The following is a 72,089-nucleotide window of genomic DNA, read 5'->3' as shown; positions in this document are numbered from 1 at the left end:
TTATGCCACGTATTATGTTATGCTATATTTTAGGTTATGCCATATATTATGTTATGCTATATATTATGTTATGCCATGTATTATGATATATGTTAGGTTATGCCATGTATTATGTTATGCTATATATTATGTTATGCCATGTGCTGACACCTTGTGAAGTTGCGTATGCATGTACGTCATGATGTCTCTCCCATAGTTCCGAGGAGCGGGCGGCCAGGCGGAGGGCAGTGGTCCGGAAGCAGGAGCTGGGCTGGTAAGTATTGTGTGTGTTTTTTACGTGTGTGTGTGTGTGTGTGTGTAAGCGGCGCTACTAGGGGGCAGGGCCGGATTAACAATGGGGCTAATGGAGCTGCAGCTCCAGGCCCACATAGAAAAATAGGCCCACAGCTTCTGCAGCAAGTGTGTATGCTGTAGATATAAAAAAAAAAAAAAAGCCTGTTGCTGCAGCATCCTAGGTCGTGTTAGTCCGTCTGCAACTCTCTGCAACAGCAGCCTCTCACTCCCCAGCCGTGGCGCCAGTGCCAAACTACCAACGGCTGCTGCCAGCATAGCACAGACGTTCATGAGGGCGGCGCAGCGGAAGGATTTCATAGCCTTCCCTGCGCCTCCTCCGCACTCGTGAAGCAACATACGTCCTCCCCACAATCACCGCGCCCAGATGCCCAGACTCTCTTCAACACAGCAAGCAGGCTGACGACCCGGAAGCCATGAGGTGGGGACTGGCATGCAAAGTGTGTCTCCTTGCTGAACCGATTTCACAGGTGAGCGTGCTGCATCCAGTGCGAGCTGGGGGCCAGGAGAGAGCGCAGCTTTCGGCACACATAGTAACACCCCCTACCCATTGCTGTGTGTGGGGATCAGGGTGTCACTTCCACCTCTAGTCACAACCACCAGGCCCCCCATAGTTTAACAGGATCTGGAGCCGGCCCAGCGCACTGCCATATTTAGGCAGGGCAGTACCCGTTCCTCTTCTCTGTTCACTAGGTCTCTGCCCCAGAGTCCACCCTCTCCACTACTTTTCCTCCTCTTCTCCCTCAGCTTCCTCACTGGGGACTTTTGTCAGACACACTGCCCATGAAAAATACTGCCTCTCTAAATCTCTATCCCCTCCTTACCACCCTGCGTCTATTCCCTCCCTACCATCCTGCGTCTCTCTATTCCCACCCTACCGCCCTGCATCTCTCTATGCCCTCCCTACCACCCTGCGTCTCCCTATCCCCTCCCTACCGCCCTGCGTCTCCCTATCCCCTCCCTACCGCCCTGCGTCTCCCTATCCCCTCCTTATCGCCCTGCGTCTCCCTATCCCCTACCTAGCGCCCTGCATCTCCCTCTCCCCTCCCTACCGCCCTGCGTCTCTGTATCCCCTCCCTACCCCCCTGCGTCTCTCTATCCCCTCCCTACCCCCCTGCATCTCTATATTCCCTCCCTACCACCCTGCGTCTCCCTATCCCCTCCCTATCGCCCTGCGTCTCCCTATCCTCTCCCTATCGCCCTGCGTCTCTCTATTCCCTCCCTACCACCCTGCGTCTCTCTATTCCCTCCCTACCGCCCTGCATCTCTCTATGCCCTCCCTACTGCCCTGCGTCTCCCTATCCCCTCCCTACCAACCTGCGTCTCTCTCTGCCCTCCCTACCGCCCTGCATCTCTCTATGCCCTCCCTACTGCCCTGCATCTCCCTATCCCCTCCCTATCGCCCTGCGTCTCCCTATCCCCTCCCTATCGCCCTGTGTCTCCCTATCCCCTCCCTATCGCCCTGCGTCTCCCTATCCCCTACCTAGCGCCCTGCCTCTCTCTATCCCCTCCCTACCACCCTGCGTCTCTCTATCCCTCCCTACCAACCTGCGTCTCTCTATGCCCTCCCTAGCGCCCTGCGTCTCTCTCTGCCCTCCCTAGCGCCCTGTGTCTCTCTGTGCCCTCCCTAGTTCTCTGCGTCTCCCTATACCATCCCTAGCGCCCTGTGTCTTTCTATGCGCTCCCTAGCACCCTGCATCTCTCTATGCCCTCCCTAGCGCCCTGCGTCTCTCTATGCCCTCCCTAGTGCCCTGCGTCTCTCTATGCCCTCCCTAACGCCCTGCATCTCTCTATGCCCTCCCTAGCGCCCTGCGTCTCTCTATGCCCTCCCTAGCGCCCTGTGTCTCTCTATGCCCTCCCTAGCGCCGTGCGTCTCTCTATGCCCTCCCTAGCGCCCTGCGTCTCTCTATGCCCTCCCTAGCGCCCTGCGTCTCTCTATCCCCTCCCTAGTGCCCTGTGTCTCTCTATCCCCTCCCTACCACCTTGCTCATCTGTCCCTGCTTCCCCCTCCTTCACTCGCCACAGGTTACTATTCCAAATAGTTGGTGATGTGGACCCAGTGCACTATGGGATAGGTCCTCTCTACGAAGGGAATCTAGACACTACACGGTCTCCCCCTGTCTTTGTCTCTACACTATATAGTTTAGTATATGTGCCTCTGCCTCCCACTTTACACCCCATGTGTCTTTGCCCTTCCTCCACTTCCCACATATGTCTCTGCCCCTTCTTCACTCCACATGTATGCCTCTGCCCCTTGTCACTTTCATTTTTCCTCTGTGTCACATTATCCCATCTTTCTCCCCATCCCATCTGTTCCCCAACCACCTCCTCCTATCTGCCAGAATCATTCACAAAATATTTCTACAGCACTGATCACACCCCCATATCATTATCCACACACCGGCCATGCTGGTACAACCCCTGCAGTGTCACATAAAAGGCCCTGCAGAAATTTCAGCTCCAGGCCCATGACAACCTTAATCAGTGCCAGCTAGGGGGCATAACCTACAGGGGTCGTATTTAATGGGGCATAACAACTTACTTGGTGGCATAATATCTAATGGGGCATAAAAAGTGACTGGGGGCATATCTAATCCATATCTAATGGGGCATAACAACTGACTGGGGGCATAACTACTGACTTGGGGCATAACTACTGGGTGCAGGCTAATTTTTAAGTTGATAAATTTTGTATGGCCCCCAAAGGATTTTATAAATATCCAAATGGCCCTTGGTAGTAAAATGGTTCCCCACCCCTGTGCTATATGTTAGGTTATGCCACGTATTGGTATGCTATATATTATGTCATGCCTAGTATTATGCTGTATGTTAGATTATGCCATGTACTATGTTATGCTATATATTATGTTATGCCATGTATTATGCTATAAACTGGGTCTTAACTAGTGATGTGCACCGGAAATTTTTCGGGTTTTGTGTTTTGGTTTTGGATTCGGTTCCGCGGCCGTGTTTTGGATTCGGACGCGTTTTGGCAAAACCTCCCAGAAATTTTTTTGTCGGATTCGGGTTTGTTTTGGATTCGGGTGTTTTTTTACAAAAAAAACTCAAAAACAGCTTAAATCATAGAATTTGGGGGTCATTTTGATCCCATAGTATTATTAACCTCAATAACCATAATTTACACTCATTTTCAGTCTATTCTGAACACTTCACACCTCACAATATTATTTTTAGTCCTAAAATTTGCACCGAGGTCGCTGGATGGCTAAGCTAAGCGACACAAGTGGCTGACACAAACACCTGGTCCATCTAGGAGTGGCACTGCAGTGTCAGGCAGGATGGCACTTCAAAAAAATTGTCCCCAAATAGCACATGATGCAAAGAAAAAAAGAGGCGCACCAAGGTCGCTGTGTGACTAAGCTAAGCGACACAAGTGGCCGACACAAACACCTGGCCCATCTAGGAGTGGCACTGCAGTGTCAGACAGGATGGCACTTCAAGAAAATAGTCCCCAAACAGCACATGATGCAAAGAAAAAAAGAGGCGCAATGAGGTAGCTGTGTGACTAAGCTAAGCGACCCAAGTGGCCGACACAAACACCTGGCCCATCTAGGAGTGGCACTGCAGTGTCAGACAGGATGGCACTTCAAAAAAATAGTCCCCAAACAGCTCATGATGCAAAGAAAAAAAGAGGCGCAATGAGGTAGCTGTGTGACTAAGCTAAGTGACCCAAGTGGCCAACACAAACACCTGGCCCATCTAGGAGTGGCACTGCAGTGTCAGACAGGATGGCACTTCAAAAAAATAGTCCCCAAACAGCACATGATACAAAGAAAAAAAGAGGCGCACCAAGGTCGCTGTGTGACTAAGCTAAGCGACACAAGTGGCCGACACAAACACCTGGCCCATCTAGGAGTGGCACTGCAGTGTCAGACAGGATGGCACTTCAAAAAAATAGTCCCCAAACAGCACATGATGCAAAGAAAAAAAGAGGAGCACCAAAGTCGCTGTGTGACTAAGCTAAGCGACCCAAGTGGCCGACACAAACACCTGGCCCATCTAGGAGTGGCACTGCAGTGTCAGGCAGGATGGCACTTCAAAAAATTGTCCCCAAACAGCACATGATGCAAAGAAAAAAAGAGGCGCACCAAGGTCGCTGTGTGACTAAGCTAAGCGACACAAGTGGCCGACACAAACACCTGGCCCATCTAGGAGTGGCACTGTAGTGTCAGACAGGATGGCACTTCAAAAAAATAGTCCCCAAACAGCACATGATGCAAAGAAAAAAAGAGGCGCACCAAGGTCGCTGTGTGACTAAGCTAAGCGACACAAGTGGCCGACACAAACACCTGGCCCATCTAGGAGTGGAACTGCAGTGTCAGACAGGATGGCACTTCAAAAAAATTGTCCCCAAACAGCACATGATGCAAAGAAAAAAAGAGGCGCACCAAGGTCACTGTGTGACTAAGCTAAGCGACCCAAGTGGCCGACACAAACACCTGGCCCATCTAGGAGTGGCACTGCAGTTTTCTAGCGAGAGGATGAGTGCTTCCATCCTCATGTGAATCTAAACCACTAGCCATGAACATAGGCCAAGGCCTCAGCCGTTCCTTGCCACTCCGTGTCGTAAATGGCATATTGGCAAGTTTACGCTTCTCATCAGACGCTTTTAATTTTGATTTTTGGGTCATTTAACTGAACTTTTGTTTTTTGGATTTTACATGCTCTCTACTATGACATTGGGCATCGGCCTTGGCGGACGACGTTGATGGCATTTCATCGTCTCGGCCATGACTAGTGGTAGCAGCTTCAGCACGAAGTGGAAGTGGATCTTGATCTTTCCCTATTTTAACCTCCACATTTTTGTTCTCCATTTTTTAATGTGTGGAATTATATGCCAGTATCAATAGCAATGGCCTACTACTATATATACTGCGCACAACTGAAATGCACCACAGGTATGGATGGATAGTATACTTGACGACACAGAGGTAGGTAGAGCAGTGGCCTTCCGTACCGTACTGCTATATATACTGGTGGTCACTGTCAGGAAACTGCAAAACTAAAATGCACCACAGGTATAGAATCTAGATGGATAGTATACTTGACGACACAGAGGTAGGTAGAGCAGTGTGGCCTTCCGTACCGTACTGCTATATATACTAGAGATGTGCACTTGAAATTTTTCGGGTTTTGTGTTTTGGTTTTGGGTTCGGTTCCGCGGCCGTGTTTTGGGTTCGACCGCGTTTTGGCAAAACCTCACCGAATTTTTTTTTGTCGGATTCGGGTGTGTTTTGGATTCGGGTGTTTTTTTCAAAAAACACTAAAAAACAGCTTAAATCATAGAATTTGGGGGTCATTTTGATCCCAAAGTATTATTAACCTCAAAAACCATAATTCCACTCATTTTCAGTATATTCTGAATACCTCACACCTCACAATATTATTTTTAGTCCTAAAATTTGCACCGAGGTCGCTGGATGACTAAGCTCAGCGACCCTAGTGGCCGACACAAACACCTGGCCCATCTAGGAGTGGCACTGCAGTGTCACGCAGGATGGCCCTTCCAAAAAACACTCCCCAAACAGCACATGACGCAAAGAAAAAAAGAGGCGCAATGAGGTAGCTGTGTGAGTAAGATAAGCGACCCTAGTGGCCGACACAAACACCTGGCCCATCTAGGAGTGGCACTGCGGTGTCACGCAGGATGGCCCTTCCAAAAAACACTCCCCAAACAGCACATGACGCAAAGAAAAAAAGAGGCGCAATGAGGTAGCTGTGTGAGTAAGATAAGCGACCCTAGTGGCCGACACAAACACCTGGCCCATCTAGGAGTGGCACTGCAGTGTCACGCAGGATGGCCCTTCCAAAAAACACTCCCCAAACAGCACATGACGCAAAGAAAAAAAGAGGCGCAATGAGGTAGCTGTGTGAGTAAGATAAGCGACCCTAGTGGCCGACACAAACACCTGGCCCATCTAGGAGTGGCACTGCAGTGTCACGCAGGATGGCCCTTCCAAAAAACACTCCCCAAACAGCACATGACGCAAAGAAGAAAAAAAGAGGCGCAATGAGGTAGCTGTGTGAGTAAGTTAAGCGACCCTAGTGGCCGACACAAACACCTGGCCCATCTAGGAGTGGCACTGCAGTGTCACGCAGGATGGCCCTTCCAAAAAACACTCCCCAAACAGCACATGACGCAAAGAAAAAAAGAGGCGCAATGAGGTAGCTGTGTGAGTAAGATAAGCGACCCTAGTGGCCGACACAAACACCTGGCCCATCTAGGAGTGGCACTGCAGTGTCACGCAGGATGGCCCTTCCAAAAAACACTCCCCAAACAGCACATGACGCAAATAAAAATGAAAGAAAAAAGAGGTGCAAGATGGAATTGTCCTTGGGCCCTCCCACCCACCCTTATGTTGTATAAACAGGACATGCACACTTTAACCAACCCATCATTTCAGTGACAGGGTCTGCCACACGACTGTGACTGAAATGACGGGTTGGTTTGGACCCCCACCGAAAAAGAAGCAATTAATCTCTCCTTGCACAAACTGGCTCTACAGAGGCAAGATGTCCACCTCATCATCATCCTCCGATATATCACCGTGTACATCCCGCTCCTCACAGATTATCAATTCGTCCCCACTGGAATCCACCATCTCAGCTCCCTGTGTACTTTGTGGAGGCAATTGCTGCTGGTCAATGTCTCCACGGAGGAATTGATTATAATTCATTTTAATGAACATCATCTTCTCCACATTTTCTGGAAGTAACCTCGTACGCCGATTGCTGACAAGGTGAGCGGCGGCACTAAACACTCTTTCGGAGTACACACTTGTGGGAGGGCAACTTAGGTAGAATATAGCCAGTTTGTGCAAGGGCCTCCAAATTGCCTCTTTTTCCTGCCAGTATAAGTACGGACTGTCTGACGTGCCTACTTGGATGCGGTCACTCATATAATCCTCCACCATTCTTTCAATGGGGAGAGAATCATATGCAGTGACAGTAGACGACATGTCCGTAATCGTTGTCAGGTCCTTCAGTCCGGACCAGATGTCAGCATCAGCAGTCGCTCCAGACTGCCCTGCATCACCGCCAGCGGGTGGGCTCGGAATTCTGAGCCTTTTCTTCGCACCCCCAGTTGCGGGAGAATGTGAAGGAGGAGATGTTGACAGGTCGCGTTCCGCTTGACTTGACAATTTTGTCACCAGCAGGTCTTTGAACCCCAGCAGACTTGTGTCTGCCAGAAAGAGAGATCCAAGGTAGGTTTTAAATCTAGGATCGAGCACGGTGGCCAAAATGTAGTGCTCTGATTTCAACAGATTGACCACCCGTGAATCCTTGTTAAGCGAATTAAGGGCTCCATCCACAAGTCCCACATGCCTAGCGGAATCGCTCCCTTTTAGCTCCTCCTTCAATGCCTCCAGCTTCTTCTGCAAAAGCCTGATGAGGGGAATGACCTGACTCAGGCTGGCAGTGTCTGAACTGACTTCACGTGTGGCAAGTTCAAAAGGTTGCAGAACCTTGCACAACGTTGAAATCATTCTCCACTGCGCTTGAGACAGGTACATTCCACCTCCTATATCGTGCTCAATTGTATAGGCTTGAATGGCCTTTTGCTGCTCCTCCAACCTCTGAAGCATATATAGGGTTGAATTCCACCTCGTTACCACTTCTTGCTTCAGATGATGGCAGGGCAGGTTCAGGCGTTTTTGGTGGTGCTCCAGTCTTCTGTACGTGGTGCCTGTACGCCGAAAGTGTCCCGCAATTCTTCTGGCCACCGACAGCATCTCTTGCACGCCCCTGTCGTTTTTAAAAAAATTCTGCACCACCAAATTCAAGGTATGTGCAAAACATGGGACGTGCTGGAATTTGCCCATATTTAATGCACACACAATATTGCTGGCGTTGTCCGATGCCACAAATCCACAGGAGAGTCCAATTGGGGTAAGCCATTCCGCGATGATCTTCCTCAGCTGCCGTAAGAGGTTTTCAGCTGTGTGCGTATTCTGGAAACCGGTGATACAAAGCGTAGCCTGCCTAGGAAAGAGTTGGCGTTTGCGAGATGCTGCTACTGGTGCCGCCGCTGCTGTTCTTGCGGCGGGAGTCCATACATCTACCCAGTGGGCTGTCACAGTCATATAGTCCTGACCCTGCCCTGCTCCACTTGTCCACATGTCCGTGATTAAGTGGACATTGGGTACAACTGCATTTTTTAGGACACTGGTGAGTCTTTTTCTGACGTCCGTGTACATTCTCGGTATCGCCTGCCTAGAGAAGTGGAACCTAGATGGTATTTGGTAACGGGGGCACACTACCTCAAGAAATTGTCTAGTTCCCTGTGAACTAACGGCGGATACCGGACGCACGTCTAACACCAACATAGTTGTCAAGGCCTCAGTTATCCGCTTTGCAACAGGATGACTGCTGTGATATTTCATCTTCCTCGCAAAGGACTGTTGGACAGTCAATTGCTTGGTGGAAGTAGTAAAAGTGGGCTTACGACTTCCCCTCTGGGATGACCATCGACTCCCAGCAGCAACAACAGCAGCGCCAGCAGCAGTAGGCGTTACATGCAAGGATGCATCGGAGGAATCCCAGGCAGGAGAGGACTCGTCAGAATTGCCAGTGACATTGCCTGCAGGACTATTGGCATTCCTGGGGAAGGAGGAAATTGACACTGAGGGAGTTGGTGGGGTGGTTTGCGTGAGCTTGGTTACAAGAGGAAGGGATTTACTGGTCAGTGGACTGCTTCCGCTGTCGCCCAAAGTTTTTGAACTTGTCACTGACTTATTATGAATGCGCTGCAGGTGACGTATAAGGGAGGATGTTCCGAGGTGGTTAACGTCCTTACCCCTACTTATTACAGCTTGACAAAGGCAACACACGGCTTGACAAATGTTGTCCGCATTTCTGGTGAAATACTTCCACACCGAAGAGCTGATTTTTTTGGTATTTTCACCATGTCAACGGCCCTATTCCTCCCACGGACAACAGGTGTCTCCCCGGGTGCCTGACTTAAACAAACCACCTCACCATCAGAATCCTCCTTGTCAATTTCCTCCCCAGCGCCAGCAACACCCATATCCTCCTCATCCTGGTGTACTTCAACACTGACATCTTCAATCTGACTATCAGGAACTGGACTGCGGGTGCTCCTTCCAGCACTTGCAGGGGGCGTGCAAATGGTGGAAGGCGCATGCTCTTCACGTCCAGTGTTGGGAAGGTCAGGCATCGCAACCGACACAATTGGACTCTCCTTGTGGATTTGGGATTTCGAAGAACGCACAGTTCTTTGCGGTGCTTTTGCCAGCTTGAGTCTTTTCATTTTTCTAGCGAGAGGCTGAGTGCTTCCATCCTCATGTGAAGCTGAACCACTAGCCATGAACATAGGCCAGGGCCTCAGCCGTTCCTTGCCACTCCGTGTGGTAAATGGCATATTGGCAAGTTTACGCTTCTCCTCCGACAATTTTATTTTAGATTTTGGAGTCCTTTTTTTACTGATATTTGGTGTTTTGGATTTTACATGCTCTGTACTATGACATTGGGCATCGGCCTTGGCAGACGACGTTGCTGGCATTTCATCGTCTCGGCCATGACTAGTGGCAGCAGCTTCAGCACGAGGTGGAAGTGGATCTTGATCTTTCCCTAATTTTGGAACCTCAACATTTTTGTTCTCCATATTTTAATAGGCACAACTAAAAGGCACCTCAGGTAAACAATGGAGATGGATGGATACTAGTATACTTATGGATGGACCAGCGACTGCCGACACAGAGGTAGCTACAGCCGTGGACTACCGTACTGTGTCTGCTGCTAATATAGACTGGATGATAATGAGATGAAATTAATATATATATATATAATATCACTAGTACTGCAGCCGGACAGGTATATATATTTATTATGTAATGACTGATGACGGACCTGCTGGACACTGTCAGCTCAGCAGCACCGCAGACTGCTACAGTAAGCTACTATAGTAGTATGTATCAAGAAGAAAGAAAAAAAAAACCACTGGTAGGTGGTATACAATTATGGATGGACCAGCGATTGCCGACACAGAGGTAGCTACAGCCGTGGACTACCGTACTGTGTCTGCTGCTAATATAGACTGGATGATAATGAGATGAAATTAATATATATATATATAATATCACTAGTACTGCAGCCGGACAGGTATATATATTTATTATGTAATGACTGATGACGGACCTGCTGGACACTGTCAGCTCAGCAGCACCGCAGACTGCTACAGTAAGCTACTATAGTAGTATGTATCAAGAAGAAAGAAGAAGAAAAAAAAAACGGGTAGGTGGTATACAATTATGGATGGACCAGCGACTGCCGACACAGAGGTAGCTACAGCCGTGGACTACCGTACTGTGTCTGCTGCTAATATAGACTGGATGATAATGAGATGAAATTAATATATATATATATATAATATCACTAGTACTGCAGCCGGACAGGTATATATATTTATTATGTAATGACTGATGACGGACCTGCTGGACACTGTCAGCTCAGCAGCACCGCAGACTGCTACAGTAAGCTACTATAGTAGTATGTATCAAGAAGAAAGAAAAAAAAAAAAACACGGGTAGGTGGTATACAATTATATATATATTATATACAATTATATATATATATATATATATATATATATATATATAAACTGGTGGTGATTAATTAAACTGGTGGTCAGGTCACTGGTCACACTATCAGCAACTTGCAAGTAGTACTCCTAAGCAGACAATCACAATATATATACTGGTGGTCAGTGTGGTCACAATGGCAGTGTGGCACTCTGGCAGCAAAAGTGTGCACTGTACGTTAAAATATGTACTCCTGCTCTCAGACTCTAACTGCTCCCCACTGTCTCCCCCACAAGTCAGATATACAGTCACACTATCACTTCAGCAAGTAGTAGTACTCCTCCTAATGCTCCCCAAAATTACTAAAGTAAATACTGTGTCTCTCTCTACTCTAGTCTCACTCTCTTCTCTATAAACGGAGAGGACGCCAGCCACGTCCTCTCCCTATCAATCTCAATGCACGTGTGAAAATGGCGGCGACGCGCGGCTCCTTATATAGAATCCGAGTCTCGCGATAGAATCCGAGCCTCGCGAGAATCCGACAGCGGGATGATGACGTTCGGGCGCGCTCGGGTTAACCGAGCAAGGCGGGAAGATCCGAGTCGCTCGGACCCGTGTAAAAAAACATGAAGTTCGGGCGGGTTCGGATTCCGAGGAACCGAACCCGCTCATCTCTAATATATACTGGTGGTCACTGTCAGCAAACTGCAAAACTAAAATGCACCACAGATATAGAATCTAGATGGATAGTATACTTGACGACACAGAGGTAGGTAGAGCAGTGGCCTTTCCGTACCATACTGCTATATATACTGGTGGTCACTGTCAGCAAACTGCAAAACTAAAATGCACCACAGGTATAGAATCTAGATGGATAGTATACTTGACGACACAGAGGTAGGTAGAGCAGTGGCCTTCCGTACCGTACTGCTATATATACTGGTGGTCACTGTCAGCAAACTGCAAAACTGAAATGCACCACAGGTATAGAATCTAGATGGATAGTATACTTGACGACACAGAGGTAGGTAGAGCAGTGGCCTTCCGTACCGTACTGCTATATATACTGGTGGTCACTGTTAGCAAACTGCAAAACTAAAATGCACCACAGGTATAGAATCTAGATGGATAGTATACTTGACGACACAGAGGTAGGTAGAGCAGTGGCCTTCCGTACCATACTGCTATATATACTGGTGGTCACTGACAGCAAACTGCAAAACTAAAATGCACCACAGGTATAGAATCTAGATGGATAGTATACTTGACGACACAGAGGTAGGTAGAGCAGTGGTCTTCCGTACCGCTATATATACTGGTGGTCACTGTCAGCAAACTGCAAAACTAAAATGCACCACAGGTATAGAATCTAGATGGATAGTATACTTGACGACACAGAGGTAGGTAGAGTAGTGGCCTTCCGTACCGTACTGCTATATATACTGGTGGTCACTGTCAGCAAACTGCAAAACTAAAATGCACCACAGGTATAGAATCTAGATGGATAGTATACTTGACGACACAGAGGTAGGTAGAGCAGTGGCCTTCCGTACCGTACTGCTATATATACTGGTGGTCACTGTCAGCAAACTGCAAAACTAAAATAAACCACAGGTATAGAATCTAGATGGATAGTATACTTGACGACACAGAGGTAGGTAGAGCAGTGGCCTTCCGTACCGTACTGCTATATATACTGGTGGTCACTGTCAGCAAACTGCAAAACTAAAATACACCACAGGTATAGAATCTAGATGGATAGTATACTTGACGACACAGAGGTAGGTAGAGCAGTGGCCTTCTGTACCGTACTGCTATATATACTGGTGGTCACTGTCAGCAAACTGCAAAACTAAAATGCACCACAGGTATAGAATCTAGATGGATAGTATACTTGACGACACAGAGGTAGGTAGAGCAGTGGCCTTCCGTACCGTACTGCTATATATACTGGTGGTCACTGTCAGCAAACTGCAAAACTAAAATGCACCACAGGTATAGAATCTAGATGGATAGTATACTTGACGACACAGAGGTAGGTAGAGCAGTGGCCTTCCGTACCGTACTGCTATATATACTGGTGGTCACTGTCAGCAAACTGCAAAACTAAAATGCACCACAGGTATAGAATCTAGATGGATAGTATACTTGACGACACAGAGGTAGGTAGAGCAGTGGCCTTCCGTACCGTACTGCTATATATACTGGTGGTCACTGTCAGCAAACTGCAAAACTAAAATGCACCACAGGTATAGAATCTAGATGGATAGTATACTTGATGACACAGAGGTAGGTAGAGCAGTGGCCTTCCGTACCGTACTGCTATATATACTGGTGGTCACTGTCAGCAAACTGCAAAACTAAAATGCACCACAGGTATAGAATCTAGATGGATAGTATACTTGACAACACAGAGGTAGGTAGAGCACTGGCCTTCCGTACCGTACTGCTATATATACTGGTGGTCACTGACAGCAAACTGCAAAACTAAAATGCACCACAGGTATAGAATCTAGATGGATAGTATACTTGACGACACAGAGGTAGGTAGAGCAGTGGTCTTCCGTACCGTTATATATACTGGTGGTCACTGTCAGCAAACTGCAAAACTAAAATGCACCACAGGTATAGAATCTAGATGGATAGTATACTTGACGACACAGAGGTAGGTAGAGCACTGGCCTTCCGTACCGTACTGCTATATATACTGGTGGTCACTGTCAGCAAAACTCTGCACTGTACTCCTCCTATATAATACTGCTGGTCCCCAGTCCCCACAATAAAGCAGTGTGAGCACAGATATATGCAGCACACTGAGCACAGATATGGAGCGTTTTTCAGGCAGACAACGTATAATACTGGTGGTCACTGGTCAGCAAAACTCTGCACTGTACTCCTCCTATATAATACTACTGGTCCCCAGTCCCCACAATAAAGCAGTGTGAGCACAGATATATGCAGCACACTGAGCACAGATATGGAGCGTTTTTCAGGCAGAGAATGGATAAAACTGGTGGTCACTGATCAGCAAAACTCTGCACTGTACTCCTCCTATATAATACAGCTGCTCCCCAGTCCCCACAATTAAGCAATAAGCACAAATATTTGTATCAACATTAATAAACGGAGAGGACGCCAGCCACGTCCTCTCCCTAACATTTCCAATGCACGAGTGAAAATGGCGGCGATGCGCGGCTGCTTATATAGAATCCGAATCTCGCGAGAATCCGACAGCGGGATCATGACGTTCGGGCGCGCTCGGATTAACCGAGCCATACGGGAGAATCCGAGTATGCCTCGGACCCGTGTAAAATGGGTGAAGTTCGGGGGGGGGGGTTCGGTTTCCGAAGAACCGAACCCGCTCATCACTAGTCTTAACTGCCGCTTTAACAAATCACGTTTGTGTCCCATGTAGAGAAACCCCTTTCCAGATCATGAGTATATCGCTCCAGAGGTTCACATAAAATAGGGGCAAGAAATGATCACACATAGTGAAGTTCAATTTAATACAATTTAAATTAATTTAAAAACATAAACAAAAAAAAATCTCATTCCATGCAAATGTATATCCCACACAAATGCGTATTACACACAATAAAGGCAGTGGTTCCCTCAGGCTAAAACAATTGCCAGCTGTTCCAAAACTGTGAGCACAGTTCTAAAAGTGCAGTGCTGTGTAATAGATTCCCGGACACTCCGACCACTCCTCCTGTTGCTGGTTCTGCCTGCCACCGAATGGGTTGTCCACCTGCCGCACCGACGCGTTTCAGTCCCATGTTGGGATCTTTTTTCAAGGTAGTGTTGTATTTTAGGTTATGCCATGTATTATATATTATGTTATGCTGTATATAATGTTATGCTGTACATTATGTTACGCCATGTGTTATGTTATGCTATATATTATGTTATTCCATGTATTATGCTATATTTTAGTTTATGGCATGTATTATATATTATGTTATGCAGTGGTCGAAGTGGAAATTTTGAAGTGGGGGTATGCAAAAGTCAAGGACGCAATTATGCGCGCGCCGAAGGCGCTTGCGCTCCAGAAAAGGGGGCATGGTCACCCAAAAAGGGGCGTGGTCACCCAAAAGGGGACATGTCCTGTGTAGTAGAACCCCTTATACTATGTAGTACTGGTGCCCCTTTCACCTTATAGCACACGGTACAAGCTGAAATTCACATTATAGCACACGGCACGAGCCGAAATTCACATATAGCACACTGAATGAGCCGAAATTCACATTGTAGCACACTGTATGAGCCGAAATTCACATTGTAGCACACTGAATGAGCCTAAATTCACATTGTAGCACACTGAATGAGCCTAAATTCACATTGTAGCACACTGAATGAGCCTAAATTCACCTTGTAGCACACTGAATGAGCCTAAATTCACATTGTAGCACACTGAATGAGCCTAAATTCACATTGTAGCACACTGAATGAGCCGAAATTCACATTATAGCACACTTAATGAGCCGAAATTCACATTGTAGCACACTGAATGAGCCGAAATTCACATTGTAGCACACTGAATGAGCCGAAATTCACATTGTAGCACACTGAATGAGCCGAAATTCACATTGTAGCACACTGAATGAGCCGAAATTCACTTTATAGCACACTAAATGAGCTGAAATTGTGACAGCAGGGACAGCCAGAGTGACGACAGGGAGAGAGTGAGTGACAGGGAGAGAGTGAGTGACGACAGGGCATTGGCGTAACTACTGCCCCCGCAGTCCTCGCGGTGGCTTGGGGGCGAGGGGCTGCGGGGGCGCCACTGATTTACAGCAGACTGACATGCGGACGAGCGTCCGCATGTCAGTCTGCAGTCTCCTTCCCTCCGCCGCTTGTTGGAGGGACACGGAGGGCACACAGCGCGCCTCCCTGTGTCCCTCCTGCTGCATCATCTCCGGCGGCCGCGGGTCTAATAGGGGGAAGTGCCGTCCGTGAGCTCTAATTGGCTCACGAACCGGCACTTCCCCCTAACTGGGGTATAAGGTAGTCTTTTCCTGCAATGCGAAACCACGCCCACTCCAACAAAACCACGCCCCTTCTTTGGCGCGCTCGCCTTCGGCGTGCGCATATTTATCCCTTTCTTGCTCCCAATTATGGAGCATGAAGGGGGGGGGGGGGGCGCCGAATAATTTTTTGGCTTGGGGGAGAAAAATTTCTAGTTACGCCACTGCGACAGGGAGAGAGTGAGTGACGACAGGGAGAGTGAGTGATGACAGTGACAGCAGGGAGAGAGAGAGTGACGACAGTGACAGCTGGGAGAGAGAGAGTGACAGTAGGGACAGGGACGGTAACGACAGGGAGAGAGGTGACAGCAGGGGAACATTACCTCATTTGTTGCTGGTGGATGGCGGCAGTGAGCGGCTGGTGGCGGTAAGCGGTGGGCGGCGGTGAGCGGCTGGTGGCGGTGAGCGGCTGTGAGCTAGTACAGCGCTCTACACAGCCGCCGCCCGCTGCGCAGGGACGGGGAGCAACATGTGCAGCAGGATGGCCACTTCCCTCGCCTCCTGCTGCACTTTAATTTTCTCATTTCCGGGTCAGTGAAAGAAGTGGTGATATACTATACCGCCGTATACCGCCCTACTTCGACCACTGATGTTATGCTGTATATTATGTTATGCCATGTGTTATATTATGCTATATATTATGTTATGCCATGTATTATGCTATATGTTAGGTTATGGAGTAGCAGCTGATTTACCTACGGACACAATACCGACAGTCATAATTCCGATAGCCATTGACCGACAGTCAAAAAACTACCACGGTCAAAATATCGACATTCATTATGCCGACATGTTCAATATGCTGACAGTCAGAATATCGGCATTTGAAATGCCGACATGTCAAAATGCCGAAATGCTTTATTAAGGAATTATTGCCCAAAAACAGACTTAGACCTATACCGACATTGACAACAAAAAAAACAGAAAAACTCATGTCGGTATTTTGAACATGTCGGCATAATGAATGTCGGTATTGTGACCGTGTCGGTATTTTGACTGTAGGCCAATGACTATCGGGATTATGACCGTTGGTATTGTGTCCGTCAGTAAATAATACTTATGCCATGTATTCTGTTATGCTATGTATTGTTATGTTATATATTATGCTATATGTTAGGTTATGCCATGTATTATCTTATGCTATATATTTATGTTATGTATTATGCTATATGTTAGGGTATGCCATGTATTCTCTTATGCTATGTATTATGTTATGTTATGTCATTAATTATGCTATATGTTAGGGTATGCCATGCATTATGTTATGCTATATATTATGTTATGCATTATGGTATACCATGCATTATGTTATGCTACATATTATGTTATGACCTGTTATTATTTTTACACCATATATTGTTACAATTTACATTACTATGTAACAGGAGTTTTTCTATTGTGCGAGTCCCGGCACCAGTATAATCTTATGAGTTATGCCTGATGTTACTGTGCTGCCAAGTATAACATGAAGGGAGTCGAATCGCCAGGACTTCGAGTCCAGGCAGAGCCAAAGTAGGATGTGTGCTCTCAGCAGTCACCAATGGGGCTCCACAGGAGAAATTTCCAGGGAGGGGCTGGTCAGACGGTGCCAGTTTTATCCTATGCACACAGCAGCAGCTGCAGCCCACTCCTCTGCCTTATCTCCGTGAGTTACTGCGCGCAGTTATATCACCGCTAGCGATGTCTTGCGATATGTCCGAGTGGGACGGTCCGCTGCACCTGAGCGACGTGGAGGAGAGGCCGGCATGCCTGCTGGTACTGAACTATGGGGCGCTGCGCATAGACAAGCTGGGGCAAATTGTCACTCCTTCCCAGGTAACCGTTCTGGAATGTAACTTTCTGCAGGAGCAGCAACACTTTTCCCACACGTCTTACTGATGGGACATTTCATACAGTCTGTGCAATTCTTGTGCCCATGGATGTATCCTTGTTTCACTGTAGATTCCAATACAGGGTGTAAGTAGGAAATATCTGAGTGATTAATAATGGACCCTGTAAGATATCAGTGCATGTGAGAGACGGAACTTCTGTACCAGTGGGAGGCTGGTTAGTTGCTGCTACCTTGTTACAGTACAGTGTAGTTACAGTAGTGAATGAATGTCATTTTAACAAGTGAGTTGACTTCAGCCTCATAGTCACCAAATTCTGCCCAAACGTCTGGCGCAGTGGTAGCCAAACCTTTTTTGAATCACGGCTCCCTAGAATAACAGAATTATTTTCACGGCACCCCTAGGCCAAAACTTTCTTATACCCCTTTCACACCGCCAATGCCGGATCCCACCCGGAATTTGGAAACGGGTCCTTCCCGGGTGGAATCCGGCATTGGACCCTATCTGCCGGCTTCCCGACCTAGCAGTATGTTGGGCCGGATATCATAGCGACAGGGGGGCGGCAGCGGAGGCGGCGCTGGGAGATGAGCTCATCTCTGCGTCGCCTCTTCCCTATGTAGTGAACGGGTCCCCAGTCGCATCGACCCGGGAGACCGTTCACGCTGCCACCGACCCGGTAATAAACCCGGGAATACCACTGCTTTATTCCCGGGTTGAATTACCGGGTCAGGCGACCCGGGAATTCCACCATGGCGCGTTCACACTGTACACCGACCCGATACCTAGTTATTTGTGCAGTGTGAAAGGGGTATTATTGAGAAATTTATAAAGAAATATTAAATTAAGTAAATTGTGTTTATATGTCATCCTTAGGTTCAGTGTTTATGACTGACAGCCACCAGCACTGGTTTTGCCTATTACATTGACCATAAATAATTGAAATTGGTCCTGGACCACCAACCCAAGGCACCCCGTGCCACGGCACACAGTTTGAGAACAACTGATCTAGATACTTTGCATGTGGGCTAGCTAACTTTTGCTAACTCCAAAGAATTTCTGGCAAAACATAAACTGCGTTTTGTTCTATCTGTACTGAAGCCTGTCTCCCGTATCCCACGTCTCTCTGTACTTGTGGCCAGTTCTGTATAATTGCGCGGATTACTCGTGATGTGCGTGAATGACAACCAAAACCTTTAGATTCTAGTTAGTCAGTTGAATTCTTATTGCCACTACTAAGGATCCTACTCCTGTGCATGTTAGTTGCCAAAGAAAGAATAATGTACCAATGCACATTGTTTACATACACATTTCTGTGTATATGAAAATTCGTATCCTTCAGTTTGTATTTATATCTCTATTTGTATGTAATATTGGCAAAATGTCATTCCAACTACTGAGTGATCTTTTATCACATGTATAGTACAAAAGGCACCATATACAACTTAGGGTGTGTACACATGGTGAGATATTTTCTTTCGATTTTGACTATATAGTCAAAATTGCAAGAAAAGTTAGTGCAGATCGCAAGGTGAAAGTCACCCTGCGATCCCGATTCGATCCCGATGCGTGGTCCCGCCAGGTCAGCATCGCAAGAAAAGATAGACTGTGCAGGCAAGTCAATCCTTGCTAGATCGGTGTACTATCTAGTTCATCTCACATGTCAATGACATCTCACATAAGCCAAAATCTCACATAAGCCGAAATCGTAAGCACACTAGAGATGAGCGCCGGAAATTTTTCGGGTTTTGTGTTTTGGTTTTGGGTTCGGTTCCGCGGCCGTGTTTTGGGTTCGACCGCGTTTTGGCAAAACCTCACCGAATTTTTTTTGTCGGATTCGGGTGTGTTTTGGATTCGGGTGTTTTTTTCCAAAAAAACCTAAAAAACAGCTTAAATCATAGAATTTGGCGGTCATTTTGATCCCAAAGTATTATTAACCTCAAAAACCATAATTTCCACTCATTTTCAGTCTATTCTGAATACCTCACACCTCACAATATTATTTTTAGTCCTAAAATTTGCACCGAGGTCGCTGTGTGAGTAAGATAAGCGACCCTAGTGGCCGACACAAACACCGGGCCCATCTAGGAGTGGCACTGCAGTGTCACGCAGGATGGCCCTTCCAAAAAACCCTCCCCAAACAGCACATGACGCAAAGAAAAAAAGAGGCGCAATGAGGTAGCTGTGTGAGTAAGATTAGCGACCCTAGTGGCCGACACAAACACCGGGCCCATCTAGGAGTGGCACTGCAGTGTCACGCAGGATGTCCCTTCCAAAAAACCCTCCCCAAACAGCACATGACGCAAAGAAAAAAAGAGGCGCAATGAGGTAGCTGTGTGAGTAAGATAAGCGACCCTAGTGGCCGACACAAACACCGGGCCCATCTAGGAGTGTCACTGCAGTGTCACGCAGGATGTCCCTTCCAAAAAACCCTCCCCAAACAGCACATGACGCAAAGAAAAAAAGAGGCGCAATGAGGTAGCTGTGTGAGTAAGATAAGCGACCCTAGTGGCCGACACAAACACCGGGCCCATCTAGGAGTGGCACTGCAGTGTCACGCAGGATGTCCCTTCCAAAAAACCCTCCCCAAACAGCACATGACGCAAAGAAAAAGAAAAGAAAAAAGAGGTGCAAGATGGAATTGTCCTTGGGCCCTCCCACCCACCCTTATGTTGTATAAACAAAACAGGACATGCACACTTTAACCAACCCATCATTTCAGTGACAGGGTCTGCCACACGACTGTGACTGATATGACGGGTTGGTTTGGACCCCCCCAAAAAAAGAAGCAATTAATCTCTCCTTGCACAAACTGGCTCTACAGAGGCAAGATGTCCACCTCATCATCACCCTCCGATATATCACCGTGTACATCCCCCTCCTCACAGATTATCAATTCGTCCCCACTGGAATCCACCATCTCAGCTCCCTGTGTACTTTGTGGAGGCAATTGCTGCTGGTCAATGTCTCCGCGGAGGAATTGATTATAATTCATTTTAATGAACATCATCTTCTCCACATTTTCTGGATGTAACCTCGTACGCCGATTGCTGACAAGGTGAGCGGCGGCACTAAACACTCTTTCGGAGTACACACTTGTGGGAGGGCAACTTAGGTAGAATAAAGCCAGTTTGTGCAAGGGCCTCCAAATTGCCTCTTTTTCCTGCCAGTATAAGTACGGACTGTGTGACGTGCCTACTTGGATGCGGTCACTCATATAATCCTCCACCATTCTATTAATGTTGAGAGAATCATATGCAGTGACAGTAGACGACATGTCCGTAATCGTTGTCAGGTCCTTCAGTCCGGACCAGATGTCAGCATCAGCAGTCGCTCCAGACTGCCCTGCATCACCGCCAGCGGGTGGGCTCGGAATTCTGAGCCTTTTCCTCGCACCCCCAGTTGCGGGAGAATGTGAAGGAGGAGATGTTGACAGGTCGCGTTCCGCTTGACTTGACAATTTTGTCACCAGCAGGTCTTTCAACCCCAGCAGACTTGTGTCTGCCGGAAAGAGAGATCCAAGGTAGGCTTTAAATCTAGGATCGAGCACGGTGGCCAAAATGTAGTGCTCTGATTTCAACAGATTGACCACCCGTGAATCCTTGTTAAGCGAATTAAGGGCTCCATCCACAAGTCCCACATGCCTAGCGGAATCGCTCCGTGTTAGCTCCTCCTTCAATGTCTCCAGCTTCTTCTGCAAAAGCCTGATGAGGGGAATGACCTGACTCAGGCTGGCAGTGTCTGAACTGACTTCACGTGTGGCAAGTTCAAAGGGCATCAGAACCTTGCACAACGTTGAAATCATTCTCCACTGCGCTTGAGACAGGTGCATTCCACCTACTATATCGTGCTCAATTGTATAGGCTTGAATGGCCTTTTGCTGCTCCTCCAACCTCTGAAGCATATAAAGGGTTGAATTCCACCTCGTTACCACTTCTTGCTTCAGATGATGGCAGGGCAGGTTCAGTAGTTTTTGGTGGTGCTCCAGTCTTCTGTACGTGGTGCCTGTACGCCGAAAGTGTCCCGCAATTCTTCTGGCCACCGACAGCATCTCTTGCACGCCCCTGTCGTTTTTTAAAAAATTCTGCACCACCAAATTCAAGGTATGTGCAAAACATGGGACGTGCTGGAATTTGCCCATATTTAATGCACACACAATATTGCTGGCGTTGTCCGATGCCACAAATCCACAGGAGAGTCCAATTGGGGTAAGCCATTCCGCGATGATCTTCCTCAGTTGCCGTAAGAGGTTTTCAGCTGTGTGCGTATTCTGGAAAGCGGTGATACAAAGCGTAGCCTGCCTAGGAAAGAGTTGGCGTTTGCGAGATGCTGCTACTGGTGCCGCCGCTGCTGTTCTTGCGGCGGGAGTCCATACATCTACCCAGTGGGCTGTCACAGTCATATAGTCCTGACCCTGCCCTGCTCCACTTGTCCACATGTCCGTGGTTAAGTGGACATTGGGTACAACTGCATTTTTTAGGACACTGGTGAGTCTTTTTCTGACGTCCGTGTACATTCTCGGTATCGCCTGCCTAGAGAAGTGGAACCTAGATGGTATTTGGTAACGGGGGCACACTGCCTCAATAAATTGTCTAGTTCCCTGTGAACTAACGGCGGATACCGGACGCACGTCTAACACCAACATAGTTGTCAAGGCCTCAGTTATCCGCTTTGCAGCAGGATGACTGCTGTGATATTTCATCTTCCTCGCAAAGGACTGTTGAACAGTCAATTGCTTACTGGAAGTAGTACAAGTGGGCTTACGACTTCCCCTCTGGGATGACCATCGACTCCCAGCAGCAACAACAGCAGCGCCAGCAGCAGTAGGCGTTACACGCAAGGATGCATCGGAGGAATCCCAGGCAGGAGAGGACTCGTCAGAATTGCCAGTGACATTGCCTGCAGGACTATTGGCATTCCTGGGGAAGGAGGAAATTGACACTGAGGGAGTTGGTGGGGTGGTTTGCGTGAGCTTGGTTACAAGAGGAAGGGATTTACTGGTCAGTGGACTGCTTCCGCTGTCACCCAAAGTTTTTGAACTTGTCACTGACTTATTATGAATGCGCTGCAGGTGACGTATAAGGGAGGATGTTCCGAGGTGGTTAACGTCCTTACCCCTACTTATTACAGCTTGACAAAGGGAACACACGGCTTGACACCTGTTGTCCGCATTTCTGGTGAAATACTTCCACACCGAAGAGCTGATTTTTTTGGTATTTTCACCAGGCATGTCAACGGCCATATTCCTACCACGGACAACAGGTGTCTCCCCGGGTGCCTGACTTAAACAAACCACCTCACCATCAGAATCCTCCTGGTCAATTTCCTCCCCAGCGCCAGCAACACCCATATCCTCCTCATCCTGGTGTACTTCAACACTGACATCTTCAATCTGACTATCAGGAACTGGACTGCGGGTGCTCCTTCCATCACTTGCAGGGGGCGTGCAAATGGTGGAAGGCGCATGCTCTTCACGTCCAGTGTTGGGAAGGTCAGGCATCGCAACCGACACAATTGGAGTCGGACTCTCCTTGTGGATTTGGGATTTCGAAGAACGCACAGTTCTTTGCGGTGCTACTGCTTTTGCCAGCTTTAGTCTTTTCATTTTTCTAGCGAGAGGCTGAGTGCTTCCATCCTCATGTGAAGCTGAACCACTAGCCATGAACATAGGCCAGGGCCTCAGCCGTTCCTTGCCACTCCGTGTGGTAAATGGCATATTGGCAAGTTTACGCTTCTCCTCCGACAATTTTATTTTAGGTTTTGGAGTCCTTTTTTTACTGATATTTGGTGTTTTGGATTTGACATGCTCTGTACTATGACATTGGGCATCGGCCTTGGCAGACGACGTTGCTGGCATTTCATCGTCTCGGCCATGACTAGTGGCAGCAGCTTCAGCACGAGGTGGAAGTGGATCTTGATCTTTCCCTAATTTTGGAACCTCAACATTTTTGTTCTCCATATTTTAATAGGCACAACTAAAAGGCACCTCAGGTAAACAATGGAGATGGATGGATTGGATACTAGTATACAATTATGGACGGGCTGCCGAGTGCCGACACAGAGGTAGCCACAGCCGTGAACTACCGCACTGTACTGTGTCTGCTGCTAATATATAGACTGGTTGATAAAGAGATAGTATACTCGTAACTAGTATGTATGTATAAAGAAAGAAAAAAAAACCACGGTTAGGTGGTATATACAATTATGGACGGGCTGCCGAGTGCCGACACAGAGGTAGCCACAGCCGTGAACTACCGCACTGTACTGTGTCTGCTGCTAATATAGACTGGTTGATAAAGAGATAGTATACTCGTAACTAGTATGTATGTATAAAGAAAGAAAAAAAAACCACGGTTAGGTGGTATATACAATTATGGACGGGCTGCCGAGTGCCGACACAGAGGTAGCCACAGCCGTGAACTACCGCACTGTACTGTGTCTGCTGCTAATATAGACTGGTTGATAAAGAGATAGTATACTCGTAACTAGTATGTATGTATAAAGAAAGAAAAAAAAACCACGGTTAGGTGGTATATACAATTATGGACGGGCTGCCGAGTGCCGACACAGAGGTAGCCACAGCCGTGAACTACCGCACTGTACTGTGTCTGCTGCTAATATAGACTGGTTGATAAAGAGATAGTATACTCGTAACTAGTATGTATGTATAAAGAAAGAAAAAAAAACCACGGTTAGGTGGTATATACAATTATGGACGGGCTGCCGAGTGCCGACACAGAGGTAGCCACAGCCGTGAACTACCGCACTGTACTGTGTCTGCTGCTAATATAGACTGGTTGATAAAGAGATAGTATACTCGTAACTAGTATGTATGTATAAAGAAAGAAAAAAAAACCACGGTTAGGTGGTATATACAATTATGGACGGGCTGCCGAGTGCCGACACAGAGGTAGCCACAGCCGTGAACTACCGCACTGTACTGTGTCTGCTGCTAATATATAGACTGGTTGATAAAGAGATAGTATACTCGTAACTAGTATGTATGTATAAAGAAAGAAAAAAAAACCACGGTTAGGTGGTATATACAATTATGGACGGGCTGCCGAGTGCCGACACAGAGGTAGCCACAGCCGTGAACTACCGCACTGTACTGTGTCTGCTGCTAATATAGACTGGTTGATAAAGAGATAGTATACTCGTAACTAGTATGACTATAAAGAAAGAAAAAAAAAAACACGGTTAGGTGGTATATACAATTATGGACGGGCTGCCGAGTGCCGACACAGAGGTAGCCACAGCCGTGAACTACCGCACTGTACTGTGTCTGCTGCTAATATATAGACTGGTTGATAAAGAGATAGTATACTCGTAACTAGTATGTATGTATAAAGAAAGAAAAAAAAACCACGGTTAGGTGGTATATACAATTATGGACGGGCTGCCGAGTGCCGACACAGAGGTAGCCACAGCCGTGAACTACCGCACTGTACTGTGTCTGCTGCTAATATAGACTGGTTGATAAAGAGATAGTATACTCGTAACTAGTATGTATGTATAAAGAAAGAAAAAAAAACCACGGTTAGGTGGTATATACAATTATGGACGGGCTGCCGAGTGCCGACACAGAGGTAGCCACAGCCGTGAACTACCGCACTGTACTGTGTCTGCTGCTAATATATAGACTGGTTGATAAAGAGATAGTATACTCGTAACTAGTATGTATGTATAAAGAAAGAAGAAAAAACCACGGTTAGGTGGTATATACAATTATGGACGGGCTGCCGAGTGCCGACACAGAGGTAGCCACAGCCGTGAACTACCGCACTGTACTGTGTCTGCTGCTAATATATAGACTGGTTGATAAAGAGATAGTATACTCGTAACTAGTATGTATGTATAAAGAAAGAAAAAAAAACCACGGTTAGGTGGTATATACAATTATGGACGGGCTGCCGAGTGCCGACACAGAGGTAGCCACAGCCGTGAACTACCGCACTGTACTGTGTCTGCTGCTAATATAGACTGGTTGATAAAGAGATAGTATACTCGTAACTAGTATGTATGTATAAAGAAAGAAAAAAAAACCACGGTTAGGTGGTATATACAATTATGGACGGGCTGCCGAGTGCCGACACAGAGGTAGCCACAGCCGTGAACTACCGCACTGTACTGTGTCTGCTGCTAATATAGACTGGTTGATAAAGAGATAGTATACTCGTAACTAGTATGACTATAAAGAAAGAAAAAAAAACCACGGTTAGGTGGTATATACAATTATGGACGGGCTGCCGAGTGCCGACACAGAGGTAGCCACAGCCGTGAACTACCGCACTGTACTGTGTCTGCTGCTAATATAGACTGGTTGATAAAGAGATAGTATACTACTAATATTATATATACTGGTGGTCAGGTCACTGGTCACTAGTCACACTGGCAGTGGCACTCCTGCAGCAAAAGTGTGCACTGTTTAATTTTAATATAATATTATGTACTCCTGGCTCCTGCTATAACCTATAACTGGCACTGCAGTGCTCCCCAGTCTCCCCCACAATTATAAGCTGTGTGAGCTGTGCACAGTCAGATATATATATACATTGATGCAGCACACTGGGCTGAGCAGTGCACACAGATATGGTATGTGACTGAGTCACTGTGTGTATCGTTTTTTTTCAGGCAGAGAACGGATATATTAAATAAAACAAACAACTGCACTGTCTGGTGGTCACTGTGGTCGTCAGTCACTAAACTCTGCACTCTCTTCTACAGTATCACAGCCTCAGGTCAATCTCTCTCTCTCTCTCTCAACCCTAATCTAAATGGAGAGGACGCCAGCCACGTCCTCTCCCTATCAATCTCAATGCACGTGTGAAAATGGCGGCGACGCGCGGCTCCTTATATAGAATCCGAGTCTCGCGATAGAATCCGAGCCTCGCGAGAATCCGACAGCGTCATGATGACGTTCGGGCGCGCTCGGGTTAACCGAGCAAGGCGGGAAGATCCGAGTCGCTCGGACTCGTGAAAAAAAACATGAAGTTCGGGCGGGTTCGGATTCAGAGAAACCGAACCCGCTCATCTCTAAAGCACACATAGGGCCTAATTCTGAGTTGATCGCAGCAGCAATTTTGTTAGCAGTTGGGCAAAACCATGTGCAGTGCAGGTGAGGCAGATATAACATGTGCAGAGAGAGTTAGATTTGGGTGGGGTGTGTTCAAACTGAAATCTAAATTGCAGTGTAAAAATAAAGCAGCCAGTATTTACCCTGCACAGAAACAAAATAACCCACCCAAATCTAACTCTCTCTGCAAATGTTATATCTGCCCCCCTCCAGTGCACATGGTTTTGCCCAATTGCTAACAAACTTGCTGCTGCGATCAACTCAGAATTACCCCCATAGTCCATATCTCAAGAAAAGTTAGTCAGAATCGGTGGTGCTGGGCTTCGGGGAGTTCAAGGGAAATCGCAAGTGAAAATCGAACATAGCAGGGATCTCACCTTACACTCACAAACCATGAATGCAAGTTTTTTCATTCAGAATTGGTAAAATAATAATTTGCAATAGAAATAGCATTTTATTATCAATTGGGGTAAAAATAAAAGATTTACATTTTACTAATTAACCATGAGTAAGTATATGTCTGATGTTAAGTAGAAATGTGGCCACTTATTTAGAGCATGTGGTGGTTTACTACTGACCAGACATGAGGGGGGAAATTTACTAAAGATTCTTGTCAGATTTAAAGTCGATCAACACCGACAGGGTGTTTCAGGTACAAAATTCAATATGTACTAAAAATGTATTTTTAAACTGATGTTGATGTTGGTCGATTATTTGAAAGTGTAAAATCAGTCAGTTTTTGTTAGTTCCATTCAAAATCCACTGCAAATAGACCTACCACTTCCTGCTGATTTTATTTTATTGGACAAATCATACCATATGCAAGAAGCTGCCGATGTTCCTATTATTCTGCTTTGTGTACATTTCCGATGGTGGGGCATCTGCAATGGTCTCCATACATCTCCGATGGTTGGCGCATGCGCAGGACCTGTTCTGTGCGTGAACGGGTCCTGCGTCATCGTAAGTAGTGCCACCTGTGCTGTTTGATTAATTGACGGACGCTATAGCGATTACAGCTGTGATTGTGCATACTGAGGATGTGCCAAATAACCCTGCAGCACTGAAAAGTACAGAGACGCACACCAGCGCCATCACAAAGGCACAGCAACTGCGTCTACATTCGCAGCGATCATGCAGATCCTTCGATAATCATCAGCTCATCCGTAAATAAATAGCCACGCAGCATGGCAGCCTGAACAGAGATGCCGGAGTCATGCTGCTTCGCTACTAATTCGCACGCCCCACAAAAGGCCATGACAGGCCTGCGTTTTTGCCACAACTCCCCCATGACCACCCACAAATGATACCTGTCAATCACTCTGCATGAAAGTAAAGACTTCAAGCGGCATCGGTATTAGGCTTTGCGCATATTCAGTGCGAAGCATATGCATACACAATTTACAGATAAAAGTAAAACATCAGCGTATTGTTCATCATCTCTACTTTTATAGGCATCATAATGAGATTTCATCCAGTTGCACATGTTTTAGAAGTTAAATAGACCTGTTTTAGACGTGTCCATTTAATTTAGAGATTTTGGGTAGATTTTGAGTCAGTTTTCAAACCGACTTAGTAATTGAGAGATTTGTATAGAATTCTATGGAAAAGTACTGATGATCTGTTTGATTGTCTGTTGTAGTAAAAAAAAATCTGTTTTCATTCGATTTTGAGTCCGTTTTGCCTGTAGTAAATACCCTATTTTCAAAATTGACTAAAAATCAACTGAAAATCAAAATGGACTCTTAGGGCCGGATTCACATGTTATCGCAGGACCTGGCACCCGCGAGCGCCCGCCAGCAGCTATTCAAATGTTGCTGCCGACAAGTGCAAGAACTTTATTTCAGCTCGCTACCCCCAGAGGTAGTGAGCTGAAATGCACGTAAAGAGATCCATTTGGGAGCCCATTAAGTTTAGTCGGGTTTAGGTGGTTTGCGCGCCTAAACCCGTCTCTAATAGGCGCAATCAGCGCGATAAGTGGAGGCAATTGCATATTGCCCCGCGATCTCCTGTCACTTTAGGTGGGAGATAAGGCGAGATAAAAGAATTGAATTCCCCCTTAGAGGTCAGTTTGATTCAGTGTGGATTGAAGAGCGCGATGTTGTGTCGGAGAAGGCCGGTTCTCGCGGACTAAACATGGTGTTTTTTTTTTGCGAAAACTGGCATTCTCCAATTTAAGTGCTGGGCGCGATGCTGTTTCTGGCACGCTAAGGACAAAAAACAGCATCTCGCCAGCACTTTTGTCAGATTTCTGCTCGGAGAGGTGCGAGAAGAAATCCTCTCTTCATCTGTCACATTACGCTGAATTGAACAGCATCGGGAGCTAATTCCTGGTGCTATTCGATCCCTACGGAATTGAATTGACCCCTTAGTAAATTTACCCTGAAAGCTCCATTTACAAAGTCTTTCCCACTGTCTCCCATTGAAATCCACACCTCAGGTAGCAGAAAGGTCCAGTTTTCTAGAGCTCCCACCTCTAGCTCAGGTCTTCTTAAAACATCCTGAATAAGGGGTCTATTTATTAAGTCCTGGATGGTGATAAAGTACCAGCCAAACAGCTCCTAACTGTCATGTTTTCAAACACAGCCTGTAACATGTCAGTTATGAGGTGATTGGCTGGCACTTTATCTCCGTCCACTTTATCTCAGTCCAAGGTTTAGTAAATAGACCCCTAAGTGAGTTTTTCAAACATTACAGCAGGGGTTCCCAACCACCAAGGCACACAAACAGCCCATGTTTTAAGGATAGCCATACTTGAACACAGGTGACTTAGGGGGTCATTCCGACCTGATCGCACACTGCCGTTTTTTCGCAGCGCACCGATCGGGTCACTACTGCGCATGTGTATGCACCGCAATGCACAGGCGCGTCATACGGGTACAAAGCGGAACGTTGCTGAGCAATGGATTTAATCCATTCGCACAGCCAATCGCAAGGAGATTGACAGTAAGTAGGCGTTTGTGAGTGTCAACTGACCATTTTCTGGGAGTGTTTGGAAAAACGCAGGCGTGTCCAAGCGTTTGCAGGGCGGGTGTCTGACGTCAATTCCGGGACCAGACAAGCTGAAGTGATCGCAGCGGCTGAGTAAATTCTGAGCTACTCAGAAACTGCACAAAACTTTTTTGTAGTGCTTGGCTGCACATGCGATCGCACGCTTGCAAAGCTAAAATACACTCTCCTATAGGCAGCGACTATCTGATCGCAGCGCTGCAAAAAATAGCTAGCGAGCGATCAACTCGGAATGACCCCCTTAATTAGTACAGCCCTTCACGTAAAAAATAATAATAATGGAAAATATCTATGGGGCAGATTTAACTGGGAGTGATATTCTAGTTATCACTTGTTGCTAAATGGTGTTCTAGCCAATCAGCTTCTATCACTCGTTATATCACTCATTGTTAAATCTGCCCCTATGTGCAGCACCGGGAAGCGATGCCAATCTCTGCAAAGGGGGACCAGATAATTAGAACCCGCTCTTCCCTTTTGTCTGAACCCTTGTGGGCCCTTGGGTCCCCTGCACCTAGAAACGACTGGCAACAATTGAGGACATCTTCAGGCTGCACCATTTACCAGTTATAATTTCATAAAGATGGTACTGCACATTAAAAGCGAAGACTCAGGTACTGTGCCAGAGCCTTTGTGCTATGTTCTGCGCATGTGTCATCTTCCTGAATATTACTGGGAAGATGACGCTGGCCAGAGGAGAGGTGCTACACCACCCCACCCTACCTCTTTCCCCTTCCCCTTCCCTGGCTATAATACACCTGTGTCTCTATATAGAGTGTAATGAAAAGTGCGGGGAAATCACTGACTACTCTGCTTTTGATTCTCTGAGCACAGTCCTGCAGCCTCCATAGGTTTCAATGTGTTTGATTTGACTACACACTGCTGTTAGGCTATAAGAAGGTTTCTGTAGGTCTGAAAAGTTTGCTGCAATTACACAATGAATGAGAAGTATGCTAGAAAGGATTATTTTATGCTAATATTGCAAATTTTAACATAGGGGTATATGCAGTTGCGGTCGAATTCCCGAAATTGTCGAAAAACGGGTCATTTTCGACACAATAAAAAAAATCGACAATGCAATACAGTAATTTTCGTCAAAAAAACGGACTTTTCAGATTCGACTTTTTGCAATTCGACATTTTGAAAATTCGACATGTCTGCATTGGTAAAAATGCGGCAATTCGACAAAAGTATATTCAATTGAAGAATGTGGATTCGACTTTAGTGCTTTTCGACAGTAATATCGTCAATTTCCTTCCGCCTCACTTTGCTGGCGGAATCTAATAAAAAAAAATTAAAACATGTTTTTTTGTGTGTTTTTTTTATTGCTAATAGCATATCTATTTATATTAAAAGGGATTATGTACTTGGTTTGTCTATTAGAGGGACACAAGTATTATTTTTATATTTAAAAAATGTTTTTATTTTTTTTAAATGACTAAAATAGAGAGAGCATGGTTTTTAGTGGGAAGGGGTGGGAATGGGTTAAAATCAGGAAAAAAAAATGCGTGGGGTCCCCCCTCCTAAGCATAACCAGCCTCGGGCTCTTTGAGCCGGTCCTGGTTGCCAAAATACGGGGGGAAAAATGACAGGGGATCCCCCGTATTTTAATAACCAGCACCGGGCTCTGCGCCTGGTCCTGGTGCAAAAAATACGGGGGACAAAAAGAGTAGGGGTCCCCCATATTTTTTGTACCAGCACCGGGCTCCACTAGCTGGACAGATAATGCCACAGCCGGGGGACACTTTTATACCGCTCCCTGCGGCCATGGCATTAAATACCCAACTAGTCACCCCTGGCCGGGGTACCCTGGAGGAGTGGGGACCCCTTCAATCAAGGGCTCCCCCCCCCCCCCCAGCCACCCAATGGCCAGGGGTGAAGCCCAAGGCTGTCCCCCCCATCCAAGGGCTGCGGATGGGGGGCTGATAGCCTTGAGTAAAATTAAAGAATATTGGTTTTTTTTTTGCAGAAGAACTACAAGTCCCAGCAAGCCTTTCCCGCAAGCTGGTACTTGGAGAACCACAAGTACCAGCATGCGGGGGGGAAACCGGGCCCGCTGGTACCTGTAGTTCTACTGCAAAAAATATACCCAAATAAAAACAGGACACGCACACCTTGAAAGTACAACTTTATTACATACATGTCGACACACACACATACTTACCTATGTTGACACGACGTTCGGTCCACTTGTCCAAGTAGAATCCACGGGGTGTACCTGAAAATAAAATTATACTCACCTAAATCCAGTGTCCAGTGATATTTGTAATCCACGTACTTGGCAAAATAAAAAAACGCATTTACCCGATCCACACGGACTGAAAGGGGTCCCATGTTTACACATGGGACCCCTTTACCCGAATGCTGACACCCCCTGTGACTCCTGTCACAGAGGGTCCCTTCAGGCAATCAGGGAGCGCCACGTCGTGGCACTCTCCTGATTGCCTGTGCGCGTCTGAGGTGACAGAAGCGCATCACACAGCTCCTCCATTATATTCAATGGTGGGAACTTTGCGGTCAGCGGTGAGGTTACCCGCAGTCAGCCGCTGACCGCGGGTGACCTCACCGCTGACCGCAAAGTTCCCACCATTGAATATAATGGAGGGGCTGTGCGATGCGCTGTCTGACAGCTCAGACGCGCATAGCCAGTCAGGAGAGTGCCACGACCTGGCGCTCCCTGATTGGCTGAAGGGACTCTCTGTGACAGGAGTCACAGGGGGTGTCAGCATTCGGGGAAAGGGGTCCCATGTGTAAACATGGGACCCCTTTCAGTCCGTGTGGATCGGGTAAATGCGTTTTTTTATTTTGCCAAGTACATGGATTACAAATATCACTGGACACTGGATTTAGGTGAGTATAATTTTATTTTCAGGTACACCCCGTGGATTCTACTTGGACAAGTGGACCGAACGTCGTGTCAACATAGGTAAGTATGTGTGTGTGTCGACATGTATGTAATAAAGTTGTACTTTCAAGGTGTGCGTGTCCTGTTTTTATTTGGGTATTTTTTTTCAGTAGAACTACAGGTACCAGCGGGCCCGTTTCCCCCCCACATGCTGGTACTTGTGGTTCTCCAAGTACCAGCTTGCGGGGCAGGCTTGCTGGGACTTGTAGTTCTTCTGCAAAAAAAAACAAAACAATATTCTTTCATTTTACTCAAGGCTATCAGCCCCCCATCCGCAGCCCTTGGATGGGGGGGACAGCCTCGGGCTTCACCCCTGGCCCTTGGGTGGCTGGGGGGGACCCCTTGATTGAAGGGGTCCCCACTCCTCCAGGGTACCCCGGACAGGGGTGACTAGTTGGGTATTTAATGCCACGGCTGCAGGGAGCGGTATAAAAGTGTCCCCCGGCTGTGGCATTATCTGTCCAACTAGTGGAGCCCGGTGCTGGTACAAAAAATATGGGGGACCCCTACTCTTTTTGTCCCCCGTATTTTTTGCACCAGGACCAGGCGCAGAGCCCGGTGCTGGTTATTAAAATACGGGGATCCCCTGTCATTTTTTTCCCCGTATTTTGGCAACCAGGACCGGCTCAAAGAGCCCGAGGCTGGTTATGCTTAGGAGGGGGGACCCCACGCAATATTTTTTCGGGTTTTTTACCGTTTTTTGTACCGTCTGAAAGTCGATTCAAAATCCGTCAATTGGTCCGTTTTTCGACAGCGGGACTGTCGAATCAGTTTTTTATTGAATATGTCGAATTCCGGCACCCGCCGGCCGGAATTCGACGGTCGAATTGTGTCGAAGTGCCGCAATTCACCCGGAATTGCATATACCCCATAATCTCTAAGTAGAACTCTTCTAATTAGATATAGGCAGTGTTATACAGTATATAAGTACCCATACCTGGCAAAAGGGCATAACCACTCTGCCAATATGCAGCTTCGCCATGCAGCTTCTAAAAAGGGCACACACCCCTTGCTTGGTCCCCCTTAACCCCACAGTACTAGGGTCCAGTCGATCTCTTGGCAGCCCTCTATGTAAACAACCTGGAGCACATATTATAATTGCATGCATCTTTTTATAGTTTATTTGGAGGGGTAATTTGTTTATAGCTCACACTGTTTCCAAGCATTCATTACAGCTATGGTGATTTGCCAAAAAAACACACATATTCAGTTTTCCATTTTCTTGGAGATAATTGCTTTAATTTATCTGCTCTCTTTTAGGTTAAGAACAGACCAACCATTCAATGGGAAGGCATGGATCCTAAAAAGCTGTACACTGTGATATTCACAGACCCTGATGTTCCCAGCAGGGACAACTGCCATCTTGGGTGAGAATAATAACAAAGCATTTCCATATGCCATATTCATATCTGGTAATATACGTAGACTTATTTTGTATTCATATTTTATTTAGCATTTTCCAATACATAAAAATAAAAAAGACCTAACGGTGTCTACACACGGTGCAATATTTCTTTTGATTTTGACTATAAAGTCAAAATCTTAAGAAAATATAGTGCACATTGCACCGTGTGTATTGTCCTTGCGATGCCGATGTGTGGTTCCACAGGATCGGCATCGCAAGGAAAAATAGATTGTGCAGGCAGCCCAACATTGACAATATTGGCGGGGCACGGCTCCGGCTAAGTCGAATACTCAATGTCGTGCTGTACGGCGCATTGCGCTGTGTGTACACAGCCTTACATCAGAGCTTCCCAAACTCTGCCATTACAGTCCAGGCTTTAAGGATATCCATGCTTGAGTACAGATGGTTAAATCAAATTGTCTGAGGTACTAATTAAATCACTTGCTCAAGCCTGGATATCCTTAAAACCTGGATTGTAACGGCAGAGTATATGAAATTTACATGTAGCTTCACCTAAATATATTAGAAACACATGTAGATTTGCCTTTGAGAATAAGTTAGATGACGCATTATTTATAGGAATGTATTTTAGTGTTATCTAGCTCACCCCTCCCCTCTCAGTTAATGTTCTGCAACTGTACAGGCAGTATTCATATTCTCCCTTGTTCAGCCATGCTGCTTGGCGATTGTGCCAAAGGGATACCACACATAGGGGAAATTCAATTGACATGATGTGCCGTTTCCAGAGGAAGAATGGCTCATTCTCAAGGTTACCATTTGGCATCTTTTAGGGGAAAATTAATGTAATGTACTTGTTAATACTTCGCAATAGTCACAGTGCTTTTTCTCTATAAACAAAAGGTGCTGTACTATGAAAAAGGTACTTGTACGCCCATAAACTGCTGATGGTTCTTTAGCCTGGCTAGTGTCTCCTTTGTCTATTCAGAAGCTGGAATAGACTAGTCTGGTAGTACGTTTAAGGACGGAGTGCTACAGTATATACTGCCAGTGACAGAAGAACTTTCTGTACCACTACAAAAAAATCACTGACCTTTCACATGTATATAAAGTAGATAAAGGTCCTCATACCATGACAAAAAAATCATCAAATAATTTAACCTTATCTACCTGCCTAACAATAGTGTAGCTAAAGGCCCTGCCCTGGGCACAGGCTGAACCCCCTGCACGGTTTGGTTCATTTATGTATTATTTCCCACTTTCTATCCCCATACTAGGTTTGTCCCCACAAGTTGACAATCAATGTGTAGGGACACAAAACAAAAGTATTTTGTGCGGGACACAACCTGCACATGGAACATGTGAATATGAGGTACACTAATAGGCATATATATCACAATTTGCATTTTTAAGGCTCAATATTTTTTTTAATTAATTTGCAAAGTGAACATGAATATTTTCACACAGATGTGCTAATTTTCTCTTGCCAGGAGATCCTGGTGAAGAGCTGTATGCAATGTGATAGTGTAACGCTATCAGACTGTTTCCTGGTTCGGGTCTGCGGCGGACACTGCACATGCGTGGCCGTAAGCCAGCACGTGAGTCACTAGGGGATGAAGGAGAAGGAGCTCTGTAAAAAATAGTGAATTAGAGGCCCATTGGCTTCTATAGAATAACGCTGTCTGGCGATGGCGTTATCCTTTTCGCGGTTCCAGAGCTTGATAAATCTGACAGCTTCGCAGCCCCCCGTAGAATCCTATGCGGGTGTTGGAATGGAGGGATCGCAGCAGATATCTGTCTACAGTCAGGAGATACTTAGTATTTGCAGCTATCCCCCAAAAATGGCTGTTTTTTAAGGAAAATCATGAAAATATTACTTGATAAACAGGCCCTTATAACTATTCAGAGGAACAGGCTCTCTAGAAGCTACAATGGTCATGGAAGAGTTTACAAGTATAGTGAATGTTGGTATTTGTCACTAAGGGGCCTCTATCAAACAGCAGTTTCTGCATTGTACAAGTATGACTGCAAGCCTGAATGCAGGAGCTAGGCATCACAGATATCTCGTGCATTCAGCTACTTAACACATGATACTGCAGTCTGCCCCCCCCCCCCCATCCTTCCACTCTTTTTAATGAGAATAGCAGTCTTCTCCAGATTATCAAGCTCTGAAGAGTTTCAGAGATACGCCACTGGTTCCAAATCTAACCGTGTCAGGTACCATGGGGTCACTGGTGCGATTCTAATTTTTTCCTTTTAATGAAATACCACACCATGTTATAATGTGTATATATATATATATATATATATATATATATATATAGTTCCAGTTTCCTGGAGGGCACTCTCCTTCACAAATACAGTCCAATCGAGGTCTCAAGTCATAGTCGGCTTTATTGGGTCGACGTTTCGGCTCAACAACCAGAGCCTTTATCAAGACAAGCCACACACATTTTCTTATTTTGGTATTGAATTAAACAGTCATTACTAGTACTATACAGTTCAACAGTATAATGCTGAAATAGAACGAACGGCTATATCAGCCCATCGGTCTACACACATGATTTCACAGTAGAATAATCCACAAATGGACACATCAGTCTAATGTCCCTCACTCAGTATTCATAGTAGACATCCGTTCAGTGATACAGTCTCACTGAACGGATGTCTACTATGAATACTGAGTGAGGGACATTAGACTGATGTGTCCATTTGTGGATTATTCTACTGTGAAATCATGTGTGTAGACCAGAGGTTCCCAAACTGTGTGCCATGGCTCCCTGGGGTGCCTCGGGACACTTACGGGGGGTGCCCTGGGTTCGTGGTCCAGGACCAATTTAAATTATTCATGGTCAGTTTAATAGGCAAAACCAGTGCTGGTGGCTGCCAGTCATAAAATATGTGGCCAAACAGAAGCAAATCTTGTCCCTCACCACACAGCTGACCCTAAGGATGACATATAAACGCGATCTACTTAATGTAATATTTCTTTCTAAATTTCTCAATAAGAAATTTTTGGCCTAGGGGTGCCGTGAAAAAAATTCTGATATTCTAGGGTGCCGTGATTCAAAAAACTTTGGAAACCACTGGTGTAGACCGATGGGCTGATATAGCCGTTCGTTCTATTTCAGCATTATACTGTTGAACTGTATAGTACTAGTAATGACTGTTTAATTCAATACCAAAATAAGAAAATGTGTGTGGCTCGTCTTGATAAAGGCTCTGGTTGTTGAGCCGAAACGTCGACCCAATAAAGCCGACTATGACTTAAGAGACCTCGATTGGACTTTATTTGTGAAGGAGAGTGCCCCCCAGGAAACTGGAATTACGTGTATATTTGTGGACCAACCCTGGTCTGAGTGGATTCTACTGGGTGCACCCCCATTGTTGATCCTATACACATGTGAGTGCAGGACTCTCCCGGATATATATATATATCTATATACATTCATCATCTGCTGCTCCTCAGTCATTCCCTCCATTGGTTGCCCATATTCTGCCGCATTCAATATAAAATACTTCTACTCACATATAAAGCTATTAACCAAACTACACATCTTTGCTGATCTCAAAATATCTCCCAACTCGACCTCTCCGCTCTGCACAAGATCTGCTTCTCTCATCTGCATGGATTGCTTGCTCCCATTCACAGTTGCAGGACTTTCTTCGGGCAGCACCCACCCTATGGAATGTCCTCCCACACACGATAAGACTCTCCTCTAGCCTCCAAACTTTCAAGCGTTCCCTGAAAACTCACCTCTTCAGGCAAACCTATCAAATTCCTGAACCGCCCGCATAACCTTCAGAAGCATTCATACCTAATTACTGTACATCCTATCAGGACTGTCTTTGCAATCTGGTGGGACCATTATGCTATAGATACTGATAGTGCCTACCCTTGTGCATCCTCCTGTTTCCCTATAGGCCGTAAGCTTGCGAGCAGGGTCTCTATGTCTGTCTGTTATTACTCAGTTTGTCTTATTACTGTTGTTTCTAATTGTAAAGCGGAATATGCTGCGCTATATAAGAAACTGTCAATAAAATATATAAATTCTACCCTAGTCTAGTCTACACAGACTCCATTGTAAAGTACTTTTGAATGCAAGGCTCTTCAGTGCTTCTTGGAGCTCATAAATGTTGCTGGCTTATTTTATTGTAATTTGCTTAGAATTTTCTTGTTACTATCCTGATTTTCAGAGGAACAGGCTGAGTGACTTCCAGGCAAATGTAACTAAACATTCTAGTGCTAATTTACTGACTATACTGCAGTACCTTTTTTCTTACTATAAGGGCCTAATTGAGACCTGATCGTTGGGCTGCTAATATTGTTGTCCTGCGCTCAGAACGTCGCCACCCATGGGAGAGTGTAAATTTGCCCGTGCAAGTGTGCAATCACATGTGTACGCCGTGTGAACATGTCGCTCAGTCAGCGGACAGCTGAAAATGCGTTCGCAATTCACTCACCATCGAATGGTTTTTCCAGTATGTGCAGGATTTACTCCTGCAGTGCGAAAAGAACACCCTCCCAGAAAATGCTTGGGAACGCCTGCGTTTTTCCTGACACTCCCAGAAAATGGCCAGTTACTACCCACAAACGGCCTCTTCCTGTCAATCATCTTCGAATGGCTGTGCGATCGCATGTGCAGTCAATCGATAATCGCCCGCTGTACACAGCAGCGATCGGGTCTGAATCGGGCCCTAAGTCATCATTTCATTTTGTTTGACACCATTTTTTCTCACTAGGCAATGGCATCACTACTTAGTAGTAAATGTGAAAGGAAATGACCTCAGCAGTGGCTGTACTCTCACTGAATATGTTGGCGTGGGAGCTGCTAAAGGGACAGGTATGTAACATTGTATTGGGATTGTATTTGTGCAAAAGGCCATTCTTCCTACAGCTTGTAAATGTATAAATTCTAAGGCAGGTTCCCAACATTCATTGTGCTGTGACACATCTACAGACACAGATTCCATATGATTCATCATAAACCAATGGCATCATCCTAAATAGTTATCAGAATGTTTGCAAACAAAAGTGAATTACAGGCAATTTGTGCACATTATTAAATGCACTTCATATATAGTAATGTCCACTGGAAATAAGCTTGATGATTTGGTTTTCATTTAATTTTAATTTCATTTTAACGTTCTTTTCAGAAGCAACTTTTGCATGTCTTCAAAATGAAACCAATAGACATCCTCACCAATAACTCATAGTTCACATGGCTGATAGGACTGCCACTAAGAAACCTGTCTCACACATAGAAGCATTTAGTAAATAGTAAATAGAATCAAAATACTTCATTATATTGATTTTTTTTATAGCACTATTTAAATAAATGTCAGTTTGTCCATTTGCAAAATAAAAATGTGGCAAGTTCCAGTTATATTGATAGGCATAAGCATACAATACAATTTATGCACAATAAGTTAGAGTGCCTATAAGCAGCGTCTCCCATGCAGCATATTCTGCCCCCATTGGACTAGCAAGTGGTGATGTGTAGTGAGTGACATTACCCTCCCAGCTATCGCTGATTGGCTGCTTCTCCCACAAGTCAGCAGCTGTGTGGACAATCCTCCAGGAAAATAAAAACCCTGAATGACTAATATTTTGTCACTCATTATTTAGTGTTATAAGTATCCTCCAAATCATGATGACCCTAGTTACTGTCTAGGTTTGCTTATTGATGGTGCTGTTTTATTTAACACATCTTTAAAATAATGTTCAAAAATGATAAATATACATCATACTTAATTTTGACTCCTCTTCATAAATCTGAAAACTGAATGCTCAGCAATTTATGAATGAAAGAACTCCAAAGATAAAGAACACCCCCTCCCACCTAGTTAGCACAGGAGGAGGGAGACATTTCAATTTAAAATATTTAGCACTTTTATTGCATTTTAATGTTCAGAGCTTTAAGTGGACACTGCTAATGCAGATTACACTGTAGCTCTCCCAACACAAGAAGAGAGGCGGGTTGTTGATTTTAAACTTTTGGTTGTTTATTGAGTTGGCAGAGTGGGGTGAGTCATATGCATTAAGAAGCTGACAGTGGTGAATTTATAGTTATCAGGAAGTTATTTATAAGTTATATATAGTTATCAGGAATCCTAGACAGATGGATTTAGGGTTACAACGCCCATAGACACAGCATTATTGACTGTCCTCCACTCCAAAAAAATTTTTTATATGTCTTACTGTTACATCCCTCCATATCTCCCCATAGCCTTCTCATTACACCTTTCATAAGTCTCTCCTGCTCCCTCCATATCTCCTTGCCCTCCGCCCCCACAACTCACACTGCCCTCCTCACACCACACTGCCCCCTACAACTCAGTTTCCCCCTCACACCTTACTGGTCCCACCACCCCAGCTTACTACCCCATCATACCTCACTGCCTACATAATTGCTCCCCACCCCTCACTGACCCCCTACTGTTCACATTTGCTCCCATCACAGCTCACTGCCAAATTAGACCCCCTCCCAGCACAATGCCCCTACTGCTTCACTGCTGCCCCATCCCTTACTGCCCCCTATTGCTCACATTGCTTCCATCACAGCTCACTGCCCCATCACCCCCCTCTCCCCGCCCACTATCCCCCTACTGCTGACACTGCAAACACAGACACAACAAGGGGTCCGCAGTCCGCTCCTGGGTGTCACACTTGGAGGGGGTGTCACCAAAATGCAGACTCTTCTGCCGTGACAGGAGCCGGCTTCTGCAGTGTGACGTTAGCCTGCAGCAACCGCCTCCTGTCATTGAGAAGGAACTGGCATTGCAGACACAAGTCTCTGGGGGCAGTGTAGCATCTCTGGGATGCTTCACATTCCCCTGAAGTGATGTAATCAAGGGGGGGCTTCCCACAAGGTCGCGCCCCATCTGTGACGGCAGTGGGGGACTCCTGCAAGGTCACGCCCCTTTAGCTGAGACCATGTACTATTGACCACACCGGATGTCGACGACCCCAGTGCTGCCACTGACTGCACGCACACACATACTGCAAATACACATGCTTACCTCACAAGTAGCAGAGTAGTTACGTCACTCTGTGGCTGGCCAGGGATCTGCAGCAGCTCCACCTATCTCTCGGACAGCAGCCATGCTCGGTCCCGTGTGGCTCCACCCCCCTGCCCACAAGTTACTCTCCCTCACTAGGTAAAAAAAAAGGGCCAGCCTGCTGTACCTCCCACAGCAAATGGCACCCATAGGCACATGCCTTACGTGCCTAGTGGGAAATCCGCCACTTGTCCTAGACACATGGTCCTGTCTCTTTGGTTGATGGAGTGTTAGTTTTGTCATTTAGACTTCTCAGCCTTTCTAGAGGGCACATTTTTATTTGCCAATTAAAGCATTGCAGTTTTAAATCCTTCCTCCAAAAATCTACAAAGATCAGCGATTTTGACATCTGTCTGTTCATTACATCTCTCCCATAATGTTCATTTAGGTTTATCAGAATGTTAGTGTATATTCTGAATCTTCAGGATGATTGGCTGGGGTGACAAATATACCTAATGATTATTGTGCACCTTTTCACTTGTCTGGTACAGGACATCACAGATATACCTGGCTAGTGTATGAACAGACTACAGAACTGAAGTGCAATGAACAAGTTCTAAGTAACAGAAAGGCTGAAGGCAGAGAAAAATTTAATGCAGCAAAGTTCCGCAAGAAGTACAAACTCCATTCTCCTGCTGCCGGTATATGTTTCCTGGGAGAGTGGGATGAATCTGTTCTTGATCTCTATAAACAGTTGGGGGTGGAGTAAAGACAGATGAACCCTTACGAGCAAGCTGCGCCTATCAATATACTGCTGGAGTGCGATGTCTATAGCAGCAGAGGTCAAAATGAAAGAGCACATACGTCTTGCAGTTTCATTTAATATTAGCATCTTTTTCTGTTCAGCTTAGAGTATATAAATAGGTTACTTTGTTTTAGCATGGAGATTGTGCTGTCATTTAATCTTATCAGAGACGAGCAGTTATACAGTAGTATGAATACTTCATAGTCATTCAATTGTGCCAATAAATCTAATTTTAAAAAAATTGTGAAATGAGGTGTTTTTGCTGTGAACGCTGTAAAGTGTGTAACTATTGTGCCTTCCTTCCTGACAGCATCTGTGATAACAAAAAGGGTTTTAACTACCTACCGGTGAATCCTTTTCTCGTAGTCCGTAGAGAATACTGGGGTTCCATTTAGTACCATGGGGTAAAGACGGGTCCACTAGGAGCCATGGGCACTTTAAGAATTTGATAGTGTGGGCTGGCTCCTCCCTCTATGCCCCTCCTACCAGAATCAGTCTAGGAAACTGTGCCCGAGGAGACGAACATACTTTGAGAGAAGGATAGATTAAGATAGTGGTGAGATTCCGAACCAGCACACACAAACAGAGGAAAGCTATGCTAACCCAACTTTAAACAGGAACAGCAACAGCTGAACCAACAATACTTAACCAAGTAACAGTGCAGGAAGAACGAAGCACTGGGCGGGCGCCTAGTATCCTCTACGGACTACGAGAAATGGATTCACCAGTAGGTAATTAAATTCCATTTAGTACCATTGGGATGTACCAAAGCTCCCAAACCGGGTGGGAGAGTGCTGAGGTTCCTGCAGAACTGATTGACCAAACTGAAGGTCCTCAGAGGCCAAAGTATCGAACTTGTAGAACTTAGCAAACGTGTTCATATCAGACCAAGTAGCCGCTCAGCAGAGCTGTAAAGCCGACACACCCTGGGCAGCAGCCCAGAAAGAACCCACCAACCTAGTAGAGTGGGCCTTTACAGATTTTGGAACCGGCAAACCTGCCACGGAATAAGCATGCTGGATAGTGATATAAATTATACCAGGTAGGCGCTCATAAAATTAACAGTAGCGATCTGTTAATTTTATTACAAAACACAAAATAATATTACACTAAAAATGCATCATAAAAAGATACACCTCATAAAATATACTACAGTATTTGATACAATTACAAACATACACACTTAGATAGTGTGGAATAGTGGAATCCCTGGGGTTAAGAATATATATCCAAAATGATAAGCAGATGTATTTGACACCTATTTTGGTGTGGCAGGCAGAGTCACTCAATATAATTCAATCAGTCTCAGAACGCCTAAGTAATATTGATGGCCAGTAGCAAGTGAATTAGTTGTGTGACATAAGCCTGCATATAATTATAAGAATATATCCATCCATCATCTTATCCCTCTCGATGTCAATGAGCAATGGAATTTAAGTGCACCAAATGGCCAAGTGTTCCGTATTTAATGTTGGTTGAATAGATGTAATGTTACCAAGAAAATTTGGTGGCTGTGCTGGTGAATATTATGTAGTTTGTCTATCAATAATATTAGTGATGGATAGCCCACGCTGTGTAGGTTCCCCCCCCCCCTTTCTCTGTATACTTCTCTCTTCCTACACATATATATTGTCATTTTAACAGATCGCTACTGTGGTTATAAGCGCCTACCTGGTATAATTTATATTTCTTGGTGTTTACTGTACAGAAGAGGTTGGCTACCTCTTCACCAAGTGGCTGCTGTCCTACAGGGGCGTATCTACACTCGCCTACACAGCGCCAACAAACCATACTTTTTCATGCTGGATAGTGAGCCTGATCCAGCGTGCAATTGTCTGCTTTGAAGCAGGACACCTAATTTTATTGGGATCATATAGAACGAACAGCGAGTCGGATTTCCTGTGACAAGCTGTCCTCTTTACGTATACCTTCAAAGCCCTCACAACATCCAAAGACTTTGAAGTAGCAGAAGTGTCGGTGATAACCAGAACCACAATAGGTTGGTTGATGTGAAACGCAGACACCACTTTCGGGAGAAATTGCTGACGAGTTCTGAGTTCAACTTTGTCCTCATGGAAAATTAAATAGGGGCTCTTGTGAGACAAAGCCCCCAGCTCTGACACACGTCTTGCTGAAGCCAAGGCCAACAGTGTGACGGTCTTCCACGTAAGATATTTTACGTCCACCTCCTGTAACGGTTCATACCAGTCCGATTGGAGGAACTGCAGCACCAAACTGAGATCCCAAGATGCTGTGGGAGGCACAAAGGGAGATTGTATGCGCAGAATACCTTTCAAAAACGTCTGGACCTCAGGGAGAGAAGCCAATTGTTATTGAAAAAAAATGTACAAGGCCGAAATCTGGACTTTTATGGAGACCATATGTAGGCCCACATCCACACCTGCCTGCAGAAAAAGCAGGAAACGTCCCAGGTGAAATTCCACCACAGAATAAGTTCTGCTCTCACACAAAGAGACGTATTTCTTCCAAATACGGTGGTAATGTTTAGACGTTACCCCCTTCGTGGCTTGGATCATAGTTGGGATAACTTTATTAGGGATCCCTCTTCTGGCTAGAATCAGCCATTCAACTTCCATGCTGTCAAACGTAGCCACGGTAAGTCCTGATAGACGAACGGGCCCTGTTTCAGAAGATCCTCACGAAGAGGTAGAGGCCACGGATCCTCGAGAAGCATCTCTAGAAGGTCTGCATACCAGTCCCTTCTTGGCCAGTCCGGAGCAATGAGGATTGCTTGAACCTTTTCCCTTTTTATTCTTTTGAGAATTCAAAACATACACAGCTTTATGTACCTCCTGATCCTCTGAGACGTGTTTGACCAGTGGTTTTAATAGGAACTATAATTCCTCCCTTTGTCAAAATAATTACAACTTTGGGAGCGTATAGTTCACAAATCTTATTGGGCCAGTGAAGTTGTTACATCTTTTTCGCCACTATCGGCAATACTATTCCTAGCCTAGGCACTAATATTCGTTGCCCATTGTCATTCTCGTTAGGCGGGTGGAATTTATAAGTATCCACCGTATGGTACATTTTTAGATCATATATACCCCTGAGGAAGTCCTGTTAAAAGGACAAAACGCGTAGGGTTTTAAAATAAGGTGATTAGGATATCCAGTATACATTGGAGGGTCCCCACCACTGATCTCACATCCTGGGGTGGCTGGTGGCACTCATGTTTACACCTGTCTTGATGTAACCTGATTGTTCCTATAATACACCTTGTATAATGTAGAGACTAATATACATTATATATTTTATGTTGGATGTTACAAATAAACATAGGAATTTTACTAATCCAAGGTTATTTTGGCTGTCTACATTGTTTTGGTGAGAGGGTATCTTGCAGGTGAAATACCTGGCTGAGTACAATCACACATCGGATCCCAAATATTCATTCAAGGCTGGGATTTTAATCAAGTCCAATTCAAATACGGCTGAAAGCATTCATACATCTGAAACCATAAAATTATATGGACTTTCATATGGACAATCGTTATCTAAAGTTATAGCGCCCTCCAGGTTGTATTTTTTGTATATATATATATATATATATATATATATATATATATGTATATATATGTATATATATGTATATACACATATACATACACAGCACTCCTGTATATAAATACCACATAGTTGCCTCGGTGCCTTCAATCCAGTGTAATTACAAGCAGAAAAAAAGTTGCGGCACTCGCAGAACTTGTACTGCAATCAGCAATCCTTATTTGTCCCCATCAATTTAGCGGGACCATATAGTTGTAGACTACAACTATATGGTCCTGCTAAGTTGATGGGGACTAATAAGGATTGCTGATTGCAGTACAAGGCCTGTGAGTGCCGCAACTTTTTTCTGCCTATATATATATATATATATATATATATATATACTGTATATATGCAATCGTAGTATCCCTAATATAACAATATTCAGAAATGTCATACTCTCCTTGTAGCAGTTGTTTGCTTATTCAATAAAATGACTGCATTTCTGTTAGGATGTAGATCTAGGAAATCAGGTGAGAATACTGCGCCATCTAGTGTAGCATATATGAATTTCAATTGCTAAAAATCCCATCAAACAATTCTAATAAAGATGAAAGAGCTACCCAAAAAATATATATACAGTATATAAACTGTGAATCTGTGTGTGCCTATAGGTTACTTTTTTCTGGGCTTGCTCTCTATGATGTTTAAAACATAAAATAAATATAACACAGTATAATAGTGATATTATTAAAGTGCAAAAAACGTATATTAAAGTACCTTAGTGTCCAAGTGCACAAGAGTGAATCCTAATTGTAGACCAAAAGTACATACCCCCCACCCCCTCCCCCCAGCAGACATCCTGAAATATACACACTGCGAATGTGTTTCCAAAATGCAGCATTAATATTAACTCTGCATTGCAACTCAAACTTCTTCTTAGGCTTTACTGTTGCTTAATAACATGAGTCTTGGAAAAGGGTTTGTGCTCTCATAAGGAATACACAGCGTAATAGATATACATTTAACAATCACATTTCTATTTTCTACATGTAGCAATATACACAGAATATATAAAGAATTTGCATAGCATAATGGCGGTCATTCCGAGTTGATCGCTCGCTAGCTGTTTTTAGCAGCTGTGCAAACGCTATGCCGCATCCCACTGGGAGTGTATTTTAGCTTAGCAGAAGTGCAAACGAAAGGATCGCAGAGCGGCTATAAAATAATTTTGTGCAGTTTCAGAGTAGCTTCAGACCTACTCAGCGCTTGCGATCACTTCAGACAGTTCAGTTCCTGTTTTGACGTCACGAACACGCCCTGCGTTCGCCCAGCCACGCCTGCGTTTTTCCTGGTATGCCTGTGTTTTTTGAACACTCCCTGAAAACGGTCAGTTGACACCTAGAAACGCCCACTTCATGTCAATCACTCTGCGGCCAGCAGTGCGACTGAAAAGCTTCGCTAGACCTTGTGTGAAACTACATCGGCCATTGTGAAAGTACGTTGCGCATGCGCATTGCGCCACATACGCATGCCAGAAGTGCCGATTTTTTTGCATCAACGCTGCGCAGCGAACATTTTCATCTAGCGATCAACTCGGAATGACCCCCAATATGTTTCACAAAATGTATTCATCTTTTAGATATACTAAAAGTGAAAGTATGTATGTACGTTTGTTCTTCACAGGCTCCTACATGGCTTGATGGATCTGGACCAAGCTAGATACACATACCCTTCATTATCCAACTTACAATACTAGCAGGGATTAAACTAAAATATCCACCACTTTCAGGACCAGGGCCACATATATATATGCTTGTTTGTTTGTCTGTCTGGGTATGCATTCGGACACCCTGCACCAATAGGGATGAAACCAACTCAAGGTGGTCCAGACAGATCCTGGCCAGGTTTTAGGGGTGTTAGTCTCCCAGTCGGACCCCACGGCGGAATGTGGTGGGCAGAACTTTGATCCAAGGAGCCTGTTTTGACCCTTTAAATAGATTGATTTGGAAGAAAACTTCACAGAGTGGTAACATTGGATCCCGGAAGACATACTAGGGGGTTGGGATTGGTTGAACCTCACGCTAAATGTGTCAGAAAAAAACTTTGACCCAGGGAGCCTGTTCTGGGCCTTCCAGTGGATGGATTTGGAAGACAACTGCACCAATTGTCAGTAAACCAACGTGAGGTGGTCCAGTTGGATCCTAGCTAGGTTTTTGGGGGGGTTAGGATCCCAGGCAGACCTCACAACAGAATGCGCTGGGAAGAACTTTGACCCAGGGAGCATGTTCTGGACCTTCCACTTGATGGATTTGGAAGAAAACTTCACAGAGTGGTAACATTGGATCTAAGAAGACATACTAGGGGGTTGTGGTTGGTCGAACCTCACGGCAAAAATGTCTCGGGAGGAACTTTGACCCAGGGAGCCTGTTCTGGGCCTTCCACTGGATGGATATGGAAGACAACTGCACAGATTGACAGGAAACCAACGTGAGGTGGTCCAGTTAACTCCTGGCTAGGTTTTAGGGGGGTTAGGTTCCTGGTCAGACCTCACAGCAAAATGAACTGGGCAGACCTTTGACCTGTTCTGGGCCTTCCACTTGATGGATTTGGAAGACAACTTCACAGAGTGGTAACATTGTATCCCAGAAGACATACTAGGGGGTCGGGGTCAGTCAGACCGCACGGCAGAATTCGCTGGGAAGAACTTTGACCCAGGCATCCTATTCTGGGCCTTCCACTGGATGGATTTGGAAACAACTTAACTGAGTGGTAACATTGGATCCCAGAAGACATACTAGGGGGTTGGATTCCCAGTCAGACCTCCTGTTTGTCTACGCTGGGCAGAACTGTGACCTGGGAAGCCTGTTCTGGGCCTGCCACTGGATGGATTTGGATGAAAACTTCACAGACTGGTAACATTGGATACCAAAAGACATACTAGGGGTTTGGGGTCCCGGTCGGACCTCCTATTAATGATGCTGGGCAGAACATTGAGACAGGGAGCCTGTTTTGGGCTTTCCTCTGGATGGATTTGTAAGAAAACATTAATGAACTGTAATAACTGACAGAAAATACCACAATTCAATGTCCTGAAATAACTGATTGAAATAACCATAAATCAATTAACTAAAATAAATGACTGAAATGTGTACCCAACAGCCTTGGAATAGCAACATTGATAACTCAAGGAAAACTTTAAACACATCTCGCAATAGAAAAGTGATTATAAAACGGGAAAGAAAGAAAAGCTTGGGATCACGACTACGGGATACACTGAAAAATAGAATTTTAATTACCTACCGGTAAATAATTTTCTCATAGTCCGTAGAGGATACTGGGGTCCATTTAGTACCATGGGGTATAGATGGGACCACTAGGAGCCATGGGCACTTTAAGAATTTGATAGTGTGGGCTGGCTCCTCCCTCTATGACCCTCCTACCAGACTCAGTCTAGGAAACTGTGCCTGAGGAGACATACTTCGAGAGAAGGATAGATAAGGATAGTGGTGAGATTCAGAACCAGCACACACAACAAGAGGAAAGCCAAGCTAACCAAACTTGAAACCGGAAACAGCAACGGCTGAACCAACAATACTTAACCAAGTAACAATGCAGGAAGAACGAAGCACTGGACAGGCGCCCAGTATCCTCTACGGACTATGAGAAAAGGATTTACCAGTAGGTAATTAAAAACCTATTTTCTCTTACATCCTAGAGGATGCTGGGGTCCATTTAGTACCATGGGGATGTACCAAAGCTCCCAAACTGGGTGGGAGAGTGCTGAGGTTCCTGCAGAACTGATTGACAAAACTGAAGGTCCTCAGATGCCAAAGTATCGAACTTGTAGAACTTTGCAAACGGGTTCGAACCTGACCAAGTAGCTGCTCAGCAGAGCTGTAAAGCCGAGACACCCCGGGCAGCCGCCCAGGAAGAATCCACCGACCAAGTAGAGTGAGCCTGTACAGATTTTGGACATGGCAAACTTGCCGTGGAATAATTTTGAAAAAAAGGTTTGGTAGAATGACAGAGGCGCTCCTTGTAAATTAGATTCCCTGCTGCCTCCCCCTAACACCACTGGATTAGACCCAAGAATAATCCAAATTTGAGCAAAAAACTAAACAAGGTGTATGGGTGTAGGAAGTTGGCGCTGGAATAGGGGCAAGTGATAAAGCTGATGATTCAGCTGGGGGTTATTGTTTTTAAGTGAAGTTAATGAATAAGTACTTATCTTGATGATATTCCAGTAGGTTCCTGGTCCCTAATAGGGAGATGTTTTCCTCCAGTAAAAATGGGATCATGCAACGGGGTGGTATGAAAAACACAAAACAATAACAGCGTTTTGAGTTAAAAATCCTTAATGGGATCTTATATATGGAATATGCATTTATGATAATGGATATGTAGATAGATTTCTACAGATAGAATGATCATACCTCACTTACGTAAAGTGAGTGAGGTTTAAAGCGTATAAAGGTTTCTTTTATATACTGATACTGTAATCTTCAGCGTACCTAACTTACAATAAAAAGTATGGGTATAAACTCATCAAGGTATCTTTTTAAGCTGAGCTGCGTACCGGTACTCACTGGTAAAGGCGTTTTCAGTCTGCACATCAAGGTATCTTTATCCAATCGGCATTCTTAATAAACCACCCATATACAAAAAGGGATTTATTGGATAAAAACAAATAAAAGGTTTACACACAAATGGAGTATTGACCACGAGGAAAGAGAGCTGGTGTTGAAGCAGGGGTCTTGCCTGACTTAGGGCATTGTAAATGGCCCTTAGTTCCAGAATATTTATGTGTAGGGAAGTCTCCTGACTTGTCCATATTCCCTGGAAGTTTCTTCCCTGTGTGACTGCCCCCCAACCTCGAAGGCTGGCATCCCCAGTCCTGTATGCCGAATCTGCGGCCCTCTAGAAGATGAGCACTCTGCAGCCACCACAGCAGCGACACCCTGGTCCTCGGAGACAGGGTTATCAGCCGATGCATCTGAAGATGCGATCCGGACCACTTGTCCAACAGATCCCACTGAAAGATCCTTGCATGGAACCTTCCGAATGGAATTGCTTCGTAAGAAGCCACCCTCTTTCCCAGGACTCGCGTGCAGTGGTGCACCGACACCTGTTTTGGTTTTAGGAGGTCTCTGACTAGAGATGACAACTCCTTGGCCTTCTCCGGGAGAAATACTTTTTTCTGTTCTGTGTCCAGAACCATCCCCAGGAACAGTAGACGCGTTGTAGGAACCAGCTGCGACTTTGGAATATTCAGGATCCAGCCGTGCTGTTGTAGCACTTCCCGAGCTAGTGCTACACCGATCAACAACTGTTCCCTGGACCTCGCCTTTATAAGGAGATCGTCCAAGTACGGAATAATTAAAACTCCCTTTCTCCGAAGGAGTATCATCATTTCGGTCATTACCTTGGTAAATACCCTCGGTGCCGTGGATAGACCAAACGGCAACGTCTGGAATTGGTAATGACAGTCCTGTACCACAAATCTGAGGTACTCCTGGTGAGGAGGGTAAATGGGGACATGCAGGTAAGCATCCTTGATGTCCAGTGATACCATGGAATCCCCCTCGTCCAGGCTTGCAATCACCGCCCTGAGCGATTCCATCTTGAACTTGAACCTTCTTATATAAGTGTTCAAGGATTTTAAATTTAAAATGGGTCTCACCGAACCGTCCGGTTTCGGTACCACAAACATTGTGGAATAGTAACCCCGTCCTTGTTGAAGGAGGGGTACCTTGATTATCACCTGCTGAGAATACAGCTTGTGAATCGCCTCCAGCACTGCCTCCCTGTCCGGGGGAGCTGTCGGCAAGGCAGATTTGAGGAAACGGCGAGGGGGAGACGTCTCGAATTCCAGCTTGTACCCCTGAGATACTACTTGTAGAATCCAGGGATCCACCCGTGAGCGAGCCCACTGGTCGCTGAAGTTCTTGAGACGGGCCCCCACCGTACATGGCTCCGCCTGTGGAGCCCCAGCGTCATGCGGTGGACTTAGAGGAAGCGGGGGAGGACTTTTGTTCCTGGGAACTGGCTGTATGTTGCAGCTTTTTCCCTCTACTTCTGCCTCTGGGCAGAAAGGACGCGCCTCTAACCCGCTTGCCTTTCTGTGGCCGAAAGGACTGTACCTGATAATACGGTGCTTTCTTTGGCTGTGAGGGAACATGGGGTAAAAATGCTGACTTCCCAGCTGTCGCTGTGGAAACTAGGTCCGAGAGACCATCCCCAAACAACTCCTCACCCTTGTAAGGCAATACTTCCATGTGCCTTTTAGAATCTGCATCTCCTGTCCACTGCCGAGTCCACAATCCTCTCCTGGCAGAAATGGACATTGCGTTTATTTTAGATGCCAGCCGGCAAATATCCCTCTGTACATCTCTCATGTACAAGACAGCGTCTTTAATATGCTCTACGGTTAGCAATATAGTGTCCCTGTCTAGGGTATCAATGTTTTCCGACAGGGAATCTGACCACGCAGCTGCAGCACTGCACATCCATGCTGAAGCAATAGCCGGTCTCAGTATAATACCTGAGTGTGTTTATACAGACTTCAGGATAGCCTCCTGCTTTCTATCTGCAGGCTCCTTTAGGGCGGCCGTGTCCGGAGACGGTAGTGCCACCTTTTTTGACAGACGTGTGAGCGCTTTATCCACCCTAGGGGATGTCTCCCAACGTGACCTGTCCTCTGGCGGGAAAGAGTACGCCATTAGTAACTTTTTAGAAATTACCAGTTTCTTATCGAGGGAAGCCCACGCTTCTTCACACACTTCATTTAATTCATCAGATGGGGGAAAAAACACTGGTAGTTTTTTCTCCCCAAACATAATACCCTTTTTTGTGGTACCTGGGGTAATATCAGAAATATGCAACACATTTTTCATTGCCGTAATCATGTAACGGGTGGCTGTATTGGAATGTACACTAGTCTCATCATCGTCGACACTGGAGTCAGTATCCGTGTCGACATCTGTGTCTGCCATCTGAGGTAGCGGGCGTTTTAGAGCCCCTGATGGCTTTAGAGACGTCTGGGCAGGCACAGGCTGAGAAGCCGGCTGTCCCACATCTGCTATGTCGTCAAACCTTTTATGTAAGGAGTCGACACTGTCGCGTAATTCCTTCCACATAACCATCCACTCAGGTGTCGACCCCGCAGGGGGTGACATCACATTTATCGGCACCTGCTCCGCCTCCACATAAGCCTCCTCATCAAACATGTCGACACAGCCGTACCGACACACCGCACACACACAGGGAATGCTCTGACTGAGGACAGGACCCCACAAAGCCCTTTGGGGAGACAGAGAGAGAGTATGCCAGCACACACCAACAGCGCTATATAACACAGTGATTAACACTATAACTGAGTGATTTTTCCCAATAGCTGCTTGTATACACAATATTGCGCCTAAATTTAGTGCCCCCCCTCTCTTTTTTACCCTATGTAGTCTGGAAACTGCAGGGGAGAGCCTGGGAGCGATCCTTCCAGCGGAGCTGTGAGGGAAAATGGCGCCAGTGTGCTGAGGGAGATAGCCCCGCCCCTTTTTCGGCGGACTTCTCCCGCTTTTTTCTATGTATATCTGGCAGGGGTATTTTACACATATATAGTCTCTATGACTATATTATGTGTTATTTGCCAGCCAAGGTACTCAATATTGCAGCCCAGGGCGCCCCCAGCGCCCATCAGTGACCGGAGTGTGAGGTGTGCATGGGAAGCAATGGCGCACAGCTGCAGTGCTGTGCGCTACCTTGATGAAGACCGAAGTCTTCTGCCGCCGATTTCCAGGACCCTCTTCTTGCTTCTGGCTCTCTAAGGGGGACGGCGGCGCGGCTCCGGGACCGGACGACCGAGACTGGGCCTGTGTTCGATCCCTCTGGAGCTAATGGTGTCCAGTAGCCTAGAAGCCCAAGCTAGCTGCAAGCAGGTAGGTTCCCTTCTCTCCCCTTAGTCCCTCGTAGCAGTGAGTCTGTTGCCAGCAGATCTCACTGAAAATAAAAAACCTAAAATAAACTTTCTTTTTCTAAGAGCTCAGGAGAGCCCCTAGTGTGCATCCAGCTCAGCCGGGCACAAAATTCTAACTGAGGTCTGGAGGAGGGTCATAGAGGGAGGAGCCAGTGCACACCAGGTAGTCCTAAAGCTTTCTTTAGTTGTGCCCAGTCTCCTGCGGAGCCACTATTCCCCATGGTCCTTACGGAGTTCCCAGCATCCACTAGGACGTCAGAGAAATATACATCATACTTAATTTTGACTCCTCTTCATAAATCTGAAAACTGAATGCTCAGCAATTTATGAATTAAAGAACTCCAAAGATAAAGAACACCCCCTCCCACCTAGTTAGCACAAGAGGAGGGAGACATTTCAATTTAAAATATTTAGCACTTTATTGCATTTTAATGTTCAGAGCTTTAAGTGGACACTGCTAATGCAGATTACACTGTAGCTCTCCCAACACAAGAAGAGACGCGGGTTGTTGATTTGAAACTTTTGGTTGTTTATTGAGTTGGCAGAGTGGGGTGAGTCATATGCATTAAGATGATGACAGTGGTGAATTTATAGTTATCAGGAAGTTATTTATAAGTTATATATAGTTATCAGGAATCCTAGACAGATGGATTTAGGGTTACAACGCCCGTAGACACAGCATTATTGACTGTCCTCCCCTCATCCAAAAAATTTTTTTTATATGTCTTACTGTTACATCCCTCCATATCTCCCCATAGCCTTCTCATTACACCTTTCATAAGTCTCTCCTGCTCCCTCCATATCTCCTTGCCCTCCGCCCCCACAACTCACACTGCCCTCCTCACACCACACTGCCCCCTACAACTCAGTTTCCCCCTCACACCTTACTGGTCCCACCACCCCAGCTTACTACCCCATCATACCTCGCTGCCTACATAATTGCTCCCCACCCCTCACTGACCCCCTACTGTTCACATTTGCTCCCATCACAGCTCACTGCCAAATTAGACCCCCTCCCAGCACAATGCCCCTACTGCTTCACTGCTGCCCCATCCCTTACTGCCCCCTATTGCTCACATTGCTTCCATCACAGCTCACTGCCCCATCACCCCCCTCTCCCCGCCCACTATCCCCCTACTGCTGACACTGCAAACACAGACACAACAAGGGGTCCGCAGTCCGCTCCTGGGTGTCACACTTGGAGGGGGTGTCACCAAAATGCAGACTCTTCTGCCGTGACAGGAGCCGGCTTCTGCAGTGTGACGTTAGCCTGCAGCAACCGCCTCCTGTCATTGAGAAGGAACTGGCATTGCAGACACAAGTCTCTGGGGGCAGTGTAGCATCTCTGGGATGCTTCACATTCCCCTAAAGTGATGTAATCAAGGGGGGGCTTCCCACAAGGTCGCGCCCCATCTGTGACGGCAGTGGGGGACTCCTGCAAGGTCACGACCCTTTAGCTGAGACCATGTACTATTGACCACACCGGATGTCGACGACCCCAGTGCTGCCACTGACTGCACGCACACACATACTGCAAATACACATGCTTACCTCACAAGTAGCAGAGTAGTTACGTCACTCTGTGGCTGGCCAGGGATCTGCAGCAGCTCCACCTATCTCTCTGACAGCAGCCATGCTCGGTCCCGTGTGGCTCCACCCCCCTGCCCACAAGTTACTCTCCCTCACTAGGTAAAAAAAAAGGGCCAGCCTGCTGTACCTCCCACAGCAAATGGCACCCATAGGCACATGCCTTACGTGCCTAGTGGGAAATCCGCCACTTGTCCTAGACACATGGTCCTGTCTCTTTGGTTGAGGGAGTGTTAGTTTTGTCATTTAGACTTCTCAGCCTTTCTAGAGGGCACATTTTTATTTGCCAATTAAAGCATTGCAGTTTTAAATCCTGCCTCCAAAAATCTACAAAGATCAGCGATTTTAACATCTGTCTGTTCATTACATCTCTCCCATAATGTTCATTTAGGTTTATCAGAATGTTAGTGTATATTCTGAATCTTCAGGATGATTGGCTGGGGTGACAAATATACCTAATGATTATTGTGCACCTTTTCACTTGTCTGGTACAGGACATCACAGATATACCTGGCTAGTGTATGAACAGACTACAGAACTGAACTGCAATGAACAAGTTCTAAGTAACAGAAAGGCTGAAGGCAGAGAAAAATTTAATGCAGCAAAGTTCCGCAAGAAGTACAAACTCCATTCTCCTGCTGCCGGTATATGTTTCCTGGGAGAGTGGGATGAATCTGTTCTTGATCTCTATAAACAGATGGGGGTGGAGTAAAGACAGATGAACCCTTACGAGCAAGCTACGCCTATCAATATACTGCTGGAGTGCGATGTCTATAGCAGCAGAGGTCAAAATGAAAGAGCACATACGTCTTGCAGTTTCATTTAATATTGACATCTTTTTCTGTTCAGATTAGAGTATATAAATAGGTTACTTTGTTTTAGCATGGAGATTGTACTGTCATTTAATCTTATCAGAGACGAGCAGTTATACAGTAGTATGAATACTTCATAGTCATTCAATTGTGCCTATAAATCTAATTTTAAAAAAATTGTGAAATGAGGTGTTTTTGCTGTGAACGCTGTAAAGTGTGTAACTATTGTGCCTTCCTTTCTGACAGCATCTGTGATAACAACAAGGGTTTTAACTACCTACCGGTGAATCCTTTTCTCGTAGTCCGTAGAGAATACTGGGGTTCCATTTAGTACCATGGGGTAAAGACGGGTCCACTAGGAGCCATGGGCACTTTAAGAATTTGATAGTGTGGGCTGGCTCCTCCCTCTATGCCCCTCCTACCAGAATCAGTCTAGGAAACTGTGCCTGAGGAGGTGGACATACTTTGAGAGAAAGATAGATAAAGAAAGTGGTGAGATTTCGAACCAGCACACACAAACAGAGGAAAGCTATGCTAACCCAACTTTAAACAGGAACAGCAACAGCTGAACCAACAATACTTAACCAAGTAACAGTGCAGGAAGAACGAAGCACTGGGTGGGCGGCCAGTATCCTCTACGGACTACGAGAAATGGATTCACCAGTAGGTAATTAAATTCCATTTAGTACCATGGGGATGTACCAAAGCTCCCAAACCGGGTGGGAGAGTGCTGAGGTTCCTGCAGAACTGATTGACCAAACTGAAGGTCCTCAGAGGCCAAAGTATCGAACTTGTAGAACTTAGCAAACGTGTTCATATCAGACCAAGTAGCCGCTCAGCAGAGCTGTAAAGCCGACACACCCTGGGCAGCAGCCCAGAAAGAACCCACCAACCTAGTAGAGTGGGCCTTTACAGATTTTGGAACCGGCAAACCTGCCACGGAATAAGCATGCTGGATAGTGATATAAATTATACCAGGTAGGCGCTCATAAAATTAACAGTAGCGATCTGTTAATTTTATTACAAAACACAAAATAATATTACACTAAAAATGCATCATAAAAAGATACACCTCATAAAATATACTACAGTATTTGATACAATTACAAACATACACACTTAGATAGTGTGGAATAGTGGAATCCCTGGGGTTAAGAATATATATCCAAAATGATAAGCAGATGTATTTGACACCTATTTTGGTGTGGCAGGCAGAGTCACTCAATATAATTCAATCAGTCTCAGAACGCCTAAGTAATATTGATGGCCAGTAGCAAGTGAATTAGTTGTGTGACATAAGCCTGCATATAATTATAAGAATATATCCATCCATCATCTTATCCCTCTCGATGTCAATGAGCAATGGAATTTAAGTGCACCAAATGGCCAAGTGTTCCGTATTTAATGTTGGTTGAATAGATGTAATGTTACCAAGAAAATTTGGTGGCTGTGCTGGTGAATATTATGTAGTTTGTCTATCAATAATATTAGTGATGGATAGCCCACGCTGTGTAGGTTCCCCCCCCCCCTTTCTCTGTATACTTCTCTCTTCCTACACATATATATTGTCATTTTAACAGATCGCTACTGTGGTTATAAGCGCCTACCTGGTATAATTTATATTTCTTGGTGTTTACTGTACAGAAGAGGTTGGCTACCTCTTCACCAAGTGGCTGCTGTCCTACAGGGGCGTATCTACACTCGCCTACACAGCGCCAACAAACCATACTTTTTCATGCTGGATAGTGAGCCTGTTCCAGCGTGCAATTGTCTGCTTTGAAGCAGGACACCTAATTTTATTGGGATCATATAGAACGAACAGCGAGTCGGATTTCCTGTGACAAGCTGTCCTCTTTACGTATACCTTCAAAGCCCTCACAACATCCAAAGACTTTGAAGTAGCAGAAGTGTCGGTGATAACCAGAACCACAATAGGTTGGTTGATGTGAAACGCAGACACCACTTTCGGGAGAAATTGCTGACGAGTTCTGAGTTCAACTTTGTCCTCATGGAAAATTAAATAGGGGCTCTTGTGAGACAAAGCCCCCAGCTCTGACACACGTCTTGCTGAAGCCAAGGCCAACAGTGTGACGGTCTTCCACGTAAGATATTTTACGTCCACCTCCTGTAACGGTTCAAACCAGTCCGATTGGAGGAACTGCAGCACCAAACTGAGATCCCAAGATGCTGTGGGAGGCACAAAGGGAGATTGTATGCGCAGAATACCTTTCAAAAACGTCTGGACCTCAGGGAGAGAAGCCAATTGTTATTGAAAAAAAATGTACAAGGCCAAAATCTGGACTTTTATGGAGACCATATGTAGGCCCACATCCACACCTGCCTGCAGAAAAAGCAGGAAACGTCCCAGGTGAAATTCCACCACAGAATAAGTTCTGCTCTCACACAAAGAGACGTATTTCTTCCAAATACGGTGGTAATGTTTAGACGTTACCCCCTTCGTGGCTTGGATCATAGTTGGGATAACTTTATTAGGGATCCCTCTTCTGGCTAGAATCAGCCATTCAACTTCCATGCTGTCAAACGTAGCCACGGTAAGTCCTGATAGACGAACGGGCCCTGTTTCAGAAGATCCTCACGAAGAGGTAGAGGCCACGGATCCTCGAGAAGCATCTCTAGAAGGTCTGCATACCAGTCCCTTCTTGGCCAGTCCGGAGCAATGAGGATTGCTTGAACCTTTTCCCTTTTTATTCTTTTGAGAATTCAAAACATACACAGCTTTATGTACCTCCTGATCCTCTGAGACGTGTTTGACCAGTGGTTTTAATAGGAACTATAATTCCTCCCTTTGTCAAAATAATTACAACTTTGGGAGCGTATAGTTCACAAATCTTATTGGGCCAGTGAAGTTGTTACATCTTTTTCGCCACTATCGGCAATACTATTCCTAGCCTAGGCACTAATATTCGTTGCCCATTGTCATTCTCGTTAGGCGGGTGGAATTTATAAGTATCCACCGTATGGTACATTTTTAGATCATATATACCCCTGAGGAAGTCCTGTTAAAAGGACAAAACGCGTAGGGTTTTAAAATAAGGTGATTAGGATATCCAGTATACATTGGAGGGTCCCCACCACTGATCTCACATCCTGGGGTGGCTGGTGGCACTCATGTTTACACCTGTCTTGATGTAACCTGATTGTTCCTATAATACACCTTGTATAATGTAGAGACTAATATACATTATATATTTTATGTTGGATGTTACAAATAAACATAGGAATTTTACTAATCCAAGGTTATTTTGGCTGTCTACATTGTTTTGGTGAGAGGGTATCTTGCAGGTGAAATACCTGGCTGAGTACAATCACACATCGGATCCCAAATATTCATTCAAGGCTGGGATTTTAATCAAGTCCAATTCAAATACGGCTGAAAGCATTCATACATCTGAAACCATAAAATTATATGGACTTTCATATGGACAATCGTTATCTAAAGTTATAGCGCCCTCCAGGTTGTATTTTTTGTGTATATATATATATATTAGAGATGAGCGCCTGAAATTTTTCGGGTTTTGTGTTTTGGTTTTGGGTTCGGTTCCGCGGCCGTGTTTTGGGTTCGACCGCGTTTTGGCAAAACCTCACCGAATTTTTTTTGTCGGATTCGGGTGTGTTTTGGATTCGGGTGTTTTTTTCAAAAAACACTAAAAAACAGCTTAAATCATAGAATTTGGGGGTCATTTTGATCCCAAAGTATTATTAACCTCAAAAACCATAATTTACACTCATTTTCAGTCTATTCTGAATACCTCACACCTCACAATATTATTTTTAGTCCTAAAATTTGCACCGAGGTCGCTGTGTGAGTAAGATAAGCGACCCTAGTGGCCGACACAAACACCGGGCCCATCTAGGAGTGGCACTGCAGTGTCACGCAGGATGTCCCTTCCAAAAAACCCTCCCCAAACAGCACATGACGCAAAGAAAAAAAGAGGCGCAATGAGGTAGCTGTGTGAGTAAGATTAGCGACCCTAGTGGCCGACACAAACACCGGGCCCATCTAGGAGTGGCACTGCAGTGTCACGCAGGATGGCCCTTCCAAAAAACCCTCCCCAAACAGCACATGACGCAAAGAAAAAAAGAAGCGCAATGAGGTAGCTGTGTGAGTAAGATTAGCGACCCTAGTGGCCGACACAAACACCGGGCCCATCTAGGAGTGGCACTGCAGTGTCACGCAGGATGTCCCTTCCAAAAAACCCTCCCCAAACAGCACATGACGCAAAGAAAAAAAGAGGCGCAATGAGGTAGCTGTGTGAGTAAGATTAGCGACCCTAGTGGCCGACACAAACACCGGGCCCATCTAGGAGTGGCACTGCAGTGTCACGCAGGATGTCTCTTCCAAAAAACCCTCCCCAAACAGCACATGACGCAAAGAAAAAAAGAGGTGCAATGAGGTAGCTGACTGTGTGAGTAAGATTAGCGACCCTAGTGGCCGACACAAACACCGGGCCCATTTAGGAGTGGCACTGCAGTGTCACGCAGGATGTCCCTTCCAAAAAACCCTCCCCAATCAGCACATGATGCAAAGAAAAAGAAAAGAAAAAAGAGGTGCAAGATGGAATTGTCCTTGGGCCCTCCCACCCACCCTTATGTTGTATAAACAAAACAGGACATGCACACTTTAACCAACCCATCATTTCAGTGACAGGGTCTGCCACACGACTGTGACTGATATGACGGGTTGGTTTGGACCCCCCCCAAAAAAGAAGCAATTAATCTCTCCTTGCACAAACTGGCTCTACAGAGGCAAGATGTCCACCTCATCATCACCCTCCGATATATCACCGTGTACATCCCCCTCCTCACAGATTATCAATTCGTCCCCACTGGAATCCACCATCTCAGCTCCCTGTGTACTTTGTGGAGGCAATTGCTGCTGGTCAATGTCTCCGCGGAGGAATTGATTATAATTCATTTTAATGAACATCATCTTCTCCACAATTTCTGGATGTAACCTCGTACGCCGATTGCTGACAAGGTGAGCGGCGGCACTAAACACTCTTTCGGAGTACACACTTGTGGGAGGGCAACTTAGGTAGAATAAAGCCAGTTTGTGCAAGGGCCTCCAAATTGCCTCTTTTTCCTGCCAGTATAAGTACGGACTGTGTGACGTGCCTACTTGGATGCGGTCACTCATATAATCCTCCACCATTCTATCAATGTTGAGAGAATCATATGCAGTGACAGTAGACGACATGTCCGTAATCGTTGTCAGGTCCTTCAGTCCGGACCAGATGTCAGCATCAGCAGTCGCTCCAGACTGCCCTGCATCACCGCCAGCGGGTGGGCTCGGAATTCTGAGCCTTTTCCTCGCACCCCCAGTTGTGGGAGAATGTGAAGGAGGAGATGTTGACAGGTCGCGTTCCGCTTGACTTGACAATTTTGTCATCAGCAGGTCTTTCAACCCCAGCAGACTTGTGTCTGCCGGAAAGAGAGATCCAAGGTAGGCTTTAAATCTAGGATCGAGCACGGTGGCCAAAATGTAGTGCTCTGATTTCAACAGATTGACCACCCGTGAATCCTTGTTAAGCGAATTAAGGGCTCCATCCACAAGTCCCACATGCCTAGCGGAATCGCTCCGTGTTAGCTCCTCCTTCAATGTCTCCAGCTTCTTCTGCAAAAGCCTGATGAGGGGAATGACCTGACTCAGGCTGGCAGTGTCTGAACTGACTTCACGTGTGGCAAGTTCAAAGGGCATCAGAACCTTGCACAACGTTGAAATCATTCTCCACTGCGCCTGAGACAGGTGCATTCCACCTACTATATCGTGCTCAATTGTATAGGCTTGAATGGCCTTTTGCTGCTCCTCCAACCTCTGAAGCATATAGAGGGTTGAATTCCACCTCGTTACCACTTCTTGCTTCAGATGATGGCAGGGCAGGTTCAGTAGTTTTTGGTGGTGCTCCAGTCTTCTGTACGTGGTGCCTGTACGCCGAAAATGTCCCGCAATTCTTCTGGCCACCGACAGCATCTCTTGCACGCCCCTGTCGTTTTTTAAAAAATTCTGCACCACCAAATTCAAGGTATGTGCAAAACATGGGACGTGCTGGAATTTGCCCATATTTAATGCACACACAATATTGCTGGCGTTGTCCGATGCCACAAATCCACAGGAGAGTCCAATTGGGGTAAGCCATTCCGCGATGATCTTCCTCAGTTGCCGTAAGAGGTTTTCAGCTGTGTGCGTATTCTGGAAACCGGTGATACAAAGCGTAGCCTGCCTAGGAAAGAGTTGGCGTTTGCGAGATGCTGCTACTGGTGCCGCCGCTGCTGTTCTTGCGGCGGGAGTCCATACATCTACCCAGTGGGCTGTCACAGTCATATAGTCCTGACCCTGCCCTGCTCCACTTGTCCACATGTCCGTGGTTAAGTGGACATTGGGTACAGCTGCATTTTTTAGGACACTGGTGACTCTTTTTCTGAGGTCTGTGTACATTTTCGGTATCGCCTGCCTAGAGAAATGGAACCTAGATGGTATTTGGTACCGGGGACACAGTACCTCCAACAAGTCTCTAGTTGGCTCTGCAGTAATGATGGATACCGGAACCACGTTTCTCACCACCCAGGATGTCAAGGCCTCAGTTATCCGCTTTGCAGTAGGATGACTGCTGTGATATTTCATCTTCCTCGCAAAGGACTGTTGGACAGTCAATTGCTTGGTGGAAGTAGTAAAAGTGGTCTTACGACTTCCCCTCTGGGATGACCATCGACTCCCAGCAGCAACAACAGCAGCGCCAGCAGCAGTAGGCGTTACACGCAAGGATGCATCGGAGGAATCCCAGGCAGGAGAGGACTCGTCAGAATTGCCAGTGACATGGCCTGCAGGACTATTGGCATTCCTGGGGAAGGAGGAAATTGACACTGAGGGAGTTGGTGGGGTGGTTTGCGTGAGCTTGGTTACAAGAGGAAGGGATTTACTGGTCAGTGGACTGCTTCCGCTGTCGGCCCAAGTTTTTGAACTTGTCACTGACTTATTATGAATGCGCTGCAGGTGACGTATAAGGGAGGATGTTCCGAGGTGGTTAACGTCCTTACCCCTACTTATTACAGCTTGACAAAGGGAACACACGGCTTGACACCTGTTGTCCGCATTTCTGGTGAAATACTTCCACACCGAAGAGCTGATTTTTTTGGTATTTTCACCAGGCATGTCAACGGCCATATTCCTACCACGGACAACAGGTGTCTCCCCGGGTGCCTGACTTAAACAAACCACCTCACCATCAGAATCCTCCTGGTCAATTTCCTCCCCAGCGCCAGCAACACCCATATCCTCCTCATCCTGGTGTACTTCAACACTGACATCTTCAATCTGACTATCAGGAACTGGACTGCGGGTGCTCCTTCCATCACTTGCAGGGGGCGTGCAAATGGTGGAAGGCGCATGCTCTTCACGTCCAGTGTTGGGAAGGTCAGGCATCGCAACCGACACAATTGGAGTCGGACTCTCCTTGTGGATTTGGGATTTCGAAGAACGCACAGTTCTTTGCGGTGCTACTGCTTTTGCCAGCTTTAGTCTTTTCATTTTTCTAGCGAGAGGCTGAGTGCTTCCATCCTCATGTGAAGCTGAACTACTAGCCATGAACATAGGCCAGGGCCTCAGCCGTTCCTTGGCACTCCGTGTGGTAAATGGCATATTGGCAAGTTTACGCTTCTCCTCCGACAATTTTATTTTAGGTTTTGGAGTCCTTTTTTTACTGATATTTGGTGTTTTGGATTTGACATGCTCTGTACTATGACATTGGGCATCGGCCTTGGCAGACGACGTTGCTGGCATTTAATCGTCTCGGCCATGACTAGTGGCAGCAGCTTCAGCACGAGGTGGAAGTGGATCTTGATCTTTCCCTAATTTTGGAACCTCAACATTTTTGTTCTCCATATTTTAATAGGCACAACTAAAAGGCACCTCAGGTAAACAATGGAGATGGATGGATTGGATACTAGTATACAGTTATGGACGGGCTGCCGAGTGCCGGCACAGAGGTAGCCACAGCCGTGAACTACCGCACTGTACTGTGTCTGCTGCTAATATAGACTGGTTGATAAAGAGATAGTATACTCGTAACTAGTATGACTATAAAGAAAGAAAATAAAACCACGGTTAGGTGGTATATACAATTATGGACGGGCTGCCGAGTGCCGACACAGAGGTAGCCACAGCCGTGAACTACCGCACTGTACTGTGTCTGCTGCTAATATAGACTGGTTGATAAAGAGATAGTATACTCGTAACTAGTATGTATGTATAAAGAAAGAAAAAAAAACCACGGTTAGGTGGTATATACAATTATGGACGGGCTGCCGAGTGCCGACACAGAGGTAGCCACAGCCGTGAACTACCGCACTGTACTGTGTCTGCTGCTAATATATAGACTGGTTGATAAAGAGATAGTATACTCGTAACTAGTATGTATGTATAAAGAAAGAAAAAAAAACCACGGTTAGGTGGTATATACAATTATGGACGGGCTGCCGAGTGCCGACACAGAGGTAGCCACAGCCGTGAACTACCGCACTGTACTGTGTCTGCTGCTAATATAGACTGGTTGATAAAGAGATAGTATACTACTAATATTATATATACTGGTGGTCAGGTCACTGGTCACTAGTCACACTGGCAGTGGCACTCCTGCAGCAAAAGTGTGCACTGTTTAATTTTAATATAATATTATGTACTCCTGGCTCCTGCTATAACCTATAACTGGCACTGCAGTGCTCCCCAGTCTCCCCCACAATTATAAGCTGTGTGAGCTGAGCACAGTCAGATATATATATACATTGATGCAGCACACTGGGCTGAGCAGTGCACACAGATATGGTATGTGACTGAGTCACTGTGTGTATCGTTTTTTTCAGGCAGAGAACGGATATATTAAATAAAACAAACAACTGCACTGTCTGGTGGTCACTGTGGTCGTCAGTCACTAAACTCTGCACTCTCTTCTACAGTATCACAGCCTCAGGTCAATCTCTCTCTCTCTCTCTCAACCCTAATCTAAATGGAGAGGACGCCAGCCACGTCCTCTCCCTATCAATCTCAATGCACGTGTGAAAATGGCGGCGACGCGCGGCTCCTTATATAGAATCCGAGTCTCGCGATAGAATCCGAGCCTCGCGAGAATCCGACAGCGTCATGATGACGTTCGGGCGCGCTCGGGTTAACCGAGCAAGGCGGGAAGATCCGAGTCGCTCGGACCCGTGAAAAAAAACATGAAGTTCGGGCGGGTTCGGATTCAGAGAAACCGAACCCGCTCATCTCTAATATATATATATATATGTATATATATGTATATATATGTATATACACATATACATATACATACACAGCACTCCTGTATATAAATACCACATAGTTGCCTCGGTGCCTTCAATCCAGTGTAATTACAAGCAGAAAAAAAGTTGCGGCACTCGCAGAACTTGTACTGCAATCAGCAATCCTTATTTGTCCCCATCAATTTAGCGGGACCATATAGTTGTAGACTACAACTATATGGTCCTGCTAAGTTGATGGGGACTAATAAGGATTGCTGATTGCAGTACAAGGCCTGTGAGTGCCGCAACTTTTTTCTGCCTATATATATATATATATATATATATATATATATATATATATATATATACTGTATATATGCAATCTTAGTATCCCTAATATAACAATATTCAGAAATGTCATACTCTCCTTGTAGCAGTTGTTTGCTTATTCAATAAAATGACTGCATTTCTGTTAGGATGTAGATCTAGGAAATCAGGTGAGAATACTGCGCCATCTAGTGTAGCATATATGAATTTCAATTGCTAAAAATCCCATCAAACAATTCTAATAAAGATGAAAGAGCTACCCAAAAAATATATATACAGTATATAAACTAGTGATGAGCGGATTCGGTTTTACTCGGTTTTACTCGGTTTTACTCGGTTCTCAAAACAGCATCTTATTGGCTCACGGATGTCACGTGTTTTGGATAGCCAATAAGATGCCGTTTTGAGAACCGAGTAAAACCGAGTAAAACCGAACCTCGCTCATCACTAATATAAACTGTGAATCTGTGTGTGCCTATAGGTTACTTTTTTCTGGGCTTGCTCTCTATGATGTTTAAAACATAAAATAAATATAACACAGTATAATAGTGATATTATTAAAGTGCAAAAAACGTATATTAAAGTACCTTAGTGTCCAAGTGCACAAGAGTGAATCCTAATTGTAGACCAAAAGTACATACCCCCCACCCCCTCCCCCCAGCAGACATCCTGAAATATACACACTGCGAATGTGTTTCCAAAATGCAGCATTAATATTAACTCTGCATTGCAACTCAAACTTCTTCTTAGGCTTTACTGTTGCTTAATAACATGAGTCTTGGAAAAGGGTTTGTGCTCTCATAAGGAATACACAGCGTAATAGATATACATTTAACAATCACATTTCTATTTTCTACATGTAGCAATATACACAGAATATATAAAGAATTTGCATAGCATAATGGCGGTCATTCCGAGTTGATCGCTCGCTAGCTGTTTTTAGCAGCTGTGCAAACGCTATGCCGCATCCCACTGGGAGTGTATTTTAGCTTAGCAGAAGTGCAAACGAAAGGATCGCAGAGCGGCTATAAAATAATTTTGTGCAGTTTCAGAGTAGCTTCAGACCTACTCAGCGCTTGCGATCACTTCAGACAGTTCAGTTCCTGTTTTGACGTCACGAACACGCCCTGCGTTCGCCCAGCCACGCCTGCGTTTTTCCTGGTATGCCTGTGTTTTTTGAACACTCCCTGAAAACGGTCAGTTGACACCTAGAAACGCCCACTTCATGTCAATCACTCTGCGGCCAGCAGTGCGACTGAAAAGCTTCGCTAGACCTTGTGTGAAACTACATCGGCCATTGTGAAAGTACGTTGCGCATGCGCATTGCGCCACATACGCATGCCAGAAGTGCCGATTTTTTGGCATCAACGCTGCGCAGCGAACATTTTCATCTAGCGATCAACTCGGAATGACCCCCAATATGTTTCACAAAATGTATTCATCTTTTAGATATACTAAAAGTGAAAGTATGTATGTACGTTTGTTCTTCACAGGCTCCTACATGGCTTGATGGATCTGGACCAAGCTAGATACACATACCCTTCATTATCCAACTTACAATACTAGCAGGGATTAAACTAAAATATCCACCACTTTCAGGACCAGGGCCACATATATATATGCTTGTTTGTTTGTCTGTCTGGGTATGCATTCGGACACCCTGCACCAATAGGGATGAAACCAACTCAAGGTGGTCCAGACAGATCCTGGCCAGGTTTTAGGGGTGTTAGTCTCCCAGTCGGACCCCACGGCGGAATGTGGTGGGCAGAACTTTGATCCAAGGAGCCTGTTTTGACCCTTTCAATAGATTGATTTGGAAGAAAACTTCACAGAGTGGTAACATTGGATCCCGGAAGACATACTAGGGGGTTGGGATTGGTTGAACCTCACGCTAAATGTGTCAGAAAAAAACTTTGACCCAGGGAGCCTGTTCTGGGCCTTCCAGTGGATGGATTTGGAAGACAACTGCACCAATTGGCAGTAAACCAACGTGAGGTGGTCCAGTTGGATCCTAGCTAGGTTTTTGGGGGGGTCAGGATCCCAGGCAGACCTCACAACAGAATGCGCTGGGAAGAACTTTGACCCAGGGAGCATGTTCTGGACCTTCCACTTGATGGATTTGGAAGAAAACTTCACAGAGTGGTAACATTGGATCTAAGAAGACATACTAGAGGGTTGGGGTCGGTCAGACCTCACAGCGAAATGCGCTGGTCATAACTATGACCAAGGAAGCCTGTTCTGGGCCTTCCACTTGATGGATTTGGAAGAAAACTTCACAGAGTGGTAAAATTGGATCCTAGAAGACATACTAGGGGGTTGTGGTTGGTCGAACCTCACGGCAAAAATGTCTCGGGAGGAACTTTGACCCAGGGAGCCTGTTCTGGGCCTTCCACTGGATGGATATGGAAGACAACTGCACCGATTGACAGGAAACCAACGTGAGGTGGTCCAGTTAACTCCTGGTTAGGTTTTAGGGGGGTTAGGTTCCTGGTCAGACCTCACAGCAAAATGAACTGGGCAGACCTTTGACCTGTTCTGGGCCTTCCACTTGATGGATTTGGAAGACAACTTCACAGAGTGGTAACATTGTATCCCAGAAGACATACTAGGGGGTCGGGGTCAGTCAGACCGCACGGCAGAATTCGCTGGGAAGAACTTTGACCCAGGCATCCTATTCTGGGCCTTCCACTGGATGGATTTGGAAACAACTTAACTGAGTGGTAACATTGGATCCCAGAAGACATACTAGGGGGTTGGATTCCCAGTCAGACCTCCTGTTTGTCTACGCTGGGCAGAACTGTGACCTGGGAAGCCTGTTCTGGGCCTGCCACTGGATGGATTTGGATGAAAACTTCACAGACTGGTAACATTGGATACCAAAAGACATACTAGGGGTTTGGGGTCCCGGTCGGACCTCCTATTAATGATGCTGGGCAGAACATTGAGACAGGGAGCCTGTTTTGGGCTTTCCTCTGGATGGATTTGTAAGAAAACATTAATGAACTGTAATAACTGACAGAAAATACCACAATTCAATGTCCTGAAATAACTGATTGAAATAACCATAAATCAATTAACTAAAATAAATGACTGAAATGTGTACCCAACAGCCTTGGAATAGCAACATTGATAACTCAAGGAAAACTTTAAACACATCTCGCAATAGAAAAGTGATTATAAAACGGGAAAGAAAGAAAAGCTTGGGATCACGACTACGGGATACACTGAAAAATAGAATTTTAATTACCTACCGGTAAATAATTTTCTCATAGTCCGTAGAGGATACTGGGGTCCATTTAGTACCATGGGGTATAGATGGGACCACTAGGAGCCATGGGCACTTTAAGAATTTGATAGTGTGGGCTGGCTCCTCCCTCTATGACCCTCCTACCAGACTCAGTCTAGGAAACTGTGCCTGAGGAGACATACTTCGAGAGAAGGATAGATAAGGATAGTGGTGAGATTCAGAACCAGCACACACAACAAGAGGAAAGCCAAGCTAACCAAACTTGAAACCGGAAACAGCAACGGCTGAACCAACAATACTTAACCAAGTAACAATGCAGGAAGAACGAAGCACTGGACAGGCGCCCAGTATCCTCTACGGACTATGAGAAAAGGATTTACCAGTAGGTAATTAAAAACCTATTTTCTCTTACATCCTAGAGGATGCTGGGGTCCATTTAGTACCATGGGGATGTACCAAAGCTCCCAAACTGGGTGGGAGAGTGCTGAGGTTCCTGCAGAACTGATTGACAAAACTGAAGGTCCTCAGATGCCAAAGTATCGAACTTGTAGAACTTTGCAAACGGGTTCGAACCTGACCAAGTAGCTGCTCAGCAGAGCTGTAAAGCCGAGACACCCCGGGCAGCCGCCCAGGAAGAATCCACCGACCAAGTAGAGTGAGCCTGTACAGATTTTGGACATGGCAAACTTGCCGTGGAATAATTTTGAAAAAAAGGTTTGGTAGAATGACAGAGGCGCTCCTTGTAAATTAGATTCCCTGCTGCCTCCCCCTAACACCACTGGATTAGACCCAAGAATAATCCAAATTTGAGCAAAAAACTAAACAAGGTGTATGGGTGTAGGAAGTTGGCGCTGGAATAGGGGCAAGTGATAAAGCTGATGATTCAGCTGGGGGTTATTGTTTTTAAGTGAAGTTAATGAATAAGTACTTATCTTGATGATATTCCAGTAGGTTCCTGGTCCCTAATAGGGAGATGTTTTCCTCCAGTAAAAATGGGATCATGCAACGGGGTGGTATGAAAAACACAAAACAATAACAGCGTTTTGAGTTAAAAATCCTTAATGGGATCTTATATATGGAATATGCATTTATGATAATGGATATGTAGATAGATTTCTACAGATAGAATGATCATACCTCACTTACGTAAAGTGAGTGAGGTTTAAAGCGTATAAAGGTTTCTTTTATATACTGATACTGTAATCTTCAGCGTACCTAACTTACAATAAAAAGTATGGGTATAAACTCATCAAGGTATCTTTTTAAGCTGAGCTGCGTACCGGTACTCACTGGTAAAGGCGTTTTCAGTCTGCACATCAAGGTATCTTTATCCAATCGGCATTCTTAATAAACCACCCATATACAAAAAGGGATTTATTGGATAAAAACAAATAAAAGGTTTACACACAAATGGAGTATTGACCACGAGGAAAGAGAGCTGCCAGACAGAGGAACATGTACGACCATCTACAATCCAGTCCAAATGGCCCGGTACCAAGGGAACTTTAAAAAATAAATTGTGAAGGTCGTACCTTTCCCCAGCCGTGCAGAAACCAGTCCAAGCGGGCAAAATCCTCCTCCCTTCCAACGCGTTTCGAGTGAATTCTCTTTATCAAGGCTGGTGATACATTCCAAATGGCACATATTTATAGTAAATACACGAGTGTCCTCCCATTACATCACTTCCGGTTCCGGAACTGAAGGTTTAACCACACATCATCTTTCAAACCATTTCAAAAACGTTCGCAGTTGCTCCACAAACCATATAAAGAGATTTGTAGGCTTAAAACATATCAAAACAACATGGAAAGATGAAAATATAGAAAAGAAATTGTCACAAACAGAAATGCGCACTATATTTGAATTAAAGACATTAAGTCCGCACAAACTCAATCATGACTTTGAACTTAAATGGTTCCTTTAAACATAATTTGTGAATCCTTTTAAAATTTCTGTATTTCTTTATTATTCGCTCAAGATTGATTATAATTTTAATTGCACATTGTGTTACCATATTATTGTCAGTATTTTATTAATATTCTGTTTTTTATTTTAATTCATGGTTTTTCTGTTTTTAGTTAAAACAACACCTACTTTATAATATGAAGATCTATTTTGAACAAAAACCACAGAGAAAAATCATGGTTTCTTAGCCCTGTATGGAACATATTCCATTAATGCAGCATTGATTACAGACTTTTATGAGACTACACTTCCCATAACGCCCGGGGGCCACTTCCGGTCAAAGCCTATCCTGTTAACTACAGTTTTTACTGTAGACTACATTTCCCACAATGCTGGGGGGCTACTTCTGGCCGCGGCCTAACTCTGCAGCAAAGCGTCAACCACTGCCGCCGACGGCACTTCCACATTTCGTCTTCGAACTACATTTCCCATGATGCTCGGCGGTTACTTCCGGTCGCAGCCGAAAATATTGTTATATCGTGCATGGAAACCCTTCTGCTACTGCTACAAAAACAGGAAAGGACATCACAGGCCAGGGATATGTAGACATCAACTCCATTATACCCAAACATTGTATAAGGACGGTTTTTCATGACGGACCCGCACTTTACGGTCAGTTCCGGAACCGGAAGTGATGTAATGGGAGGACACTCGTGTATTTACTATAAATATGTGCCATTTGGAATGTATCACCAGCCTTGATAAAGAGAATTCACTCGAAACGCGTTGGAAGGGAGGAGGATTTTGCACCCTTGGATTGGTTTCTGCACGGCTGGGGAAAGGTACGACCTTCACAATTTATTTTTTAAAGTTCCCTTGGTACCGGGCCATTTGGACTGGATTGTAGATGGTCGTACATGTTCCTCTGTCTGGCAGCTCTCTTTCCTCATGGTCAATAATCCATTTGTGTGTAAACCTTTTATTTGTTTTTATCCAATAAATCCCTTTTTCTATATGGGTGGTTTATTAAGAATGTGTTAGGGTCTCCTGCTCTGTGCTGCCACGTTGTCATGGCAACCGGGAGACAAGTGCTAGCGGAGTAACCTGAGTGTAGCTGATACTCCGGTTCGGGTCTTTTGCTGTGCAGTGGTTACAGGCTCTGTGCACGGCAGGGGATCCGGTGCTGGTTTTTGTGCTCACAGTCTGTGAGGTCTGAGTGGGGCGTGGACAGCACCTGCTATATAAACCCTCTTCTCAGGTTAGGCAGATGTTGCTGATTCTTTGTTGGTTAGTCAGTTCCTGAAAGCTAGCTAGTACTGTGTAAACTTTGTATTTGTTTGTTGCTTACTGCAAATAGACCTTGGGATTTGGTATTACACTCTGCCAATCCAGACCTAGCAGTAAGACTGGAGTCAGTCGTTTAACCTGCTGGGGTTCTTTTGCTACTCTGTGAACCTAGCAAGTTTGCGGCTGTATTCTCAGACTTGCCTGCCAAAATCCTTTCTCACTGTGCAAGGTGTTCAGGTGTCAGTTTAGTGGCAGTAAGCTGAACCAGTGCACTGCAAGTGAGGACTAGGATTGTGGAGACTCTCCTTGTGT

General features: G+C 45.4%; 1 protein-coding gene across 1 annotated transcript; it reads left to right on the top strand.

The window, feature by feature from the left end:
• Positions 1 to 17,486: 17,486 nt before the first annotated feature.
• Positions 17,487 to 45,172, top strand: LOC135064999 (phosphatidylethanolamine-binding protein 1-like). Its single transcript, XM_063964323.1, has 4 exons — positions 17,487 to 17,692; positions 33,948 to 34,054; positions 38,794 to 38,894; positions 41,604 to 45,172. The coding sequence occupies exons 1-4, from the start codon at positions 17,558 to 17,560 to the stop codon at positions 41,819 to 41,821; spliced, it is 561 nt and encodes a 186-aa protein (XP_063820393.1). The 5' UTR covers positions 17,487 to 17,557; the 3' UTR covers positions 41,822 to 45,172.
• Positions 45,173 to 72,089: the final 26,917 nt, after the last annotated feature.

This window comes from Pseudophryne corroboree, chromosome 1 (genome assembly GCF_028390025.1).
Source record: "Pseudophryne corroboree isolate aPseCor3 chromosome 1, aPseCor3.hap2, whole genome shotgun sequence".
Taxonomy (NCBI): domain Eukaryota; kingdom Metazoa; phylum Chordata; class Amphibia; order Anura; family Myobatrachidae; genus Pseudophryne; species Pseudophryne corroboree.
The sequence above is the reverse complement of the archived record's forward strand: the minus strand, read 5'-3'. Positions and strand labels throughout refer to the sequence as shown.

What these genes read in the sequence shown, in the direction of transcription:
- LOC135064999 (XM_063964323.1), top strand. Translation starts at nt 17,558, where the DNA reads ATGTCTTGCGATATGTCCGAGTGGGACGGTCCGCTGCACCTGAGCGAC. An exon ending in AAATTGTCACTCCTTCCCAG is followed by an intron (nt 17,693 to 33,947) that starts GTAACCGTTCTG and finishes GCTCTCTTTTAG; the next exon opens with GTTAAGAACAGACCAACCAT. An exon ending in AGGGACAACTGCCATCTTGG is followed by an intron (nt 34,055 to 38,793) that starts GTGAGAATAATA and finishes TTTTCTCACTAG; the next exon opens with GCAATGGCATCACTACTTAG.